The sequence below is a fragment of the Glycine soja genome, chromosome 2, assembly GCF_004193775.1.
Source record: "Glycine soja cultivar W05 chromosome 2, ASM419377v2, whole genome shotgun sequence".
Taxonomy (NCBI): Eukaryota; Viridiplantae; Streptophyta; class Magnoliopsida; order Fabales; family Fabaceae; genus Glycine; species Glycine soja.
The window spans coordinates 30,851,377-30,923,465 of record NC_041003.1 but is presented as its reverse complement, the minus strand read 5'-3'; the positions used below and the strand labels follow the sequence as shown (position 1 = coordinate 30,923,465).

Here is a 72,089-nt window from a genome sequence, read left to right as displayed (position 1 = left end):
GTGCATGTGTTGATCAGTCTGAAGATATTCTTGTCAACTCCATTGAATAGAGCATTCAAAGCTTTGGAGTTTCCAAGTGCCAATTCGTCTTCTTCTTTAGTCCAGTCTTCTTCTGGCTTCAATTCATCAGTGGGCTTTCCTTCTGTGTCCAGCATCTTGGGATGTTCCCAGCCTTTGATGACAGCTTTCCAGGTTCTGCTATCCAGTGATTTGAGGAAGGCCACCATCCTTGCTTTCCAGTATTCATAGTTGGTTCCATCCAGAATTGGTGGTCTGTTCACTGGTCCTCCTTCTTTTTCCATGTTCATCAGAATTTATCTCCCTAGATCTCACTCAGTGATTTAGAGTGCCTGCTCTGATACCAATTGAAATTCTGATACAGGGGACAGATGTCGTACAGGATGTCACGACATCACGCTTCAGAACATGCAGATTATACTTGACAGTGTGAACAGTTTAAACAAGTAAATAACACAAGAGAATTGTTAACCCAGTTCGGTGCAACGTCACCTACATCTGGGGGCTACCAAGCCAGGGAGGAAATCCACTAAAATAGTGTTAGTTCGAAGATCTAATAGCCACTATTTACAACCTTCTCACCTAACCACTACCCGTGCAATCTCTACCTAAGAGCCACTCTTAGATATGAGAACCCCTCTCACTCCCTCTCAATCACTCTCCCGTGTTTACAATTAAATCAAATACACACCAGAGATTACTCTCTGAACAATAGAGATCAACTCCTCACACTATAGAGATCAACTCTACACACTCAGGTCCAACACTTGATGTTATGGTGACATCAAGGTGGCTCACAAAACACTCAAGTCCCAAAACTCACAAAATAACTCTTCAATCCCGGACTTGGTACTCAAACCCGTGCAGCCTTCATGTTTAAATAGCAGTGTGCGTATCTGGGCTGCAACTACTTGCGCTGGATGAGATCTATCTTTTTCCTGAAAATCTGCACTTAAAGATCTAAACTATAAAGCTTGGTCTTTTAGTTTTTTATCTTTAATCTTTAATCCCTGAACGAACTATTCAAGTTTGTAATTCGAACTTTAATTATCTTTTAATTCGTTCCTAAAGATAGATCGCCAAATCTGTTGCTAACTGCACATTAATCTGTTAAAGATATAACAGATTTATGTGTCCAGTATTTTCGGGCAAGATGTCCTGGACATCGTATCCGACATCGTGGATCCTGCAGCTTCAATTCTTCATTTGACTTTTATCTTGCCTTGTGCATTGTGCAGCAACTCCAGTATTTTCGGGCAGGATGTCCTGGACATTGTATCCGACATCGTGGATCCTGCAGCTTCAATTCTTCATTTGACATTTTAACTTGCCTTGTGCATTGTGCAGCCCGATCTGATTCCTTGACACGGCGTTGGACATCATGTGCAGCAACTCCAGCTTTCCTTCAATGTCTGAGTGCTTATGTTTTAACAAAATTTTAGCCAATCTTTTAAAGCTCAGTAAAGCTAAGCACTAACAGTTATGATAATCGATTACCAGTGACAAGTTTTGAATAAAAAGTCAAGAGATGTAACTCTTCCAATGATTTTCTCAAGGTTATAACTCTTCAAATGGTTTTCTTGACCAGACATGAAGAGTCTATAAAAGTAAAACCTTGACTTGCATTTCAATAACACTTACAACTTTTAGAATTTCTTGAACAACTTTTGAGAAATCTTGAAACCTTTGCTTCTCATCTTTCTTCTTCTTCCTTTGCCAAAAAGCTTTCCAAGTTTTCTGTTTTCCAAACCTTGTTCTTTTGCAGAAAACAAAAGTGTGTTATATCTTTTCATTATCTTCTCCCTTTGCCAAAAAGAATTCAGCAAGGACTAATCGCCTGAATTCTTTTTGTGTCTCTCTTCTCCCTTTTCCAAAAGAACAAAGGACTAACCGCTTGAATTCTTTTGTGTCTCCCTTCTCCCTTTTCAAAGAATTCAAAAGGACACAGTCTGAGAATTCTTTTGATTCTTCCTTTTCCCTTAAACAAAAGATTTCAAAGGACTAACCGCCTAAGATATCTTTTGTTTCCCCTTTACAAAGATTTAAAGGACTAACCGCCTGAGAACTTTGTCTTAACACATTGGAGGGTACATCCTTTGTGGTACAAGTAGAGGGTACATCTACTTGGGTTGTTGTAACTAAGAACAAGAGATGGTACATCTCTTGTGGATCAGTTCAAGTGGAGGGTACATCCACTTGGTTGTTCAAAGAGAACAAGGGAAGGTACATCCCTTGTGGATCTTTGCTTGTAAAAGATTTTACAAGGTTGAAAGAAATATCAAGAATCGGTGGTTGCTTGGGGACTGGATGTAGGCACAGGTTGTAGCCGAACCAGTATAAAATTCTTGCGTTTGTCTTCTTCTTCCCTACACTTTTTAATTTTCGTTGTGCACTTTACTTTTACGATTTACTTTTGTTTTAGTTACATAACCTAGTAGTAAATCCTAATTAAATCTAGTAACATTAAGAATGATACGTTTTTAATTAGTAAAGGCTCATTAATAATTAATTCAACCCCCCTTCTTAATTATTCCGAGGCCACTTGATCCAACAAGTGGTATCAGAGTAGGTATCTTGTAGAAAGTTTAACCACTTCAAGATTCATGGCCTCTTCAAATTCTCTATTTCCTGAAGGAAATTCCATCCATAGGCCATTTATCTTTAATGGTGAGGGTTGCCACTATTGGAAAACTCGTATGCAGATTTTCATTGAAGCCATATATTTAAACATTTGGGAAACAATAGAAATAGGACCTTACATACCCACTGTAGTAGATGTAAGCACTAGTACCACAACACAAAAACCTAGAGATAAGTGAACTGAAGAAGATAGAAGAAGAATCCAGTATGATCTTAAAGCCAAAAACATTATTACTTCAGCCCTAGGAATAGATGAGTATTTTAGAGTGTCAAACTGCACAAATGCAAAGGAGATGTGGGATACTCTCCAACTTACACATGAAGGCACTACTGATGTGAAAAGATCTAGAGTCAACACCCTTACACATGAATATGAATTGTTTAGGATGAACCCTAATGAAAACATCCAAAGTATACAGAAAAGATTCACACATATAGTCAACCATCTTGCCTCCTTAGGAAAAATCTTCCCTAATGAAGATTTAATTAATATAGTTTTAAGATGCTTAAGTAGGGAGTGGCAGACCAAGGTAACTGCCATTTTTGAAAGTAAAGATCTTTCTTCTATGTATCTTGCCACTTTGTTTGGAAAATTGCAGGAACATGAAATGGAACTTCAACGACTTAATCAAAATGAAGAAACCGATAAAAAGAAAAGAAGCATAGCACTTAAAGCCTCCTCATCAATGCAAGAAGAAAATGAAGAAGAAGAATCAGAAGATGAAGAAGACTTCTCACTCTTTGTGAAGAAGTTTAAAAAATTTGTCAAGAAGAGAAGAATCGAGAGGCGTCAAAACTTCAACAATGGAAAAAGATCTCAAGAAGACTCTCAAATTCTTACATAGCCTATCCTTCACTTGAACCAAGCCTTGTAAAAACTTTTGGTATTTGATAATTGATTAATTCAATGTTTTTTAGGCTAAATCTCCATAAAATTTGGTTCTTGTGCTAGTATTTTCATCTTGTAATAGATTACACAAACTGGTAATCGATTACACAATGAAAAACTTGTTTTGGCTCCAAAATCTTATGTATCAAGCCATCATGAATGATTATACTAAAGCAAGTGGAAGATATATAAACTATTCTAAGCACACAAATGCCTATCTAAATAGTTAATACAATGCCACACCTATAAAATGTGTTTTGGCATATAAAATGATCAAAATCAAAACTTAAACTAAGAGATACAAGATCCTTTAATCTACAATTACATTAGTAAGTGGATCAAGGTGGATCCAGTAGCTACCATTGCTGCTGATTGGGTAAAGAAGCTTATATGGGGATCCATTATATGTAATTTTGGAATTCCTCATACCATAATCATTGATAATGAAACTTAGTTTGCAAGTTTGGGAGTTATAGATTTTTGTGCTGAGAAGCTAATTCATCTTGTTTTTACATTAGTTGAAAACCCTTAAACGAATGGGCAAGTGGAGGCAGCCAATAAAGTAGTGTTGATCGGATTGAAGAAAAAATTCGAGGCATCCCAATCAAGCTGGGTTGATGAACTCCCGCAAGTACTATGGTCATACCATACAACACCACAGTCTTCAACTCACGAGATCCCCCTCTGTTTGGTGTATGGAGTGGATGATATGATACCATTTGAGATCATTGAGCCTATGATTAGAATGACTATGTTTGATGAGAATTCCTCTACAAATGATTGCCTTGCTAAGTTGGATACGATTGAAGAGGTGCCGGAGGTGGCACACATTAGAGAGGTAGCAACTAACTTGAGGGCGGTCTAATAATACAATTCATAGGTTGTCCAAAGAGATTTTCAGGTGGGTGATTAGGTCCTAAAAAAGGCACAACCAAACCGGATCGCTAATAAATTATCGACAAAGTGGGTTGGACCTTACAAAGTGGATGAAGTGATTGGAAAAGGTGCATACAAGTTGTGCATGTTAGATGGAGGATTGATCCCTGGTACTTGGATTGTGGCGAGTCTTATTTCTATTATAGTTAAGATTTTTTAGATCCATGAATCTCCATTACATTATTGCTTTAACTTAGGCTTTCCTTTTCAATAAACTGAAGGTATGTTGCATATGATCGGTGGAAGTAGGGGTGTTAACCTGGTTGGTATGTCCACCTTCATGGTGATGCTCTGACATCTCTTAGTAAGGATGACATACTCTTTTTCCTTCACTATATTTTATCCTATGAGGTTTTACCTAGTAAGGTTTTAATGAGACACAATCTCAATAAATCATTTAATGTTAATTTTTAGATTTGATTCACCTCCCATTATAATAAAGCAAATTCAATACATTGTGTTATGAGTTTCTATTTTTAGTACATTATTGAGTAATAATACAATTAACCATCAAGTGTACATGATCGGTGTCGTAACCTACCTCACGACGGGACGACGAAAGGAAAATAAAGGAAAAACACGTTTGTCTCCTCGGGAGAAAATGAGTGGAGTCGCCACCAACGTTTATTTGAGGAAAACGTTAGAAAAACCAAAAAGAGGCCTGTGAATTTTGAAAAGAAGGTATTAGCACCCCATGCTCCCGTCACAAGGGACGACAACCTTTAATCGAGTGTGCATAACGTGACTTCAGAATTATTTGCTTTTCCCTTTTAATATTTTTTTATAATTTTTTTGGGGTCGACAAGGGTGTTGCCCTTGCTCCTACGTATCCTCAGGTGCGATGGTTAATTCAAACCTACATAGTTCTTTATGTCTGGTTGTTTGTGTGCTAAATTGATTTTATGCTTTTGAAAGATTTATTTTAATTGTGAACAAAAATTCGTTTAAGGCGTTGGACCTTGAAATGATCTTCAAGTGATATTTGATAAAAAGAAGTTAGTTATGAGTTGGTTTTATCTTGGTTTTGTTTATTAACTTTCAATCTCTTTAAAGACGACTTTACAACAGTAGTGATCGGTTAAGATTGAACTTTACAAAGAAAAACGAGATCGCCGATGATAGATGGTGAAGATGAATGTGCACATAATAGCAAGGGGGATTCCTAAGGATACATATATCACATTGAGTCCCTAAAAATAAAACTAACCGACGGTCGCATGAAGAACACAGAACAAGAAACAAAGTAAGGAATGATCGCGGTCGCGATTCGGCCGCGCCTCGGCCTCGTTTCCTCTTCTTTCTTCTTCTTCTTTCTTTCTTCTCTTAATTCCCTCAACTTCTGAACCTTGGCCCCTTTAAAACACCCCTAGGATGCCTATTTATAGGCAAAAGGCCACCTTGTTGTGGTTGCAGCTCACCCAGGCAAGTTAAAACTTAACCCTGAAGTAGTGAGCATGCCCAGGCGAGCTGGAGCTTGCCTAGGAGAGCTAGTCCCTTAGCCTTAAAGTTATTTGGTGGCCCAAGTGAGCCAAATGCTTGCCTGGGTGAGCTAGGGCCTAGGAAAAACAAGGAAAAGACCCTTTTGCCCTCTTTTCTTGGTATCTTTTGTCTTCCTGATCAAAACACCAAATGGTTCCTTGCTTTGCATTGTTATTGGTGTTGAACATCGTAAGTTGAATAGCAAGGATCAAAAGATCAATAAACAATAGTCCTCGGATGAAATTAGGGTATGACAGTTGTCCCTCTTTACTTATCTTTTATTGGAAATAAAAGGGAAGTAAAGATAAGGACACTAATTTCGTTCGAGCAACCTTGCTATCTAAAATGGACGCTAGAGAAAACAAAATAAATTAAACCGAAAAATCAAAAGGACATTGAAGTCCTATAACACCAAACAGAGGACCTTGAATTCTTTAAAATACGTTAAAAGTGAGAACATTGAAGTCTTATAGAGCATAAAAGCAGAAGTCATTTGATGTTTTTTTTTGAAAGCGTAGAAATAGAGGACGTTGAGTCTTAAGAAGCACAAAGACAAGGACATTGAGTCCTATAAAGACAAGGACATTGAGTCTTATGAAAGACAAAAGACTTTGAATTCTTATAAAGTGTAAAGGACAGAAGACATTGAAGTCTTTGAAATGTAAATGACTGAAGACATTGTAGTCTTTGAAATGTAAAAGATAGAGGACCTTGAGTTCTATGAAAGATAGAAATGAGGACTTTGAGTCCTGTGAAAGATAAAGGCGAGGACTTTGAGTCCAATGAAAGATAAAGCGAGGACTTTGAGTCTTGTGAAAGATAAAGGCGAGGACTTTGAGTCCTATGAAAGATAAAGATGAGGACTTTAAGTCTTGTGAAAAGGCAAGGTCTTTGAGTCCTGTGAAAGATAAAGATGAGGACTTTGAGTCTTGTGAAAAGGCGAGGACTTTGAGTCCTATGAAAGATAAAGGCGAGGAATTTGAGTCCTATGAAGGATAAAAGAAAGGACTTTGAGTCCTGTGAAAGATAAAGGCGAGGACTTTGAGTCCTATGAAAGATAAAGGCGAGGACTTTGAGTCCTGTGAAAGATAAAGCCGAGGACTTTGAGTCCTGTGAAAGATAAAGACGAGGACTTTGGGTCCTGTGAAAGATAAAGGCGAGGACTTTGAGTCCTATGAAATCATAAACCAAAGGACGTTGAATCCTATGAAACAAGCCAATAGGTACTAGTACCAAAGGGCTCAACCTTATGAGAAAGCAAGAGGTTGACTCTTTGAGAGGGCCTTTCATCCTAAACTCAAAAGATAGGACATTAGATTTGGGAAATTGGTATATAAAGAGAAATCTATGCACTTATAGCCTAATGTGAACATGATTTTTGGGATGCAGATGCGTGCAACCTTCATCTTGAGATGCAGTAAATGTAGGCTTTGTATCTAGTAATGCAAAAGGTTTTGAATCATGAAAATTGTGTAATGCTCATGACATTCTTTCCTATTTTTGTGATTTTGATTTGATTTTTTTGCTTTTTTTGTGGAAAACACAGATTAACTGTATCTTTCTGAAAGACGTGATAACTCATGAGACCTCATCCTTTCTTTTTGCAAATCTCTTTGGGGACTCCCTCAGAGTGTATGTTTGGTTTGATTTAGTCACTTGACAATTTTGGAGTGATGGCAATGGAGTTGTTTGACATTTAACCAACTGAAATATTGATCCTAGGGTTTTTCCCTGTCCTTCGTTTAAAACTTTGACGATTTTGCACAGCAAGAACATATAAGGCTTTGGGACCGATTGCATGCACCATGGAAGGATGGCAATGGATGGTTACACTTTGGTGTATGACCAAGTAAAGCTTTCCTGATTTAAGATCATAGAGTGATGCCAAGGGTCTGTTGATCCCACTAAAACTCGATGACATGGGTTAATCCTGGAAGAATTTATATAGCGAAGGCTACCCTTGGATTTTAAAGGAATGCTAAGGAGTTTTGCATGAGCGACTAACATCAAGTGTATCCCACCATCACAATTATCTTTGGGCATTTTCCATGAGCTCCTGGTTGAATGAGTTTTCTTCTCAAATGTGCAAGTGCAAAACCTTAAGGATTCCTTTTTTTTTAATATTTTTTTTCAACAATCACAAGCATGTGCGGGTTCCACCCCAAAATCCAAACTTAAAAGCAATATTAGTCATTCCTTGATCCACACGGGCTTTATTGGGCTTGTAACGTGGTCAGGGGTAAGAGGGCTATGAAAGAAAGAATCAGAGAGGCTCAAAGAGTGTATAAGGGTTATATTGAGTAAGAACTTTGAGAGTCTTGCTTGTACTTTGTTCATTTCAACTCTTGGGTTGGACTCTACTCCTTTTGTCTTATACATTAATCCTTATTACACTTTTTTGCCTTCCTTTTAAAGTCTGGAGATCTTTTGTCTCTCTTTTTTCTTTACTCACCTTTGGCAGATTTTATTTTCTTTTTCATTGTTACCCAACTTCATGCATGTGTTGTTTGCATTGCTCTTCCCGCTGGTTTAGCGATGGTTCCTTCTCAGGGTTTCTATTTTGTTTTTGTTGTTTTTTTTGTGTTGTTTTTAGAAAACAAATATGCTTTGGCTTGGAGGGGGTAACAAGGGACAAATCAGTGTTTGGGATGTTGAAACATGGCCATGTGTCATTTGAAATCTTGACTAGATACTTTTAGTTTGGATTTTGGGACCAAACCTTTGATAAACACGCTCCTTATTCTTTCTTCTTTTTATTTTTTATTACCCTAATTTTTGCCTAGGCCACCCTTTCGAGTTTTCAACCTACCAGGTGAGAACTTCTAATCTGCCCCTAGGTTTGCTTGAGGCTCATCCATGGTGCCTCTCATTGCCCCAGTGTAGGGCTTTGAGGTATCTATTCATGTCTTTTTTCATGACCTTGTGGTGATGAAAGAAACTGTGTAAGTTCTCGAAAATGAATTTTCAAGGATAGGAAATATTTAAAGGATTTCAACTGACAAATTAAGTCAAATAACTCTTGTTCTTGACAACTCACTTTTCTCTCAAAAAGAAAACTTTTAAGAATGATTAAATAAGGTCACATGAATGTATGTACTTCTTATTTTTGATTTGAAACACAGTCAATCAAACATTTATTCCTTTTTGTTTTGAACTTTACTCGTCATTTATGGCACCCCCTACCAAACGTGTAGAATAAGCAATTTTTGATTGAACAGACTTGGAGATCAACTTAGGAGCGCAAATCACTTGAGCAAACAAACCAAAGACTTACATTCACATTCTAGTGAAAGTTAATTAAGCAAAGATGTAATTGTGAGAGAATGAGAGACAATGACATCAAATTTATCCATATTATTAGCATTGTGACTGTTGTTTACAGTAATGGCATAAACCTGAAAATCCTAATGAGTCATTGGAGACATCTAAGAACAACCTTCAAGTTGCCCCAAGCATCATACATAGTATTGCTTGACGACATCAGAATTCAGAGCAATTCTCCTCCTCGAATCTCAGCCAGCATGCATCAATCATACTTTGCACCTTATGTTTTAGGGTCATACAATGCTCAATGGAATGCCCCGAAACTCCCCCATGATAAACACATGTCACATTGGGGTTGTATCCTCTGGGAAACAGAGGTTGAGAAATCTTTGTTGGGCTTATGACTACCATTGCATTATCGAGCAGATAGGGGAGTATGTCAGCATATGGCATTGGAATTGTGGTGAATTCTACAGACTTCTTTTCTGGAAAGTTCCTTCCTTGGTTGGTGTTTAGATTGGTATTAGGGGTGGTGTTTGGCCATGGATGTGCATCGGGTGGATTTTGTGGCCGATTTGGGGGTGGCGTTTATGGATGATTGGGCGTTTTTGGCTGGTAGGGTGGTGGGTAATGAGAAGGACTGATATTGGATGAGAATTGATATTGTTGGGCTAATGGGAAATTTGGCCTTGTAGGAGTGGCAACCACACCATGGGTTTCTCCCTCCTTCTTATTCCTTCCATTTGCCCCAGGCTTCTTATTCATCAAAGCAGGATAATCAAATTTGCCTCTTCTTAGACCTACTTTGATCCTCTCGCTAGCAAACACTAAATCTGCAAAGCTTGAAGGCATATAACCCACCATTTTCTCATAGTAGAACACTGGTAACGTGTCCACTATCATTGTTATCATCTCTCTCTCCATCATTGTGATGCAAGCTCCATTGGAGCTTGTAGGCCTAGGATCTTCTTCATCAATGGATTCCTTTGCTTCTTGGAAGATAAATAGCAGCGGAATGGAGAAGGAAGAGAGAGAGGAGACGCCACTTCAAGGAGAAGATGAGTCTAGAAGAAGCTCACCACCATAGGAGGCCATGGATAAGAGCTTGGAGGAAGAAGGAGATGAATGAAGGGAGAGGGAGAGAAGAGCACGAAATTTTGTGCTCTAAATGAGCTTTGAAATCTGAAGTTTAATATTAAAATGATCAAAGTTCAAAAAAAAATGCACACACATGACCTCTATTTATAGCTTAAGTGTCACACAAAATTGGAGGGAAATTCAAATTTCACTTGAATTTGAAATTGAATTTGTGGAGCCAAACTTTGGAGCCAAAATTTCACTAATTATGATTAGTGAATTTTAGTTATGGTTCAGCCCACTAATCCAAGATCAATTCCAAGATTCTCCACTAAGTGTGCTTAGGTGTCATGAGGCATGAAAAGCATGAAGGACATGCACAAAGTGTGACTATATGATGTGGCAATGGGGTGTAGTAAGCAAATGCTCACCTCCCCCTCTAAAATTTAATTGGATTGGGCTTCTACCAATTCAATTAAATTTATTTCCAACCACACACATCAAATATCCACTTAGTGCATGTGAAATTACAAAACTACCTCTAATACAAAAACTAGTCTAGGTGCCCAAAAATACAAGGGCTAAAAAATCCTATATTTCTAGGGTACCCTACCTACAATATGGAGCCCTAAATACAAGGACCAAATATAATGACATCCTAGTCTAATATGTACAAAGATAATTGGACCCAACCTTGGCCCATGGGCTCAGAAATCTACCCTAAGGTTCATGAGAACCCTAGGGCCTTCTTCAGCAGCTCTAGCCCAATCTTCTTGGAGCCTCTTGCTCATGGTTCTAGTGATTGGTCCCTTCCTAGGGAGGATTGCATCATCCCCTCCCCCATGAAGAGGATTTGACCTCAAATCTGTTAGTTCCTCCTCCTCAATATCAGCTCCACCTGCAAAAGGAGTTAAATCAGAAATGTTAAAAGTGGTGCTGACTCCATACTCTTCTGGGAGGTCCAACCTATAGGCATTGTGATTGATCCTCTCCAAAACCTGAAAAGGTCCATCCCCTCTAGGGCTAAGCTTGGATTTCCTTTTAGTAGGGAATCTATCCTTCCTAAGATGGAGCCAAACCCAATCACCCTCATTAAGAACTAGCTCTTTTCTTCCTCTATTGCCTTTAGTTGAATACACCTTTGTTTGGTTCTCTATTTGGTTCTTAACCCTCTCATGCAACTTCTTTACAAATTCTGACCTAGATTCCCCTTCTTTATGTATAAAAGAAGTGTCCAGTGGGAGGGGAATGAGGTCTAACGGTGTTAGGGGATTGAACCCATAGACAACCTCAAAAGGGGACTGCTTGGTGGTTCTATGAACCCCCCTGTTGTAGGAAAATTCTACATGAGGAAGATACTCATCCCAAGACTTATGGTTGCCTTTTAGAAGAGCCCTTAAAAGGGTGGATAAAGACCTATTCACTACCTCTGTTTGCCCATCAATTTGTGGATGACAAGTGGTAGAGAAAAGAAGTTTAGTTCCTAGCTTAGCCCATAAGGTTTTCCAGAAGTGGCTAAGGAACTTAGCATCTCTATCTGACACAATGGTCCTAGGCAAACCATGGAGTCTCAACTTCCTTGAAAAAGAGTTTTGAGATGTGGGAAGCATCATCCACCTTGTGGCATGGTATAAAGTGTGCCATCTTGCTAAACCTATCCACCACCACAAAGATAGAGTCTACACCTCTTTGGGTTCTAGGAAGCCCAAGGACAAAGTCCATACTAATGTCTACCCAAGGTGCAGATGGGATGGGTAAGGGTGTGTATAGCCCATGAGGCATCACCCTAGACTTGGCTTGTAAACAAGCCACACACCTAGTGCAATGCTTATGGACATCTTTCTTCATATGGGGCCAATAAAACTTTTCTTTGAGTAAGACAAGGGTCTTGTCTATTCCAAAGTGGCCCATGAGCCCACCCTCATGGCTCTCTTTCACAAGTAATTTCCTAATGGATCCTTGGGGTATGCAAAGCTTTCCCTCTTTGAACAAATACCCCTCAGCCAAATAGAATCCATCTTGGGCCTTTTTCCCACAACTCTCATAAATGGGAGAGAAATGTTCATCTAAAGCATACAAGTCCCTAATATTATCAAATCCTAAAATTTGAGCTCCTAGGGAGCAAAACAATGTGTGTCTCCTAGAGAGGGCATCAGCTACCACATTTGTTTTTCCCTTTTTGTATTTGATAACATATGGAAATTGCTCTAGGTACTCTACCCATTTTGCATGCCTCTTGTTTAACTTGCTTTGCCCTCTAATGTACTTAAGTGATTGTGATCACTATGAATGACAAATTCCTTGGAAACAAGGTAATGTTCCCAAGTTTGGAGGGCTCTTATTAAGGCATAAAGCTCTTTATCATAGGTGGGGTAGTTGAGGGTGGCACTATGAAGTTTTTCACTAAAATAAGCAATAGGGTGCCCACCTTGTAACAATACAGCTCCAACTCCCACTCCAGAGGCATCACATTCTAGCTCAAAAGTTTTAGAAAAGTCAAGAAGAGCTAGAACAGGTGCCTTAGTAAGCTTTTCTTTGAGCAAAGCAAAGGCTTGCTCTTGTTTTTCACCCCAGGTAAATGCCACATTCTTCTTCACCAGCTCATTGAGAGGTGATGCAATTGTAGAGAAATTAGGAACAAACCTTCTATAGAAGCTTGCTAACCCATGGAAGCTCCTAATATCTCCCACACTTTTTGGGGTGGGCCATTCTTGGATGGCCTTGATTTTCTCAGGGTCCACTTGGACCCCATTTCTACCAACTACAAAACCTAAGAAAACTATATTATCTACACAAAAGATACACTTCTCCATATTTGCATAGAGGGTGTTTTTCCTAAGGACTGAAAGAACTTGTCTGAGATGTCCTAAGTGATCATCTAGGCTCCTACTATACACTAAAATATCATCAAAATAAACAACTACAAATCTACCTATGAAATCCCTTAAGACATGATGCATAAGCCTCATAAAGGTGCTTGGTGCATTAGTGAGCCCAAAAGGCATCACTAGCCATTCATACAAACCAAACTTGGTCTTGAAAGCAGTTTTCCACTCATCACCCTTTTTCATCCTGATTTGGTGATAACCACTTTTAAGATCAATTTTTGAAAAGATATTGGCACCATGCAACTCATCAAGCAAATCATCAAGTCTAGGAATGGGGTGCCTATACTTTACAGTGATGTTGTTGATGGCCCTGCAATCTGTACACATTCTCCATGTACCATCCTTTTTAGGCACCAACAACACTGGCACAACACATGGGCTTAGGCTCTCTTGGACCCAGCCCTTCTCCAATAATTCTTTAACCTGAGACTCTATCTCCTTAGTCTCCTGAGGGTTAGTCCTATAGGCTGGCCTATTAGGAAGGCTTGCTCCTGGGACTAAATCTATTTGGTGTTCTATTCCCCTTAAAGGAGGTAGCCCAGGGGGTATCTCTTTGGGAAATATATCACCAAATTCATGTAAGAGTTCTTGGACCTTTGGGGGTAAGGTCTCAAATGTAGGAATTGTGGCAGTGCTAAGGGATGTTTCCCTTGATAGGAGAAGGTAGAAAGATTGTTTAAGAAGGAGTGCTATTTTAATATCACCTTTTGTTGCAAAATGATTTTCTTTCTTAACAATCTTCTTGGAGGAATCCTTTCCCTCTTTTTCCTTCCCCCTGGCCTTTGAAGACAAGGCCTTACTATCCTTTTTTTTCTTTTGTTTTTCTAATTTTTCTTCCTCATCCCTCTTATCTTTCATAGTTAGTTGATCTTTGGCCACCTGTGAAGGTGTTTGAGGATGCAACACAAATTTAGTGCAAAGATGGGTGAGGCTAATCTCATTAGTTATGCCATTATAAATGATCTTCCTATCAAATTGCCACGGCCTTCCTAAAAGAATATGTCCTGCCTCCATGGGAACTATATCACAATTAACTTCATCCTTATATGTCCCAATGGAGAAAGGTACCTTCACTTGTTGGTTAACTATCATTTCCCCTTGCTCATTGAGCCATTGAAGTTTATAAGGTTTTGGGTGGGGAATGATAGTAAGGTTCAACTTGGAAACTAATCTTGTGCTACAACAATTGCAACAAGATCCAATATCCACAATGAGAGAACAAGTTTTATCTAAAATTTTGCATCTTGTGTGAAAGATGTTCTCTCTTTGGGATTGAGATAGATCACAAGATTGACCTCCAAGGAGCCTTCTAACCATTAAGAGGTCACCTTCTTCATGGGGGTAGACTTCCTCACTAGACTCTTCACCCCTTACTTCATCTTCACTTCCACTAGAGGAAGGGCAAGAAGTAGTCTCCTCTTGACTACTATAAATGTCTTGACCCCTCATGATCATGGTTTTCTTTGTGGGGCATTGAGAGGCAATGTGACCTCTTCCAAGACATTTGAAGCATTTAATGTTGCTAGTCCTTTCTTGGGAACTAGTCTTAGGGGTGTATTTTTCTATGGTCTTACCCTTATCTTCCTTGGGTTTTGAAGGTGCAGCCCCTAAAATTCCATGGGCTTGGTCTTTCCTTGGATAAGAGTGAGAGCCATAAGATCTTGAAGAAGGCTTTCTTTTAAGTTGTTGCTCCACTCTTATACAAAGTTGGACTAGCTCATCTAGGTCCCTATATGGAAGGAGTTCAACCTTGTCCCTCACTTCCATATTGAGCCCACTAAGGAACCTAGCTATGCTTGTTCTTTCCTCCTCCCTAAGTCCAGCTCTTAAAAGGAGTAGTTCCATTTGTTGTCTATATTCTTCAACACTCATACTCCCTTGTCTAAGCCTTTGGAGCTTGTCCATAAGCTCCCTTTCATAGTAGGAGGGAATGTGCCTCTTCCTAAGGGCACTCTTAAGATCATTCCAATACTCTACTGGAGGATCCCCATGAATCCTTCATTCTTTAACAAGGGAAGTCCACCAATAGAGGGCATACCCTTGAAAGCTAAGGGTAGCCAATGGAACTTTTCTCTCTTCGCTAATATGATGGCAAGCTAAGAGTTGTTCAACCTTCATTTCCCAATCTAAGTAGGCCTCAACATTATCTTTTCCGTGGAAATATGGGAGGCTAATGTTAACCTCTTGAGGCCTTCTATCCTTTTCTCTTCTTTGGGAGTGATGTTTAGTATGTGAACTATGACGCCCTCTATAATAGTCGCTAAGTTCTTCACTTAAACTCTTGCAAGAGTCATGACTACTATAGGAGGCATGTTTTTCTCTTTTCATTTCTTTCATTATTTTTCTTCTTTCTTCCTCTCTTATTTTCTCTTTTTCATCTTGACTTATTTCTTCCACTCTTTTTTTACCTTTTTCTTTTCTCTCTTGTTTTTCTTTCCACAACTTAAGGGATCTCAACTCATCTAATATCTTATACAAGGGGTCCTTCGGAGTAGAACCCTCACCATTAACACTAGATGAAGAATGAAGACTCATGTTGGTTCCTAAGTTATGGTTCTTTCTTGTTGGGGCTTTGAAAACAAAAGGTAAAAGAAACTATGGTTGAAGCTAGCCAAAATAAACACTAAAAGAGGTGTGAAAGATAAGGTAAAAACTAATTGGTAAAAGGCAAGCTATCTAGGTGGTTTGACAATGGAGGGTAAAAGAAATAAGCTATGAAAGTAAGCAAGAAATTAAAGTGCAAGAAATGCAAACTAGGCGGATCCTAAGAGTGTTTGGATGACCTCATTTAAGGTTCCCAACAAAACACTCACTATCCTAAGGGAAAATTGCCTAAAATTATTACACACAAATGGAAGTAGGGTGACCTAGCGGAGGCTCCCAACTTACTTCCAATGAAAGGCCTTTTTGTTACAAAATTTGAAAACAAAGCAAATTGCCAATTACAAAATTACAAAGAAAAAAAAAGTCCTCAATTGTGGTGGCTATTCTCTCTTTAGTGTTTCACTCAATTTGGAGTGCTTCTTAGTCCAATAGCTCTTAAGGTGGTTGGCCCCTTTCTTCTTGACTAAAATTCTTCAAGATATGGCACCAATCCTCCTTTCCAATTCCCTATATGGAAACTCACAACCAAGGAAACAAAGAGACAAGTAATAACCAAAGACCCAAAAAAAAAATGAAATGAAAGCTAAACCAATAGAGTTTTAACAAGACAAATTTTCAAGGATTATTCAACAATTAAAGCAATGAAAAGCACAAAAAAGCAAGCTAGGACTCAAAGAGAAACCTAGAATGGCTCTAGAGTAGAGTAGAAAAACTCTTAAAAAAAAGACTCAAGAAACCTCTAGTTTTGGCACTTGTTTTCACAATAATTTTCAATTGAAATTTCAGAACTAGGATTGGTATAAAATAGGCACCAATTATAGAACAAATTTTGAGCCAAAACAACAAGTACACTTTCCTTTCACTTTTATTTTTTTTCCTGGACACTGATTTTTCTGCCAACTTGTGAGATTTTTCTTATTTTTTACTTTAATCCAAATCGCTTGTTTCTTTTTTTATAATTTTGGTCCAGATGTTTAGAAAATTAAGTAAAAGTTTCAGCTCAAAAAACGTAGTGACCAGTTCCCAGTAATTTATACAAGTTCGTATGTTCAAGCTGCCAGCACCAGCGATTTCAGCCTAGAAATCAAGAGTAGTGTTTATGTTGCTTGAGGCTTGGATAGTTACAATTTGTGTTTGCTTATGCTCAATTATCTTGAATAACACAATTAAAGAGAGCTTAAGACTTATTTTGATTCACAAATCCAGCCATAACTCAGCACCACAACTCAACTTCATCATAGGCATCATGTAGGAAACTTAGAAAGCAAAAAAAAAAAGTTCAAGAACAAGACTACTTCTAGGATTTGATTTAGAACATGTTATGAACTAAATAACATGCATGAATTAGACTCAAAATTCAAAAGATAGGCTAAGAATTACAAGAATACATGAACAAATGTATCTAGAATTCAATCAACAAAATAAAATTCAACACAAACTTAGAACATAATGTGACAATTACTATGACTAAACATGACTCTAAGACAACATGGATTAAGTGATTTACACTTAGATTTTTGTGTTTTTTTTTTCTAATCAATATTTTGGAACAAAATTTAGATCTAAAGGTTCAGCACAAGAATATTATGAATGAAAATTGATAGAACCTAAAATCAACACAAAAAACGATATTCAAGAGTAGATCTACAAAATTTGAACCATAGAAATGCAAGAACAAGTGTAGATCTAAGATTTAATCGGTTTATTTTTTTTGAATCTACTCTAAACAGCACCAAACCACAAGACAATGGAGGATATACATGGAGAATAAGATGAAAAACAAGGATTAAAAGAGAATTCACCGAACAAAAAGATAGAGGAAGCAAAAGAACATCACTTAGATGAAGATGCTCTTGATACCACATGATGCAAGCTCCATTGGAGCTTGTAGGCCTAGGATCTTCTTCATCAATGGATTCCTTTGCTTCTTGGAAGATAAATGGCAGCGGAATGGAGAAGGAAGAGAGAGAGGAGACGCCACTGCAAGGAGAAGATGAGTCTAGAAGAAGCTCACCACCATAGGAGGCCATGGATAAAAGCTTGGAGGAAGAAGGAGATGAATGAAGGGAGAGGGAGAGAAGAGCACGAAATTTTGTGCTCTAAATGAGCTTTGAAATCTGAAGTTTAATATTCAAATGATCAAAGTTCAAAAAAAATGCACACACATGACCTCTATTTATAGCCTAAGTGTCACACAAAATTGGAGGGAAATTCAAATTTCACTTGAATTTGTGGAGCCAAACTTTGGAGCCAAAATTTCACTAATTATGATTAGTGAATTTTAGTTGTGGTTCAGCCCACTAATCCAAGATCAATTCCAAGATTCTCCACTAAGTGTGCTTAGGTGTCATGAGGCATGAAAAGCATGAAGGACATGCACAAAGTGTGACTATATGATGTGGCAATGGGGTGTAGTAAGCAAATGCTCACCTCCCCCTCTAAAATTTAATTGGATTGGGCTTCTACCAATTCAATTAAATTTATTTCCAACCACACACATCAAATATCCACTTAGTGCATGTGAAATTACAAAACTACCTCTATACAAAAACTAGTCTAGGTGCCCAAAAATACAAGGGCTGAAAAATCCTATATTTCTAGGGTACCCTACCTACAATATGGAGCCCTAAATACAAGGACCAAATATAATGACATCCTAGTCTAATATGTACAAAGATAATTGGACCCAACCTTGGCCCATGGGCTCAGAAATCTACCCTAAGGTTCATGAGAACCCTAGGGCCTTCTTCAGCAGCTCTAGCCCAATCTTCTTGGAGCCTCTTGCTCATGGTTCTAGTGATTGGTCCCTTCCTAGGGAGGATTGCATCACATTGGGGGCGCTACTTGAGTTGCCTGATCCTCCACCTTTGGGTGTATTCTTTGAAAGATTCATGCTCCCTTTTACACATATTATGCAACTGCATTCTATCCGGGGCCATATCAGAATTGTATTGATACTACCTGAGGAAAGCTGCCATTAGGTCTTTTTAGGAACAGACCTGAGAAGATTCTAGATTGGTGTACTAAGTGATAGCTGCCCCAGCTAAACTCTCTAGAAAAAAATGCATTAAGAGTTTCTCATCCTTTGCGTATGCCCCCATTTTCCTACAGTACATCTTCAGGTGATTCTTGGGGCCAGTAGTCCCCTTGTACTTGTCGAAATCCAACACCTTGAACTTTGGAGGTATGACGACATCGGGCACTTGGCACAGGTCTACCATGTCAGCAAAAGCATAATCTCCGCCTCCTTTAATGGCCTTCAACCTTTCTTCTATATGATTGAATTTTTCCCTTTCCACCATGGCAAGAGGCAATCTTTCCAACACAAAATGCAAGGGTTATGGTTGTGGGCAATACTGAGGTCCCCCCAAAGTATTTGGTAGGGGTATGCCACCAAATGTTTGCCCCTCAGTGGCATATCCGAGGTGAGGCTTGAAGTCGGCTAGAGTGTGGTCTCGGGGTACTTCAAGTGTCTCTTCCATGGGTTGAGGGACCCGTTCATGACTGGATTGGGGTTGTTGGCTCTTAATGGGTATGAGAGCGGAGTTATCGACATTGGGTGGTGTATAGTTGGGAGGCAAGCCATATGGTGAGAAGGAATGCTTACTCTGGACCTACACAAAATGGGGGCTGCCCGTACTTCCCAATGCTTCGCCTCCCTGACCTACCATATCCGAGACTGGACGATTTACTTGATAGAGGCCAGATGGGTGAATCGGGTCCACCTCAGTGGTGGTACTTGCGGCAACGACTGTAGCCGTGTTGACCTCCATCATTTTTCTCATACTCATCATGGCTTCCATCATTGTAGTCATTTGCTCTTTCATGGCCTCCATGTCGCCTTTATCTGTTCTTGTACCTCCTCTATTTCACTCGTCACTCTAGCTTTGGCACGTGTTCAATAAGGGCGTTGTAAAGCGCATTCTTCCCTTTTGGTTCCAATGATTAGAGTTCTGATTTCAAGGAAAGAATGCAATGAGCAATGCAACTAATGTGAAAAGAAAAATAAGCATGGATGTATTTGAATGATACATTGTTGAAGTATTGCAAATTTTACACAGGAAATTCAATAGAACATAGGGTCGAATCAATTCAGATTTTCATTCAAACAACATTGTTCATTACATCTTGTTAGAGGCAAAGTGCAACTTGAAATAAAACATGGACATCTGTCACAACCTACCTCTCGATGGGACAGCGAAAGGAAAATAAAGGAAAAGCACGTTCGTCTCCTAGGGAGAAAACGAGTGGAGTCGCCACCAACGTTTATTCGAGGAAAACGTTAGAAAAACCTAAAAGAGGTCTGTGAATTTTGAAAAGAAGGGTTTAAGAGTTGTTCACGTATAGGGAAGGTATTAGCACCCCATGCGCCCGTCACAAGGGACGACAACCTTTAATCGAGTGTGCATAACGTGACTTCAAAATTATTTGTTTTTCCCTTTTTATATTTTTTTGGGGTCGACAAGGGTGTTGCCCTTGCTCCTACATATCCTTAGGTGCGATGACTAATTCAGACCTACGTAGTTCTTTATGTCTGGTTGTTTGTGTGCTAAATTGATTTTATGTTTTTGAAAGATTCATTTTAATTGCGAACAAAAAGTCATTTAAGGCATTGGACCTTGAAACGATGTTTTAAATTTTGAAAAGCGGAGAGAGTCGTTAAGGCGTTGGACCTTGAAATGATCTTTTAAATTTGAAAAGCGGAGAGAATCGTTAAGGCGTTGGACCTTGAAATGATCTCAAGTGATATTTGATAAAAAGAAGTTAGTTATGAGTTGGTTTTATCTTGGTTTTTTTTATTAACTTTCAATCTCTTTAAAGACGACTTTACAACACTAGTGATCAGTGAAGATTGAACTTTACAAAGAAAAATGAGATCGCCGATGATAGATGGAGAAGAGGAATGTGCACATAATAACATGGGGGACCCCTAAGGGTACATATATCACATTCAATCCCTAAAAATAAAACTAACCGACGGTCGCACGAAGAACACAGAACAAGAAACAAAGTAAGGAATGATCGCGGTCACGATTCGGTCGCGCCTCGGCCTCGTTTCCTCTTCTTTCTCTCTTCTCTCAATTCCCTTAACTTCTGAACCTTGGCCCCTTTAAAACACCCCTAGGATGCCTATTTATAAGCAAAAGGCCACCTTGGGGTAGCTGCATCTCGCCCAGGCAAGCAGAAACTTAACTTCGAAGTAGTGAGCTTGCCCAGGCGAGCTAGTCCCTTAGCCTTGAAGTTATTTAGTGGCCCAGGCGAGCCAAATGCTGGTCTGGGCGAGCTGGGGCATAGGAAAAACAAGGAAAAGACCCTTTTGCTCTCCTTTCTTGGTATCTTTTGTCTTCTTGATCGAAACACCAAATTGTTCCTTGCTTTGCACTATAACTGGCCTTCAACACCGTAAGTTGACTAGCAAGGATAAAAAGATCAACAAACGATAGTCCTTGGACGAAATTAAGGTATGACAATCGGCAACGTACCACTATTAAGTGTATATGATCGACCTCGACTTTGATGCCCTCATGACACTATCAGGTGTATGTGATTAGAAAACACGACACTAATACGTGTAAGTGATCGACGACATAACATTATTAAGTGTATATGATCAACCTCAATTTTGATGCCTTTATGACACTATCAGGTGCATGTGATTGATAAACATGACACTATCAAGTGTACATGAATGGTGATGTAACACTAGTAAGTGTATATGATCGACCTCGACTTCAATACCTTTATGACACTATCAAGTGTATGTGATCAACAAGCACGACACTATCAGGTGTATGCTATTGGCGACGTACCACTATTACATGTATACGATTGATCTTGACTTCGATGCCCTCATGACATTATAAAGTGTTTGTGATCGAAAACACAACACTATCAAGTGTACATGATTGACGACATAACATTATTAAGTATATGTGATCGACCTTGACTTCAATGCCTTCATGACACTATCAAATGTATGTGATCAACAAACACAACATTATCAAGTGTACGAGATCACTGACTTACCACTATTTAGTGTATACGATCAACCTTGACTTCGATGTCCTCGTGACATGATGCTTAGATCATCATAACTTAGAAACTTTATTGTTTACAAGTTTACACAGATCCGATCATTATAACTTAGAAATATCATTATGTTTACAAATTTGCATGGATCCAACAGTTATAATTTAGAAATATTATTATTCACATAGGTCCGATCATTATAATTTAGATATATTATTATGTTTACAAGTTCACATATATCTGATCATTATAACTTATAAGCATTTTTTTTAGTGTTTGCACCCTTCGGATCATATCATATCTCGATCCATATAACTTATCCTCTATGCACCTAGTGCTTGAGGATGAAGGGTTGTGTACCTATTGGATTGGATCATACCATGATCCTTACAACTTAGCCTCTATGCACCAAGTGCTTGAGGCTGGAAGGTTGTATACCTTCGAAATTGAATCATATCCCAATCCTTACAACATAGCCTCTATGCACCAAGTGCTTGAGGTTAGAGGGCAGTGTATAGTCTGGATCGGATTGTATCTCGATACTTGTAATCAAGACACCATTGAGTCTGTGCATAAGATGATCATTAGTTTTAAAGGATTGGTGTCCGATCTAGTCACTACCAAAGGTTTAAAATATGCTACAAAGTTGGCATACACATAATCATGGACTGAGATCCATGAGATATAGCACAACATTTTGATATGCAATAAACACTTAATGACATGCCATAATGTCCTGACCCATGAACATCAGGGGGGATACACACAATGAACAATGATAAATACCTCTCTTGCTGATCCAGGAAGGAAGGTTAAGCAATAAACTTCACTTGAGTGCTTTGGATTGGGTTGCCTCCATTATGAGAAAGCCTTTTTTGGAACACTTTGGCACCCACTGTGGGGCTCGATGAAATGTTTCCCAATGCCTTTTGTTGATTTTTGTTTTTCGTGTTCTAGATGACTAACAGTGATGGAGGATGTGATGCAAAAGTTAAAAACAATAAGGGAGCAACATGTGAACTCAAGGAGAATCCCACACGAGGCCTTGGCGGCAAACTAAAAACTACAGAATTAGAACGAGGAGATCAGAAGGAGAGTGATGTGCCATCATTTTCTTCTATTTTCTAAACCCTTTTTGCACCATTTTAATTATTGATTGGTCTTAATTGTCAATTAATTAGGCAGTTTTATTATTTGGGCCCATTCAGCTAATTTGATGTTTTTAATCTAATTTCAGGAATTAATGAAGCATTGGGCTTGAATCTAGAATTGGGCTTGGACTTGAAGAGGGCAGACTAATTTATTCTATAAAATTAGATCTTATCTTATCTAGATATTATTTAGATTTGATCTCATCTAGATATTATTTCATCTAGATCTTATCTTATCTTATCTTATCTAGATTTGATTTGATTTTACTTATGGGCTTGGATTTAAAACATATTTGTAAGCTTTGGGGCTGAAAAAAAACTATATAACAGCACCAAGGTTCTAGTTTAGGGGGCCCCCTCTCTCCCTCGCGGGAGACTCTCTCTCTCTCCTCTCTCTCTTCTATTTTTCGTTTTTAGTTTTAGTCTCTCTTCTCTTTCTCTTTTATCAATAAAATTTCATTCTCTATTTGATTAATGGAAGGCTAAGTCCGCAGCGTTGTTTTCCCTTGAGGATCAAGCACAGTTCTCTTTGAGGTTCTATCATTACTGTTAAATTCTGTTTAGTTTTTCCTCTTCACTAATTACTTTGAATTTGTTGCTTTTAATTCATGCATGCTTAGTGCTTGATTAATTGTCTCTGCGCTTAATTTACGTTCATGCTTAATGATTGTTTATGAGTAATTGGTGTATGTGATGCTTAATCACATAATGAATGCCTTATGTTGAATTTCGCTTAGTAATTTAATTTAGGGTTGGATTAAGTGGTTAAACTGATAAAGGATAAACTCTCGTAACCTAGGATAAGAGACTTGCTTGTGAATCAAGGGGAAGCAACGTGTTTTAATTCTGATATTTTCTAATTCACATATATTCGCTGTTTAATTTACAAAAGCAAACAACCCCCCCCCCCCATCGTTACTGTTACTGCAAGTATATTATGAACATTTGGCTTGTCACTGCTCGTTGGGAAACGACCTAGGATCACTTCCTAGTTACTACATTTTAATGTTTATTTGATTCGGGTACGGCCTCGATCAGAGAGCAAGGGAGGTACAAGTGGTGTGAAGACGATTGGAGGTAGAGGTTATGGTCGAACCGCCAAGGGATTTCCAACCTCTTTCAGAAATGATCATGGTGGAGAAAATTCCGCAAAGCTATTTGTTTCCCATGATCACTCGCTGTGATGGAACCTAAGATCTAGTTCAGCATGTAAAGAGCTTCTAAGCTCAGATTTTGAATAACGGAGGACTAGACACGATGTAATGCAAAATTTTCATAAGAAACTTAACTAGTATTGCTCTTGACTGGTTTAGCGGTTTGAGAGATGGATCGATCATTTTCATGGCAGTTCGTAGCCCAATTCATGACAAGCAAGCAAAAAATATCATCAACGACTGATCTGTTTGACATAAAGCAACAACATGGAGAATTATCAAACAATTTTTTTTCAACAAGTTTTAATGGAGTTTTGGTTCGGGTTTCAAATCTAGACAAATGAATGACGGTGGCAGGCTTGTACATGGGGTTGCATGTAAGAAAGTTCTAGGAATCATTGGTTCGGCGAAATGTTGCGACCATGGCAGAGGTTTGATCCCATGTAACATGCCACATAGAGGCGGAGGAGGTGTCATGGTGTCTAGTTCAGTGTCAAAACTGATCACCAAAGATTACCTTTGATAAAAGTCAAATTGGAACAAAAGGAATGATGAGAGAGGCGACGGGTCATGTAGGAATCATGATGTTCTTGATAGGCCTAGGGTTGTTGTTGAGGCTGTGGAGATGATCCCTTTAAATACAACTAGAAGGGCGATCTTGAAAGACGTAAATAATGTCGGTTTGCTAAAATTCCAAATTTCAACCAGTAGGTAAATGAGACCAAATTAGGATCGTTGGTGTGAATTCCATCGAACATCCGGTCTTGATATGCTTATCCGATAGATAGAGCAACTAATTAGAGATGGGCCAATGGAAAAGTTTGCTAGGAACAAAGGCAATCAGCGAAATTCAAAACAAAAGGGAAACAAGGACGATCAGGGGCCAAGGCCCCCCACTTGGGGGGTCGGGAACGATGGTGGAGCCCAGTGGTGATTTCAACAATGCCGATGGGTTTCAATGTGAAACACATCTTGGTTGATTAGGGAATTTCTACTAATGTTCTGTATTGAGACACATTTTTGGGGTTGAATATACCAAGGAATTTGTTGCAACCTTATACAAATGCATTGGTTGGTTTTGCAAGTGAATAAATCGAGGTCCAGGGATATGCACACTCAACTTATAATATCTTATTAGGATGACCCACCCTTAACCATTTGGGTGCGGTCATCTCCACAACCCAGCTAAAGATGAAGTATTCGTTGGATGAATGGGTCTTGATCAGGACCAGCTATGTAAATCAGAAGTTGGCATGCAAGTGTTATGAGAAGAGTTTGAAGATTTGAAGGAAGTTGTATGGGTTCAAGTCTGATCACCAAGTTAACATGTTGGATCTAGACCCGAGGAGAGATTTTGAAGAATGGAGGTCGACCCCTATAGAAGATTTAAAGGATATTATGATCGGAGAAGGGAGAATCATCAAGATTAGATCAACCTTATCTCCAAAAGTAGAGTTTGAATTGGTATCTACTCTAAGGAGAAATGTTGTAGTTTCTGCATGGAGCTTGAGATTGAGATTGATTCAAAGTTCATGTGTCACCAATTATCTTTGGATCCAAAAGCTAAGCCGATTAGCAAAAGTGGAGGAAGTTAGGAGAGGAAAAAAGGAATACGATAGTGAAGGGAACCCATAAATTGGTGAAAGTCGGTCATATAAAAGAAATTCAATATCCATCTTGACTGACCGATGTGGTCATGGTTAAAAAGTCAAGCAAAAAGTGGGGCATGTGTATTAACTTTATTGATCTAAACAAGGCAAGACCCAAGGATTCATACCTGTTGCAAAATATTGATTGGTTGGTGGATAAGCTTCAGGTTACCAACTCCTAAGCTTCATGGATGCATATTCAGACTACAATCTAATCGAAATGCATCCATAGGATGAAGATAGGATGTGTTTATAGGATCAGACTACAATCAGGTCAATTACTATTATAGGGTTTTGCCTTCGATTTGAAAAATGTGAGGGAAACATACTAGAGGCTCATGAACAAAATTCTAGCAAACTTGATAGGGAAAATGTGGAGGCTTATGTAGATGACATGGTGGTGAAGTCAACTTTGGCGGCTAGGCCTATGGCCAACCTGCAAGTAGTATTTGATATGATCAACAAGTATCAGTTGAAGTTTAACCTAGAAAATTGCTCCTTTTGCATTCAACAAGAAAATTTCTCAACTCCATGCTCTCACAAAGGGGGATCAAGGCTATCATATTAAATGCTTTGTGATCCTCAGCATGCAAAGTCCAAACAAAGTGAAGGAAGTGCAACAATTAACAGGTCAAATTGCTTCCTTATCTTGTTTTCTTTTAAAGTTTGGTGATAAATCATTTCTTTTTTTAAATGTTTGAGAAAAAAATGAGAAATTTGCTTGGTCGGAAAAGTGCGAATAAGCTTTTCCTCAATTAAAGGAATTTTTGGCCATCCCTTCGATCTTGACCAAACCCATCTTTGGGTTACCCGTTGTCATATATCTGGTTGTGATCGATCATGCAATTAGCCTGATCCTAGTCTATGAGAGAGATAGGGTCCAAATGTCGATCTATTTTGTTAGTAGGGTCCTCTAAGGAGCAAAAACTAGATATCAAAGACTATAGAAGCTAGCATTAATGGTTTTGGTAACAACTAAAAAATTGAGACATTATTTCCAGAGTCACCAGATAATGGTGAGAACTGATTAGCCTTTTTGACAAATTCTTCAAAAGCTGGATTTGGCTGGTCGAATGGTGGAGTAGTCATAGGAGCTCTTAGAGTATGGGATATTGTATGAATCTAAGGGATGAATCAAAGCACAAGAATTAGCCCACTTTTTGGTGGAAGTTACACCTCCTGGAGGATCGGTAATACAGATATCAGGGTAGGTATTATCAACATGGGTCTTAATGGTTGATGGTGCCTCAAATCGGTCTAGATGTGGAACATGTATCATTTTGATGAGCCTTGATGGAGTACTGGTCGAGAAGTCATTGAAGTTTGATTTCAATGCCAACAACAAATCAACAAAGTATAAAGTGTTGTTAATAGGGATATTTTAGCACAAGAGTTGGGGGTCACCTCTTTAATAGCTTGGAATGATTCTGAGTTAGTCACCAATTAGGTGATGAGTGTTTTCTAAGCTAAGGATCTCGTATTTTCCAAGTACTTTCAACAAGTAAAGTCAATTTAAGAAGAATACAATTTTGCACTCAATTATCTTCTAAGAGTAAAGAATTCCAGAGCCGACCTGTTGTCAAAACTAGCAAGTACAAACAAAGGAGGAGGAAACTAATCAATATTTCTAGAGACACTTTCCTATCCAAGTGTGTCCCTTGCAGATGTAGAAGTGATGTTCATACAAGGGGAGTGCCTTACAAGAGCTGAAGTGATGTTTATACAAAAGGAGTACAAATCTTGGATAGGTCCTACCATTCATTATTTGGATTGGGGAAATCTACTTTTAGATCGACAGGGTATGACAAAACTTATCAAAGAGTTAGTGGGATTCACCTTTTTGGATGAAACATTATACAATTGAGGATTCAACATTCCTCTATTGAAATGTCTCACACCTCAATAAGCTACTAATGTAGTTTAGAAAATCCACGAGGGAATTTGTGAAAGACACATTAGAGGGTGATCACTGGTGAAGAAAATGATCAGAGTAGGTTGCTTTCGGCCTACCCTACACAAGGATTGCATAGAGTTTGTTATAAAATGTGATGAATTCCAGAAGCACACCAACATGCATTAGGAGCCTCCCGAATAGTTATACTCCATTTCCCTAACTTGACCTTTCAACAAGTGGGGGATTGATATACTTGACCTGTTCTCAATTGTACTAAAACAATTAAAGTATCTGATCATAACAATGGATTATTTTAGAAAATGGATTGAGGTAGGGCCAATAGCTACCATTACTTTTGATAAGGTGCATAAGTTTATTTGGAAATGCATTATTTGTCATTTTGGAACTCCACACACCATAATCACTAACAATGACACTCAATTTGCAAGCTTAATGGTCAAAACATTTTGTGCATAAAAAGGAGTTCGTCTTGTATTTACATCAGTCAAGCACCCTCAGACGAATGGTCTAGTAAAGGCAACCAACAAAGTGGCATTAAACAGACTGAAGAAAAGGATTGAAAAGTCCGGTTTCAATTGGGTAGACAAGCTTCCACAGGTAATATGGTCATACCACACAATACCACAATCTTCGACTCATGAGACCCCTTTTAGCTTGGTAGATAGAGTAGGTGCTATGATATTGATATAGATCTATGAGCCCACGTTCAAAGAAACTATTTTTGATGAAAACACCATGAAAATTGATCATTTAGCCCAACTTGACATGATTCACGAGACTTAGAAGTACAATTTGCGAGTTATCCAAAGAGATTTTCAAGTGGGTGACTTGGTTCTTAAGAAGGCATAACCGAACTAGATCGTTAATAAATTGTCTGCAAAATGGGTTTGACCTTACAAGGTGATGCAATCCTACCCTCACAAGGGCATTGGATAGAATACTCCAAGTTGATTAGGCCAGAGATGCAAGAGAAGACCCTAGGATTCTCATGAGCCTTAGGACAGATTTCGGGCCAATGGGCTAAGTATGAGCCCACTTATCTTTGTACATATTAGATTAAAGTTTCATTATTTTTGGGCCTTGTATTTAGGGCTCCATAATGTAGGTAAGGTACCCTAGAAATGTAAGATTTTTCAGCCTTTGTATTTTAGGGCACCTAGACTAGTTTTTGTATTAGGGGTAGTTTTATAATTTAACATGCATTAAGTGAATATTTGATGTGTGTGTTGGAAAATAAATTTAATTGAATTGGGAGAAGCCCAATCCAATTAATTTTTAGAGGGGGAGGTGAGCATTTGCTTGCTACACCCCATTGCCACATCATATAGTCAAACTTTGTGCATGTTCTTCATGCTTTACATGCCTCATGCCACCTAAGCATACTTAGTGGAGAATCTTGGACTTGATCTTGAATTAGTGGGCTGAACCATAACTAAAATTCACTAATCCTAATTAGTGAAATTTTGGCTCCAAAATTTGGCTCCACAAATTAAATTTCAAATTCAAGTGAAATTTGAATAGAAATTCAAATTTCCCTCCACCTTTGTGTGACACTTAGGCTATAAATAGAGGCCTTGTGTGTGCATTTTTTTCAACTTTGATCATTTGAAAATTAAATTTCAGATTTCAGAGCTCTTTTAGAGCATAAAATTTCGTGCTCTTCTCTCCCTCTGCCTTCATTCATCTCCTTCTTCCTCCAAGATCTTATCATTGTCCTCCTATGGTGGTGAGCTTCTTCTAGACTCATCTTCTCCTTGAAGTGGTGTCTCCTCTCTCTCTTCCTTCTCCATTCTGCTGCCATTCATCTTCCAAGAAGCAAAGGAATCCATTGATGAAGAAGATCCTAGGCATACAAGCTCCAATGATTCATCTATGATTAGTGAATTTTAGCTATGGTTCAGCCCACTAATTCAAGATCAAGGCCAAGATTCTCCACTAAGTATGCTTAGGTGGCATGTAAAGCATGAAGAACATGCACAAAGTGTGACTATATGATGTGGCAATGGGGTGTAGCAAACAAATGCTCACCCCCCCTCTAAAATTTAATTGGATTGGGCTTCTCCCAATTCAATTAAAATTATTTTCCAATACACATCAAATATTCACTTAATACATGTTAAATTACAAAACTACCCCTAATACAAAAACTAGTCTAGGTGCCCTAAAATACAAGGGCTGGAAAATCCTACATTTCTAGGGTACCTTACCTACATTATGGAGCCCTAAATACGAGGCCAAAAAATAATGAAACCTTAATCTAATATGTACAAAGATGAGTGGGCTCATACTTAGCCCATGGGCTTGAAATCTGCCTTAAGACTCATGAGAACCCTATGGCCTTCTCTTGCATATCTAACCCAATCTACTGGGAGTCTTCTATCCAATGCCCTTGCGAGGTAGGATTGCATCACAAGGTGAATGATGGTGATCAGAAAAGGAGCTTACAGACTGCGTACACTAGATGAAGGGTTGATTCCTTGTACCTGAAACGTGGCTAGCCTTCACTTCTATTATAGTTAAGAATTGTTTAGATCCATGAATCTCAAATAAGTTTTTTCCTTTCTATTTTTGATAAAGTTTCAATAAATTATAGAACATGGCAGATGATCGGTGAAGGTAGGGGTGATGACCTAGTTGGGATGCCCACCTTCATAGTGACATTTTTTTTGTCCCTCGGTAAGGATGGTGTACTCTTTTTCCCTCACTAAGGCTTTTTTCCCACGAGGTTTTTCCTAGTAAGGGTTTTTAACAAGGCACATTATAAATGAGATGTTTGATCTTTGTCTTGTTTAAACAGTAATAAAAGAGACTCATCTTTATGCTATGCTATTTGCTATAATTCTATCTCATTAATATACTATCATGTGTATGCACGCACCTCGACCAAACCACTACATGATCAACGACATAATACCATCAAGTGTATATGATCGACCTCGATTAAATGAGCATGTGATTGGTGACATAACACTATCAAGTGTATACGATCGACCTTGACTAAACGAGTACATGATTGATGACGTAACACCATCAAGTGTATATGATTAACCATGACTGAACAAGTACGTGATCAGCGACACAACACTATCAAGTGCATATGATTGACCTTGACTAAACGAGTATGTGATTGGCGACGTAAAAATATCCCATTTTAACACAATCATGATTCAGTTCATGTTAATATGGATTACACACTAGTATTTACACGCTCCAAACAATTTATTTTGGAATTATGTTTTTTAATTTCTAAAGAAGCCTCATGTTTTTAACTTAGAATTATTTTGGATTATTATTTCAATTTCTGGTGAAATTCGACCATTCCACTTAGAATTTATTTTGGAATTATCACGGTGAAATCCGATCATTCAACTTAGAATTTATTTTAGAATTATCTTTGTTAATTTTTTGTGAAGCCTCATCTTTTTAACTTAGATATATTTTGAATTACTATTTCAATTTATGTTGAAATCTGTTCATTACACTTAGATTTGTTTTGTAATTATCTTTGCTAATTTATTGTGAAGCCTGAGCTTTTTAACTTAGATTTTTTTTGGTATTATCAATAGAAATTACTTTGTACTAGGGAGTCACTTAAGAACAAAAAATATGATTAAAGTAACTTAGAATTTAACAAAAAGTTGTGTACATATGTAACCAAGATGTTTGAAATAAAAACAAAAGTAAAAGAACAAAAGCGATGGAAAAGGAGATATGGGTCTTTAATTATCTTCAACGGTTGCCATATGGTAAATGATCTGATTGCCTTGAACGACCTTGAAGTACCCAAGTCTAGATAAGTCGATTCCCTTGTGGAAAAGTTGCTTGATCTATTGCAGCATCAAAACCTTTAGTGAAGCTTTCAACGACATCATCCTTGGCATCCTCAAGCACTGGAGTCAACTCATTCACTTTCTTGTTAGCCATTTCTAGTTTGATCTTAATCGCATCAACATTTTGATCGACCAATTCTTTTTCCTCTTTCATCTTAGCCATAACATTAGTGATAACCACATTTTTCCCAGTCTTCATCTTCTCAATTTCAGCAAGCAATTCTTTTTCTCGATCACCTAGCTTTTTCCTTTTTGCCTTGATTTTAGCCTTTGATTGAATCAAATTGTTGTTTTTGATTCAACTCTCTTCTTATTTGCCAACAGGTTCTTCAACATTTCCTTTTTAGATTCAAAATCTCTCTCAAAATTTATTTTATCAACAAGGGTTGATCATATTTTCTTATCAATAGATAAACCCATTAGCAGAAGGCAATTTTTTAAAGAGGTAATCCCCTTCATTGTGGTTTGAATAGAAAGTTTGTTAAGAGTTGTTACATCTTCTTCAAGTAAGAGACACTCTTGAATCAACTTTTGATGTGAGAACTTCACATTCCAAAATGAAGTTGGACCCCTAGGTTGATCCCCTTTATTCACACAATCCCAACTGTCACCCATGCAAGCGGTAATGGTCCGATCTTGGGATTGAACTTTGTCCGATCGAGAGATGCATTAGTTGAGATAGCATTGGGCCTCTTCAATGTGGGATTGGATGATTCAATGTTCACCACAAAAACATTATCAATTTTTTGTTTCTTCCGACCATCTTGATCACCTTAGTTAGCAGCAGCCAAAACTGTTTGGTTGGGAATCGAAGATCCATCGACACCTTGATTAGCAAGATCACCTTTGTTCTTCTTGTTTTCAGTTGGAACCTTTTTTCCATCTTATGGGGATCCATATTACCTACTATAAATGACATATAATGTTAACAATATGAATGAACAATAATTAGATCAAATGTGTATAATAGATTGTTACCAAAATATCAGCAGAGTAATAAAGGTTGGGTCTCGATTGCCAAAACTAGTTTTGAATTGAATACAAGCGCCAATTTTCAATCCTTTCTACATCCCTCTTCCCTTTCTCAGATAAGTCCTATTTCTTCAACTTATAATAAACCAGTGGACTTTTAGTCCAAAATAGGGGGTAACCACAAAAAAGTGACTGATCGTTTGAATCCACCTTAATTTTAAAGAAACCCTCTTTAAAATTATGATAAGATTTCTCTAAGATGGTAAATAAATTCTGACCACTGACATTATTCAGAGACCACCAACTAATCCTTTTATTCACCCTTGCTTCAAAGAAATAGAGAACTTCTCCAAAGTAGGGGTTAGTTCTAAACCTTTGCATAATAATTCAAAGCACCAAATCAACACCTATCCATTAGCGTGAAGCTGGGTTGGGGTGACATTCAACATTGACAATACTTGTTTTTTGAAGTTAGAAAGAGGAAATTTCACTTTAATATTTTCGAAAGGGTTTTACAGAAAAACATATATACGCCATTTTCAATACAACCCACACACACTGGTTTGCCTGTCTCAGCTGAAATACACACAATCAACTGATCATCACCACTCCTAGTTAGTACAAAACTACTTTTAACTTGATTGACAACCTCTTGGGTGATGAATCTTGAGTGCTTCTCAAGAACATCCGCCTTCACATAGGGATAGTGTTTGGAATATGAGTTCTTTTCTCCAATATCTCCCCTCAATTGCGACCTCTCTCCTAGTACGAGAGCTTCTCCCCCCTACATGGATAAACTTAAATAAAAAGCTAAATAGAAAGGCAGAGTGGAGGGAAGGGAAGGATACTTGTTGATCCAAGGAGTAACGGGCTCCAGGCTTGTCTCCAAAAACTTGGTGTGTTGTCGCGAACTTCACTACCAACACCAGCGAATCTGGGGTTGCAAAAGAAGGGTGTGGAAGGAGTTTGGAGGCAAAGAAAGGGATTGTGGAAATGGTTTAAAGGCAAAGAATAGGATAACAAATGGTAAAAGAAGGGGGAACCTGAATTTATAGGCCTTCCATGGAAGTGATTGGAGTCGCGAGACATGACTTTCCAAAATTATCAGTTGTAACCCCCACCAACCATTGTTGCCATTTGACTTTTGCACCCGATGCTTGGTTTTTGTGCCCTCTAAAAACTCGCAAATGAGAATTGAACACATGGCATGGTCCGCTGGCATGCATTAAATGCCTTGAAGGACAAAGCGATGCTTATTAAAGAGGCATATGAAATAGGACATATGAAGGGACAACTGAGATATTAAAGAGTTGTTACTTGTCAGAGTCACATGACTTACCCTGTTTGGTATTCGATCCCAATATGTGTACCCTTCGGATCATATCGTATCCCGATCCTTACAACTTAGCCTCTATGCACCAAGTACTTGAGGCTGGAGGGTTGTGTATCCTCCAGATCAGATCGTATCTCGATCCTTATAATGTAGGCTTTACGCTCTAAGTGCTTAAGGTTGGAAGGCTATGTACCCTTTAGATCAGATAGTATCCTGATCCTTACAACTTAGCCTCTACGCACCAAGTGCTTGAGGTTGGAGGGTTGTGGATCCTGATTGTATCCCGATCCTTGTAATTAAGGCCCTATTGAGTTGGTCTCTAATACAATCATTAATCTTAAGGGATTCATGTTTGATCCAGTCACCGCCAAAAAGTGCTATAGAGCTTGCATACATATAATCATGCACCAAGACCCATAGGATTTAGCATAACATTTTGATATGCCATAAACACATATTGATACCCTATAATGTTCTGACCTTTGAACATCGAGGGGATACACGCAGTGAATAATGATAAATAGCTCTCTTGTTAACCTAGAAAGGCAGGTTAAGCAACAATCCACTTGAGTGCTTTGGATTAGGTCATTTCTATTACGAGGAAGCCTTTTCTAGAATAGTGTTCAAATGAATTCAATCATTTTATCTTAGAATCATTAATTATTTTAATTACACTATCGATATGAATCCAATATGAGTTCTTTAATTGATTAAGATTTTTTCAAACGATCCAAAATCATAAACTTAGGATAAATATGCAAGGAAATGATAGAAATGGAAATTTTCATTGATTTAACTAAAAGTTGTTGCATTTGAAGCAAACACAACCGGAACTTAAAATGAGAGATTATAATAACAAAAAGCTAACAAAAACAAATGATGTTGTAGATTAGAGTTTGGGTCTTCAATTCACTACATCGACTACCATATGATCAATGATTTGGTTGCCATGGATCATTTTGAAGTATCCAAGTCCAGTCAGGTCAATATCTTTGTGGAAAAATTTCACTTGATCCTTGACAGCATCAAAATCCTTGGTAAAGCTTTCAACCACATCATCTTTTGCATCCTTAAGTGCCAAAGAAAATCTATTCACTTGGTCTTCAACTTTTTTCAATTTGGCATCCACCAATTTAAGCTTTTTGTTCAATAATTCCTTTTCTTCTCTCATATTTTCCACAACAATGGCAATGGCCTCATTTTTCTCAGTATTTATTTTTTCAATCTCCGCCTACAAGTCCTTTTCTCGATCAGCCAACCTTTTTCTTTTACCCTCATTTTTCGCCTTGGATTAAATGAAGTTGTTATTTTTTGATACAATCTTATTATTTGTAAATAACTTCTTCCACTTCTCCTTTTCATACTCAAAAGATCTTTCAAAATTCTTTTTATATGCAAGAATTGAACGAATCTTTTGATCGGCTAATAGGCCTATCACGATAAGTTGATTTGTTAGAGAGGCAATTCCCTTTATTATTGTTTGAACAGACAATTTGCTCAAAGCTTTTGCATCTTTATCAAGTAGAAGCTCTTCTTGAATCAAATTTTGATGTGGAAACTTCACATCCCCAAAAAAGGCTGAACCAACGGGTTGATCCCCCTTGTTCACAACATCTAAGTTGTCACTCATGCAGGTAGTCAGGGTCCAATCTTGTGACTACACTTCATCCAGATCAGGTTAAGCATTAGCCTTGGTGGCGCTTGGCCTCTTCATTATTGGATCAAAAGATTCAATTGATTCACCACAGAAGTTTGGTTGATCCTGCACTTCTTCCAACCATCTAAAACACTAGAGTTGGTAGCAGCCGACACAGTCTGGTTTGTAGTCAGATATCTGTCGATGCTCTGATTGGAAAATAGGTTGGTCTTGTTCTTATTATTCTTCATTTGAAACCTCTTAGCCATTTATGAAGGATCCATACTACCTACAAACATGAAAATAAGAGTTAATATGATATATGAAATGTTCTCAATCACAATTCTTAGGTCAAGATTTTACCAAAATATATGCACAACAACAATGGTTGTGCCTCATTTAGAATGATCACCTTGTTGTTGTAAACAAACTTTAAACCCTCAATATTCTCAACATCAATTTTTCCCTCCACTGATAACTCTTCCTTGTTGAGTTTACCATACCTCATCAATTCTTTGGTCCAAAATAAAGGGTACCAGCCGAATATGAGTTGGTTGTTTAAGTCAACTTTGACCTTAAAAAGTCAGTTTTGAAATTGTGATACGATTGCTCGTATATGGTCAACAAATTCTGACCCACAACATAATTAATCAACCACCAACCACTCCTCTTGTTCACTTTAGACTTAAAGGAACATAAAAACTTCTCTACGGTTAAAATTATATCTAAACTTTGGCAAAGAATTTTGAAGCACTAAACAAACACCCATCCATTGGGAGGGAGTTGGGTCAGTGCCATATTTAGGAGGGATAAGATTCCTTTCTCAAAATTAGAAAATGGGTATTTTGTCTTGAGTTTTTCCAAAAAGGTTTTATATAAAAATAAATACACATCATTCCCTGTTCGCCTCATGCACACCAGTTCCCTTTTAAGGCAAGATGGCATTAGATTACGTGATCGTCACCAATAATTGTAAAATTGAAACTTTATTTTGAAGAATCTACTGGTGCTTGTGACGCCCTCTACCCCTCACATATATGTACTAATAATAAATGAAGTAAGAAATCAAAATTAATTAAAATTTTTTAAAACACATTTAAATACAAGCTTATCAAAAGGATAAAAGGCTCACATTCACTTTTCTAACATCATAATAAAACTTGTTCAAATAAATAATAAATCATCTCGGCTCAAAACAGGGGCATCTAAGACTTCATGCAATTAATATAGAAACCTATATCTCAATGTCACATCCTATCAGAGCATTGTGTTCCCGTGTCCCCTAGCATGAGGTTCTTCATAGTCATCCACCTAATCATCTGCTCCCCCAAACACAAAGTTCGAGATCATCACAGGATCCAAACACAAACAACACATAAAGAGTGAGTCATCACATTCCTAACTAATAGAGAAACCAGACAACTAGATATACATATCATATAAATGAGATACAACTTACTTAAACATAACTCACGTGATTCCACCACTTTGTTATTTAAAATTCACTTTTCAATCATCAATCACATTTCACACGAATCACACACTCCGATCAAGACATAATAACACCCATCAATTTCATAGTAAACAATTAGCAAGCGATATGCAACAATTATGCTAAGACTGAAGCTTATATGCAATGTGGTACCATGTTAGTGAAAAACCACCCTGGGGGGCTTAGGAGTACATAACAAGACACACCATAAAATAGGTATGTCAGGTCACTCTCACTAAGTAAAATCATAGGGAGACCAGTCAGGGTCATGCTGTTTTGCGAGAATGCTCCAACCATGTGGGATCGGCACAGGCTTAAAGGAACACTCAAACCGAGTGTATTTATCCTCAAGGTCTACACTCCAAAGAGTCCGTTAGGGCCTCTCCCTCCTGACTCAGGTCCAACCCCTAAAACAATTTTTTTTGCAAGCATACACTGCTCATGAATTATACAATACCCATGACCTCACACTCGTGTTTCAAACATGTTTAACACATTGCGCTACAATTTAACACTGGTTCATAACTAGGAACCTACACTTTCTCTTTAACACTGTGCATAAACACTTTTCTCAATATAAACACTGGTCGGGTTATTGTATAATTCACAGCTCACAACATAATTATTGTCACATCAAGTGTTAAACACACACACACACACTTATTCACAATCAAATATCATGCCCACAATTCAACATCTCATAATGTCACAATCTATCATCACAGGTTTACATGTATCTCACAAATTAACAAATGTTCAACTTTGTACTTATACTCGATTTCAACAACAATATTATAAGTAGACATTGCTCATGAATTATACAATACCCACGACTTCACACTCGTGTTTCAAACACGTTTAACATATTGAGCTACAATTTAACACTGATTCCTAAGTAGGAACCTACACTTTCTCTTTAACACTGCGCATAAACACTTTTTCTCAATATAAACACTGGTCGAGTTATTGTATAATTCACAGTTCACAACACAATTATTGTCACATCAAGTTTTAAACACACACTTATTCACAACTAAAACTCATGTTCACAACTTCACATATCATAATGTCACAATCAACCATCTCATGTTTACATGTATCTCGCAATTTAACATATTCAACCTTGCACTTATAGTTAATCTCCAAAACAATATTATAATCTCAAAGTGATATATTATTCTACAATTCATCGTATATTCAATTTATCACTTATATACAATTTCAATCATAATTTCATAATCCCAATATAACTATTTATACAAAAGGTTTATCACAACATGAGAAGTAAAACCCCTCAAATAATTTCACACAATTATATCAAAATCAATTAATAAAAATCATAGGTATGAAAAACGAAAACACCAAGAGAACTCACTCAATTTTATCAACCAATTCACATTAGAACATCAATATTGTATTTATAATCATAAAGGAAAAATTCAATAAACATCCCAAAATAAACTCAATTTAATCCTCTAAGGATTCCTACACATGTTCATTATAATTCCCAATTGCGATAAACTCATCCCTTACCTCTAAGCGGGCTCACGTGTGTATTGTGACAGACAACAATAGTGATATCTCTAGTGGTTTCCTGAGATTCCTCAAGTTTTTCCTCTGACTGCTCTGATAGGGTTCCCAAACGTTAGAGAGAAGGGGAAGAGATTGAAGTCTCCATTCTACTGTCTATGTGGGATGCGTATTTCTCCCTCCACAGACATTATATTGCATATCCCAACGGTGAAGATGTGAAGGGATAAATTGCAAAGTACATATCAAAATTTCACAAAAATCCAACGGTTAAACAATCCGGGATCATAATTTTACTGAGACAGTTTTGGGTTTCTACGGGAAAAGGAAAAGCTACAATGCAAAGAGTATTTCTGTCCACTCCAAATTTTTTTAGTAATTCCCAATGGTGAGAATGTTAGGAAATAAGTTAAAAACATAGGGCTCAAATTTTACGATGATCCAACGGTGACTGAGTCTGAGATCGTCATTTTTCTGAGACAGCTTTGTTGGTATGTGGGAAAAAGAGAGGATTTTGGGAGGGGAAAAGAGAAAACGAAATTGGGAGGAAGAGGAGGCGTAAAAACTACTGTCACTCTGAAAACTGACCTAACATATCTTTATTTATAGCTAGGGTACTCACAACCTATCATTTACTCTATTTATTTATTTTTATTATTTTATAAAAACAAACTCTATTTTATTCTCTATCAAATAAATAAATAAAATATCCTTTTATTTTCTCTCAAACCATTATTTTAATTAATAAAATTATTTCTCCATATTTATTTAATTATAAAAACCTCATCATTTTTCTAAAACTCTATTTATTTATAAATAACAATCATTTTTAAATTAGTTTTAAAAAAATGGGATGTTACAGTGCTTGTGTGGTTAGCCTCGAATGTGAGTCAATCACATCAGAACAGACCATAAATGCCTTGTCCTGTAACTCACCAGCATGCTTTTGGTCTCATCCTTATCAATTTCGGCTATGAGACACAAGTTTCCTTCTTCTTCCTCACTTGCATGATTCACTTAAAGAACTAGCATCATTATCATCCTATGCTATGTATGCTCTTCTCTTCTTAAACCCACTTTTATGTGACCTTGCTTCCCACACTCAATGCATGTGTAGCTTGTGGGAGTAGAATCACTTTTCTTTATGCTCTACTTTTGAAAGTTCCATTTGTCTCTTCCTTTGTTCTGCATGAACTTGGAGAACTTCTTAACAAGCAAATTCAGATTTTTCATTATCCAAATTTTTCAAAGGGTCTTAATCACTAGCTTCATGATGTGAAGTGCTTGTCTTTAAGGCTGACCTTTTTTGTTCTTGTCCACTTTTTCTTTATCCTTGAGTCTCCCAAGCTCTAACTCATATTCTCTTAGCTTGCCAAAAAGTGTAGCTATCGCCATTGTAGTTAAATCTTTAGATTCTAATATCATTGTACTTTTGGGTTGCCTAGTTCTATTCACTATTAGAAAATACATTTTCAACATCGGTTATTTACGGCATTCTACATTGGTTTTAAAACCGATGTTGAAAGTACTAATGTTGAATGTATTATTGTTAACATCGGTTATTTAAATAGCCGATGTTATATGATAAGAATTTCGAAAAAAGAAAGTTATAAATTTACATATCAACATCGGTTTTTTAAATAATCGATATTAACTGACACTAACAACATCGGTTTTTTAAATAACCGATGTTGTTAGTGGTCGTTAACATCGGTTTTTTAAACAACCGATGTTGTTAGTGTTAGTTAACACCCTAGAGTCTACACAAGCAATTACCATAAACTGTATTTGGATATATCAGTTAAAGACCACCATAACCAATAAATTAAACTAAAATATGATTTTTTATAGATTATTCATGAAAAAAAAAGTGAGCAGTTTAGAAACAAATAAATTAAATGCCAAACCAATAAATTAAGCTAAAATATGATGTTTTATAGATTATACATGAAAAAAAGAGTGAGCAATTTAGAAACAAATAAATTAAATGCCAAATGGACTAGGTAAATCTAATATCACCTTTGGAAATTTAGCTTCAGCAAGGGCTTGAAAATGCTCCAACTCTTTTCTGTCAAGAAGAAATATAACTTATAAGACTCTATACTAACAAGAAGAAATAAATTTTTGCAAAGTTGAAAAAATGTACAACCAAACTCTTACATATATTTTTGGTTCTTGAAACTCAGAAACCTCTATTTCATCAAACCAAACAAGTTTTGATAGCCATCAATTTCAGTCATATTCCCTTTATCAAGACCTTGGTTTTCTCGATCGTGTCTGGCACAATTACTATGACTCTCTTGTTGTTTCTCCCTACAGTTAATGAAGATAAATAATTGTAACAATCAAATCTTACTTCCCAGTCCACATTCAAATCATTAAGCCAAATTCACAATTTGCCACAGATTGGTCATAGATGAATGTGCATATAAAACATTAGTTTAACTGTCATAATTGAAAGAAAAAGAAAATTTGTAGTTACTTTTTCCCAGAACATAAATTCACTCTTGAAGGTTCAACAAAATTTATGAAGGTAATGTTAGGAACTTCAACTTACTTGATCGAAGGCAACAATGTTGCTACACGACAACGGTCCATTTGTACCCAATCCATCTAAAAAATCCAACAAGACAAGAGAAAAACAAACAACAAAACATCAGAACAAAGTATTGAAACAAACAAATAAGAAAAAATTAAGAAGTAATGTTTGATTAACAGCTTAACATAGGACTATATTGGAGAAACTCACAAAGTTTGGCCATGCCCTTACTATAGAGGAGCTGGTTGGAGCAGAAAAGCGTAAGCACCAAGCCATGAGTAAAGAATTTGTGTGGAAAAATTTTGTATGACATCAATAGCAACGTTTGCAGGTAAAAAATCATATTTAATTCCATCTTATAAACTGATTGGACCATTTAATTTTGGCCTAGAGCCCATCCTATTATATTGGAAGGAATAACAAAAGAAACTGTTCTTTACTCATTTTGGCAATTTGCAACTTTTAACTAGGAAGATTTAGATCTTTTGTAGTAAAATATTCAACTACACAAATCCTAATTTTTCAAAAGATTTGTTATGTATTAAATAGAAGCATGAAAATATCCCATTCTTTTTTTTTCACTCTTCTCATTTATAATAAAAAAAGGCTTAATGTCACTTTTGATTTATTATGTTATGTAATTTTTCACTTTATACATTAAATTTTAAAAATTTCATTCTGATTTTTTATATTTTTAAAATATATTATTTTGGTTCTTTTTTTTTTAATTTTCTGCTAGATACATTAGTGTTATATTAACTTTAAATTTTAAACAATTGATATTAAGCTTATAAATATTACTATTCAACTTCTCTTTTAGTGATCAGCTGATTCATTTCAACATAAACAACTAATTTGAAGCATAAAAGCTTATCAATACATCCTTCTAAAGAAAGAAAAATCTACTTTTAGAAAGTTTTCGTTTTGCAAACACTTTACAACCTTTGTGAATCATTTGGAATAATTGAAAGAGTGTTCATATGTCTTTGTACTTCACTGTGCATCCACTCATTGAGTGACTTAAGAAAGAGAAAAATAATTTGTTTAGTAAATAGGAAAAGAAAAAGGCACTCACGAGATCAACCAAGTGGATTAATTGGTGTGTTGTGAGTTATTTTAGTTGTAGAGTTGTGGGTAAAGCTAAATAGGCTTGTAAAAGAAAATTTGGGTCTTAAACCTTGAATAGGCTACAGGAAACTAAATTATGTAACTCACTAAATTATTTTTTTAGGACAATAGTAACCAACAACCATTGAAGACTAATTTACTTTCAGACATTTAAAAAATTGTAGAAAAATCATAGTTGTAACAAAGACGACGTTAAAAGAAAATTGTGAAAAACCTTTAGGCAAACTTAAAATCTATTTAAAAGAAAGACTTATAACTTTAAAGCAATAATAATAATAATAATAATAATAACATATTAGAAAAAGAAAGACTATTTAAAAGAAAAATAAATAATACTAAAAAATTATCTAGAAAAACAAAAATGCAATTATATTTACAATGAATATTACAAAATAATAGAATATTTTATTACTATCTAGATAATATTATTTACAGAACCAAATAATTACCATTTTTTTTAAATTACTTAATATATAAAGAAAACTAATTTAAAAAAGTCCGGGGGGCCAAGGCCCCCCCTTAGTTTGCCATAGGTCCGCCCCTGCTCATTTTATTCCTTGTAAAATTATGTTTATCATTTTCAATAGATTATTCTCTTTTGCAGTTATATACTATTTTCTTTAATTCTTTCAAAATTTTCTCTTTTGAACAATGTTTATTTTTTAACCATGATCGATAAAACAAATTAAAAAAATAATCAAAATTCAATGAAAAATACTCACAAAGATAGGCAACTCTTGGATTCTCTTCCTCAATTTGAAGGGCTGCTATGACAATAGGCACAAGGCTAGCAAGTGAAGAAGGAACATCTCCACTGTCCAAATCACCTTCCCCATTTCCCAAGTCCCCATTGAAGAATTTAAAGCAGTTTTAGAATGTGCAAAAATATACACATACATACAAATTATAACTTATAAATCATCAATATGAGAGAGAGATCAAGATTGTGTACCTTCATGCATTAACCGTCTAATGGAGTTATCAGTAAATAGCGATCGTATTAGATCAACAACCTCTTGCTGGACATAAATCAAATAGCCCAACTCATCAGAAGAAGGCCAATGTAATAGTATTCATCAATTAATTTAGAGTCATAATAATATAATTATTTACCATAAATAACAATAATTTATAATTAAAGATTAGTTCCTAATAATTGATTAATGTTAATCCACCTAATTGATTAAAAATTGATATAGTTAATCTAACAAATTCATAGTAGGAGCCCTCACCAATCTTATTTGGTAACAACATACCAATCCCAAAAGTATCATTTGTGCCACAGGTGCTGGCCATGGTCCTGCCACCACTGCCACAACTAAGGTATTAAAGCCCAGTTTCTTCAGAGTTCTTCACTAAGGTATTAAAGCACAGTTTCTTCACAGCAGCTTAATCATTGTAAGCCATGAAACAGGGTTCTCAGGCACATAGCCTGCATCTTGTCCCTCAAAAACTTCCCCAGACATCCCAGCAGCTATGAAACCAAACTCATGAAACAACATATCAGTATCCTTTTCAACAGAAACCAAAAATCAAATGACACACAAAAGAAACTAAAAAAGGGAAATAAAGAATTCAACAATCATCCCATCTACACTTGCTCATCAAGGAGAGGCTTAGTTAACAGCATCAATCACCATTTGATATCTACACAAACTAAAATTAAATTCCATAACTTCCAATGCCTTAAAATTTTTGAACCATGCATCCGATGAATAAAATAACCAAATCCAGCGTTCATCCATAACAGAACAAAGTTCAGAGAAACAACTTCACTGAACAAAATGCAGAGCACAAGTTCAGATGCGAAAGGGAAGTGAAGAAAGAGAATGCAATTTCGCAACACTAACAAACAGCGAAAACACCAGGACTCGCGTTTGAATTTCCTTTTCGAAAGAAAAAAAATTAAATTGAAGAGTGGAAACAAAGAATAATGCGGAAACCCTAATGCGAGTAGAATAAAGAGTTGAGAAAAGTGCTTCGCATAATTTAGGTTTTTGTAAAGGATGAGAGATGGAGCCACCAACTTAGGTTTTTGTAAAGGATAAGAAAAACACTGTTCGCCGCTTGCATTGCGTTTATTAATTTAAGGATTTAATAATTTATAGAGCCAACAATTTAGGGTTTTGATATTATTAATTTTTTAATCAATTGAATTAAATGCTATCTTTTTTTATATTTTTTAATAATTTAGGGTTGAGTCTAACAAAAGAAAAGTTTTATTATAAATTTTTGCCTTAAATGGATTATGTTAAAGAACATACATAAATGATTTGAAGTGTGGTTCTATTACTCTTTCTTTAATAATTATTTTAATATGAGAGAAATAGTGAAAATATTGTATGTTATTGAGTTTCTGATTAACTTTCTTAAAATAATTATTTTAATATGTATTTGTTTTATTGTATTTTACTTACACTATTATTTGTAGGTAGAAACTTTTTAAATTTTATCTACACCAATGAGTTGTAGGTACAAGTTTTATAGGATTTTACCAACACCAAGTAATCATAGATCGGAGAGTGCTGGTTTCAGAGTGCTTACTCTAACTCTCTTCCGGTTCAAGTTTTCGATCTCGTTTTCAAATTTTTGGAAGGGAAGCGGAAGAAAATAAAAAGAAAAAGAATAATAGAGAAAAAATATTTAACAAATTGGAAGTTGAAACTAAACGTGAAGGAGATGATAAAGTTTATTGGTGCTTTCTCTAGTAAATTCTTTAATTTTTTGAAATACACTTTTGATTTTTTAGGTGACCATCACAAGCTACTTTCAGTATTTGGTACGCCCACGATAAGGGTTATGCATAATTTGGAATGAAATGAATAATTATTTTTCATTTTATACTTTTTTATTTTTTATTATTACATCTTTTTTATTTTTTTATACTTTAACATATTACTATTCTAAATTAAAATTGTTGTTTTAGAGTATATGTTTGTACAATTATTTATATTAAATTTCAATGAACTGAATTAAAAAAGTTTTATTAAGTAAATCTAAAAAAATATATTTAGTTGAGCATTAAAATAAATTTTGACAAAAAAAAATTCATCACTATTTAAATATAATTTTTTTTCTTTGTTTCTTCTTTCCTAAATAATTTTTTTATTAAATTTATTAACAAAAAATTCACATAATTAACAAATGAGGTTAAAAATAATAAAAAAATGACAAATGTAATAAAAACAAATTAAATGTGGATTATAATTAACTCTAAATTTAAAGACTTAAAACATAATTTTTGTGTCTGATGAAAATATTTTTATTTTTGTTTTGAAAAATTTGTTTAAAAATAATGAAAATATCATTATTTAATTATTTAAATTAAACCATTGTAACATATATTTTTAATAAATCAAATTAATATATACAAATATTTTAATTTACTTTAAATTGAATGTTAATACGATAATATAAATGTAGTAGGATTTCATAGAATTTTTAAACAATATTCTCCATTTACCTTGTTAAGAAGAAAAAAACTATTTTTTTTATTTTTAAAATAGTTAAATAAAATATATTAATTTAATTTTTTTACGATATAATTGTTTTTACCAACATTCTATAAAAATTTAGTTTAATTTTTAAATGCTTACCTTTTGAATTTATTATTGTTTATTAATTATTATATATTTTAATTAAAATATAATTAATAACTCAATATATGATTTTTTTAAAATATATAAATAATTAAAAAAAGAGTTTATATTAACATCGGTTATTTGAAAACCGATGTCGTTAAGCACTTACAACATCGGTTTTCAAATAACCGATGTTAAAACTGAATTTAGTGTGATTGTAACATCGGTTATTTTAAAACCGATGTTGTAAGTGCATAACGACATTGATTTTCAAATGATCGATGTTAAAACTAAATTATTTTAACATCGGTCATTTGAAAATCGATGTCGTTAAGCACTTACAACATCGGTTTTTCAAATAACCGATGTTAAAATCACACTAAATTCAATTTTAACATTGGTTATTTGAAAATCGATGTTATAAGTGTTTAACGACATCAGTTTTTAAATAACCGATGTTAATAGGGCAATGTTAAAACTCATTTTTTTAGTAGTGATTGAGACTTTTTGTTGACCAAGTGACCTCAATAACTTAAGAGGGGGGTGAATTAAGTTTCAAAATTTTCCCACTAAAAACTTAAATCCCTTTTTTAAATTATATGCTTAGAATGCAGAAGAAGAAGAAGAAGCAATCAATTTAACAATATTCTTTTAAATGCTCAAGACAAAGTAAACTGCAGTGAAATAACTGAGATAAGAGAAGAGAGAAATGCAAACTTGATTTATACTGGTTCAGCCACTTCCCGTGCCTACGTCCAGTCCTCAAGCAACCCACTTGAGATTTTTACTAACTTTGTAAAAAAACCTTTTTACAACTTCTGAACACCCAATGAATCCCTTTCCCTTGTGTTCAAGAAACTCACAATTCAAGAAACAACCAGTCTCTTGATTATAACTTACTTTCTGAGATAAACAGAAAGATTTCTCTCCTTTAGAGTGCATAATACAATTTGATGTTCTTGGATGAACTCTCAATAGATTTGCAAGTGTTTGCCCAAGAGTTGTTGAGAGAGCATTTGACAATGAAGTTCTCTTAGATATTTCTCTCTTACTTTTTGAAGTCAGACACACATATATATAAGCCATTCATGCCTTTTTAAAAATGGTTTGAAGAGATGTGTCTTTTAAAAAAAAAATTCTGACATTCTTCACTGGTAATCAATTACAAGTTTTTGGTAATCGATTACAGGTTTCTGGTAATCGATTACACGGTTATATTTTGAAGGGTCATATGACTTTTCAAATTGAATTTCAAGAGTACTGTTGCTGGTAATCTACACATTCAAAATTCAAATTTCAAACCCTTTTAAGAAGTTGATTTGCAAACTTGTCTTCTGGTATTCGATTACACTGCCTGGTAATCAATTACCAGAGCCTTGACATGTTGGAAACAATGTGTTTTGAGGCAAAAGCTGATCTTAAATGAATCTTGAAGCAATGCTTGTTTGTTGAAGCAACCTTGTCTTAATCTTGAAGTAATGCTTAACCTTTGAATGCTTGTTAAAGTGATCTTGAAAGCAACCTTGCTTGATTATTCTTTGATATCATCAATATCATGTATTCATACATTCACAGTCTCCCCTTTTTTGGTGATGACAATCATTATCAAGTGAATTCTTCTCAGCATCATCAAAACTTGCATTATTCACACTTTTTAGAACTTTTACATTTAGCTCCTTTCTTATAAATGTTTTGGCAAGAGCCAACAAATGATTCACTACATGTGTAAAATGCTTTTGCACATCAGAAATGCTTTCTCTCGACAACATTCTAAATATTTTGTATTCTTAAATGAGAGTGTTCTTTCTTGCCCTCTTGACTTCCGTAGTATGAGTCACTTCTAAGATTTTCCAAATTTCTCTGGCATTTGCACATTGAGGAACAAAATAAAACTCATCAAGCATTAAAGCAGAGGCAATAATATTTTTAGCTCTAACATTATATTGAGCACACCTATTTTCTTTCAGTGTCCAAGAATTAAAGTCTTTTTCTATCTCTTTTCCATTAATAAAAACTTTAGGAATGTAAGAACCATTTACAATGGCATTTCATACTCCTCTATCAATGGATTCAAGGATAATTCTCATGTGTACTTTCCAAAAAGGATAGTTTTCTTTAGTAAAATGAGAGGGTTGATTTATAGAAGCACCTTCCGCAAAGGTTTGATGAGTTCCAGCCCTTATGAGGATCTTTTTCGAAAACCGTTTGATGATTATCAAATAAAGCTTTGATCATCAATTGTTAGAAATAATGGCAGGAATTATCATAACCAAGAAGGGGGGGTGAATTGGTTTTAAAACGATTTATGATCCCAAATGAAAACTTTCGCAAATACTTTCCTTAATCCAATTAATCTAAGAGATTTTTGGTGTGTTGCAAATATGCCTTGATTCCTTAAACTCAATCAAACACTTACCCAATTGTGAACAACAATTTTTCAAAGCTCAAAGGATAAAAATATTATGCAAGAAGCAATACAAGAGATTAAAGGTTAAATAAAAAAGATGCACACAACAATTTATACTGGTTTGGTTTCTAGGAAATCTACATCCTGTTGATTCAAGCAACCCACTTGAATTTTTCCACTATAACCTTTTGAGTTACAAACAAACTCACAAGCAAATGCACACCACAAATGCCTAATCTCTTGAAAACCTATCGAGATCTAAAACACATGTAGAAAACCCAATACATGGAAACCATTCAGAATCTTACTCAATGAAAACAAAATCGCAATCAAGGAAAGATTTCACCTTGTCTGTGAAAGATATGAAAGTTTCGAAATGCTCCCTATGTAGCTTCAAACTACTCTTCATGATCCATGCCAAGATCCATTGAATCCATGTGAAATGATGTTTTTAGTCAAGGATCAAGGTGGTGGTGACACTCTAAGGTTTTTAGAAAAAATATTGGAGAAAATGGTGTCACACCAAAAATCCATTGAAAAACTCATTTTTATAACCTCAAAACTAAAATAATTGATTATGCCATAAAGATAGTCTACTATATTGTTTTTTGCATTACTTGGGTTTTCTGAAAAACATATAGTCGAATATATTACCATTTAATCGATTGTTTGGGAAAGTGAAAATTTCTTCAGAATTAGATAGTTGATTAGATACTTCAGATAGTCAACTATCTGTGGGCTGTTCTCAATTCTGAGAATTCAAAGGCTCAATATAGTCGACTATAATAGCATATAGTCAATTATCATGATGCAAAGTTGAAACTTAGTGATTTTAAAAGCTAAGTGATGAATTTCAATTCTTTAAGGCTTAAGATCAAATCAATGCAATGATTAACATGTAGAGTAATATTGATCTACTTCTCCTAGTCTAGGATGCATGTATGCATGATTTACCACACACATTCATGCATAAGTGCAAACAAACATCTTAATAATGACTAAGGCTTCTCAATACAAAATACATCATCATCATCATCAAAATAAACTAAGTCTTCAACTTCATCCACTCTTTATATTTAAAATATGTATTTAATAAACATTTTAGTATTTAAGAATTCAGAAACTTAACTATGATTATTGTTTTTAAAAAATCTGAAATCTAAATCTAAATTTAAAGAATAATTATAAAATAAGTTAGAATATTAAAAATCCTACTTGACTATATTATTTATTCAATTAAATAAGTTATTTTATTTCATAAATAAAAACAAATTAAAAACTAATTTTGATCTCACAATAAATAAACAAAATATAAAATAAACAAAAGTATATTTTAATCTTAAAATAATATATATATATATATATGTATATATATATATATATATTATAAATTTGAAAAAAAGTTAGAGGGATGCCCTTATGACCACAAGGAGGTCCGTCCTGAAAGTAATCAAAATTGATTTCTACAGGAAATGCTAAAAATGATTGAAATATATTAGAAATCACAAAATATTGTGGATTCTAAATTCTATTTAATGACTTTCTCTCTTGACTTTGTAATTTTTAATTAATTTTAACAATAGAAAATAGCATGTTAGTAGGAGTGTTTTAAAAACCCAAAGGTTTGTCACAGGGGTGTAAGGTCCCAATGCGTTTATAGGTGTGAGATTGATTTATTTAGCGAAAAACCTGTGTTTGATTCCTACCTGTTCAAAATTCTAACGGCTGTCACACACCATGAGCAAGATTAGTCTCTGATTTAGTGAGTTGAGAATAACACTCCCCAAATTGCAATGTGAATAATACTATACATAAGAGTAATGATTTGTGAACACTCTACCTCTCCAAGTATTCAGTTAACACTCATCATTTTTATTTATTGTTAATTTTTAACATGATATCACCTATCACATTTATATATATTTTTTTATCTTCTAGCATTTTCTCTCACATCCATGGGATAGGCTTTGTTACCATTTATGGGCAATTTTTCTTAAGAAAATTACAGAAATTAAGTAGATTTTAAAAAATTACGGACATAAATAAATTATGTTTTAAAACACGACTTTAAATAAAGAGGTTGTGTTTTAAAGATGATTTGTTATAAGCTAAATGACTTATTTGGCTTTTTATCTTATTTTTTAGTTCAGTTTAGTATTTTATCTTTTAAAAAAAATTATACGATTCTTTATCTTACTTTTTTTTAATTCAATTTGATCCTTTATCATATTTTTTTGTTCAATTTAGTCCTTCAGTTTATTTAAGATTGACATCACTAATAATTTAAAAATGAATTTTTTTGTTTATTTTTAACAAAAGAAGTTCGTTCTTAAATAATTAATGACATCAAACTTAAATGGATCGAAGGACTAAACTAAAAAAAAGATAAATGACCAAAATAAACTTTATAAAAGATAAAGAACTAAACTAAATAAAAAAATAGGATAAATGAAAAAATTGAACTTTAAAAAAAAAGATCTAATTGATCCAAAAAATAAGATAAAGTACCAAATATGTCATTCAACCTTTGTTATATAATATTTTTTTAATTTAAATTAAAGAAGTTGTGTTTATAAATACTATTTTTCATTTGTTTTATTTAAAGTTGTGTTTCAAAACAAGACATATTATATATTTATTTATTTAAATTAATTTGCATTAAAAAACACAACTTTCATATTTATTATTTTTACTATTTATGATAAAACACGACTTCTTCTATTGTGAATTAAAAGTGTGGTTAATTTAGAGAATACAAATGCAGAAGATAAAAATAAAATAAAAATTTAATTAAAGTAAAATATAGGAAATGTGAAACCCATAGAAAATTCACACAATTTCTTCTCTATTTCTCTTCTCTTTACCCTGGACCAAGCACACCCTAATTGAAACTCTTGCTCTTGTGAAAGAAAATGACACCAAATCGAGCTAATGTTGTCTCATGGACACCAAGGAATTTGAGTGAAAGGAAATGAAATTGAAGTATGTTATTTTTGAAGACAAGACTTTAAATTTTTTTTAAGTCATGTAATGAAGTAGAATTTCAATTCATTTTTTAAATATACTTAAAATCATGTATTGTTTATTTGTAAGAATTGAAAATAATTATAAAAAAATTTATAACAACTCATGTATTCTACTAAACTTAATATTAAACTTTTTGATAATTAAAGTTGCATGTCAATACAAGACTTTTTTAAAATTAAGTTAAAAAAATGAAAATCTAGTTTTAATTCACAACTTTTGTTTAAAGTTGTAAAACACAACCTCAATAAAATAAAATAAAATAAATGAAGTTGCTTTAAAACATGACTTTTTCGTTTAAAGTCGTATTTAACTACTTATTTATTTATGTATTTTTTTTTAAATTACCATATTTTGTAATTTCGAAAAAAAAGAAACACCCCTCTTGTGTAAAACAACTGCTGAGGGACAAGATCCTCTTATAAAATTTTTTATGGGTTAATTCCACGTGTCTTTTAGCTTATGCAAACCTTACACTATAATGATCCATGGGATTGGGTAACCTAATAACCCATTGATGGGGGACCTTATTATTGAATTATTGTGACCGCCTATTTTTTTGATAGGCTTAGGTTGCCTAGCATAAGCCACAAAAAATAAGATAAAAATATAGAATGCAAAAATGTTGACCTATACACAAAAAGAATTTATTATATATTAAAAGAGATTAAATTATATCGGTATAATTTTGATAACTATTATATTATTTTATAACTTTGAACTAATAAAACTCCCTGTTAAATTAAAAATTCTTTTCACATTGATCACATATGCAAAATTATATTAATACAAAATCATTTGATATCTGGTTTATATAGATTAAAATCGACCTAATATAAACATTTTAAAATATACTAAAATATAGATGATTTGATTACCTTCTTGTTATTGTTCAATTTTGACAAAATTTGACACACAATCTTGATAATATGTAGATATAATTCAACGGTTAGATTAATAAAAATCATACTCTATACTAAGTTATAAATTAAAATAGTATAATAGTTGTCAAAATTACACTTTCGTAATTTGATCTCTCCTCATATATAATAGTTTCTTCTACGAGCTCTATTATCAAATATATATATATATATATATATATATATATATATATATATATATATATATATATATATAAGCTCTATTATCAAATATATATATATATATATATATATATATATATATATATATATATTTGTAAAAATTGTAAATTAAAATTTGAATTTACCAGAATAGATACATGTCGATGGGATGTTATCATACTTTAGTAAATATTGATTATATTTAATTTTTGCAAACACTTTTTATGATATTTTTTATCTCTTTTTATTATATCATCTATTTTATTTGTTTTTTTTTCCTTTTATCTTTCTTTTAATCTTAAAAATTAATAATTGTAAAAAAGAGTTGAAAGAATAGATTTTTGTGTTAACCTGACGCTTTCAGATCAAAAATCCAACTTAGCACATCTAATATAGTTGGTGAATTCCTTACTTGAATCACCTTAAAAGCCCAACTTCTCTCACAGTTATATAATTATATATTTTTTTTGGATTTGTTCTTTTATTTAAATTAACATGCAATTTTTGTCTCTTTTAGACAAAGGGTTGTGGCGGGGTTTCATAAATAACAAACTTTGCATAAAGAATAATAATAAAAAGGTTGTCATTACAAGTTATGACTATACAGTGCTATAATATTTGTTTATCACGTAGTTTAATATTGTCTTTTAAACGGAAAAAGTTCCATGACAACGACAGTCTACCCATTTTACAAGTTAATTTAGAAACACACATATAACAATATTGTTAATCAAAAGATATTTGAGTCTTAAGACAAATCACAATATTTAATTATTTTGATAGATGTAAATAAATACAAAGGTCAAATGTTATTGTGCCTTATATGATACTAGAACATGTTTTGTGAATCTACGTCTGACATTTCAAACGATAACAAGCCAAAGTCATGATCTGATATAATATTAAATGATGACATTTAAGACTTTATTTAATATTCCATGTCTGAAATTTCGCAAAACATTCTCCTAGGATCTGTGGAATCTGATGAAGAATAAATGAAGTCTAAGTTCTGAAATTCACTAATCGCCATCAAAAGAAGCACTGATCTGCTACACATATCTGCTCTGACACAAAAGGAAGTGATTTCATGCTAGAGTATTCAACACAATAACCAAGAAGAGTAGTCTTTCAGCATGAAGAAGTATGTGTATTTAATGAAAGCATTAAATTCTGAACGACCATATTTTTCATACGCAAACTAAAGAACAAATCTATCCGTTTAGAGACAAGGGACATTTGTTGAAGAATGCCTATAAAAAGCTTTGAAAACTTGAAGAATGAAATGAAGCGCTCATATTCAAATTATTTCTATAAAAAGCTATCTGTAAATTCTTGTAAAGTTTAGAATAACTCTAAAAAAACTTTGATTATCTTGAGAGAAAAGACTACTTGTTGAGATTGTATATCCATGATGTGAATCCCCCTTGCCTTGCTTCAATTTGGATAAATTCTAGAATGAAATTAGCACACCAATTGAACCAAAAACACATTTTAACTTTTATTCGTTTCACAACCTACAGAACTCGGATTGGGACGATTCCAAATCGAGATGAAAGAGGACATTCTGAAATGCAATTTATGCGCAAAAAAATCCCAAAAAAGGCTAAGTAAAACGACAGATATGCAAATAAGAAACTCGAACAAAATTATAGAATTAGCATTGTGGAAATTAACAAGGACACTGAAAATACGAAAGGAAGAACAAGATAGACACCACAAACAATGATGTCTGATAAGCCTTGAGAATCACCACAAAAAATTCTTGATAAGATCAAATGGTTCAAGGAAGAACCCTAGCAGAGACAATTCTCACGCTTCAATGATAAACCAACCAAAAGTCCCTTTCCATTCACTTCACAATTGATTTGTACAAATTAGTTATTGTGTACTTGGTAGAAAATAAAAGAAACATAGAATCTCAACATTGTAAGCATAACTAAAATGCCTTAGTGGTTAAGTAAGGCATAATTAAGCTTGAGGTCGAAGTCTCAAAACTAGCTACAAGCACTTTATTATTATCATTTTTATTAAATTCCTTAGTCAATAATTGTCTTCTATTCTCACTCTAAGCAAACAATACATATAACTAGCAACCCACGCATGCAGGCCTCCAGTCACCTAGTTCAAATGTTACCTTTTTCCTTCCTTTGACATATCTTTAAATTGAGAAATTTTAGGTAAAGGCAACAAATCCAAAGGAGTCAAAGGATTAGAACCATAAATAATTTCAAAATGGTGATATTTGAGTAGTATTATGTACAACCCTATTATAAGCAAATTCAACATGTGGTAAACACTCTTCCCAAGTCCTAAGATTTTTCTTAATGACAGCTCTAAGAAGAGTAGAAAGAGTTCTATTGACCACCTCAGTTTGTCCATCGGTTTGGGGATGACATGTAGTTGAAAAAAAAATTTAGTTCCAATCTTACCCCACAAAGTCCGCAAAAAATGACTAAGAAATTTGGAATCTTGGTCACTTACAATACTCCTATGTAAACCATGCAATCTTACCACCTCTTTGAAGAACAAATCAACAACATGACAAGTGTCATCTACCTTCTTGCATGCTATGAAGTGAGCCATCTTAGAAAACCTGTCAACCACCACAAAAATTAAGTCCTTTCCTCCCTTGGACCGAGGCAAACCTAGAACAAAATCCATTGAAATGTCAATCCAAGGATGTTTAGGAACTAGCAATAGAGTATACAAACCATGTGGCATGACCTTGGATTTACCTTTCTTGCAAACAAGACATTTATCACAAAACTTATGCACATCATGCTTCATGTGAGGCCAATAGAAATGCTTATGCAAGGTGTCATATGTCTTTTGTTTCCTAAAGTGCCCCATTAAGCCCCCTTCATGTGCCTCTCTAATAAGCAAGTCCCTAACTGAACCCACCCTTAGGCACACAAAGTCTCTTGTCCCTTAACAAATACCCATCATGCCTAAAATACCCATCAGATGCAGTATGAGAACATGTTTGATATATATCAGAAAAGTTAGCATCATGGTCATACAATTCCTTAATGCACTCTGTCGCAACGTGCCTTTTTGCGGGCGAGCGAAGGAGAGGCTCACGGGTGAGCTTTCCAAAGGAGGAAAGATGCGCGGAGTCGCCACCAACGTTTATTTGTGGGAAACGTCGGAAAAACCGAAGGAAACCGGTCAAAAAGAAAATTCTAAGTTTGGGAGTTGTATTTACGCTTGAGGAAGGTATTAGCACCTCTCACGTTTGTCTCAAAGGACAACAGCCTATTTTTTAGAATTGTGCAAATTGTGTTGCCTTAACTTTTATTTCTTTTTATTTTTTGAGGTCGACAAAAGCGGGGCTTTTGCTCCTACGTACCCTCCATCAAAGAAGAAATCAGACCTACGTAGTTCTTTCTTATGCGTGAATCAAGTGATTCTTTTACTTTGAAAGGTGATCATTTTAAGGCGTTGGACCTTAAAAATGATCCATTTTACTTGGTAAGAAACTGAAATGATAAACTTTCAAAATCCTATTTTTTGTAGACGAGCTTGACTAGGCGAGTTGATTTTAGCCTTAGTTTCACTTTAGTTTATTAGTCAATTCAATTAAGAATGAGAAATCCCAAAGAGAAAACGTCCGATTGATTTTTTTTCGCTTTATTTTACTAAAAGGTATTTTTTGATTATTATATTATTATTTTACCTCTGTTTTGATTTCCAACTTGGTTACGGCACGACCGAACGATCGGAATTCATTTTAACCAAAATTAACGGATGATACAATTCAAATGATCGGTGGAAATTTATTTTATTTTTAGATTAAGCGAGAAATGACTTAAATAAATGGCTTAAGCACATCAAAAGGGGTATAAAAAGCAAATGAAAACGAGAATAAAAATACATGAAAACAAAATGTGGACCACCACGGGTACATAGAATGAATTGAAAAGCTCGGTTTGAGGTACTTACCCGTTGAAGACTGAAGAAAACAAAGAACGAACGATGAATGTTGAAGAACAGTCGAGAATCTTCGCATAATTACTCACGGAAACGTTACGGAAGCGCCTCGGCTTGGATTTTCTTCACGGAAATAATTTTCCTCAGCAATTTCGAGAGAGGGAGAAGTGCCAAGAAGGCTGAACCCTTTTCTTCTTCACTCCTCCCCCTATTTATAGCAAAATAGGGGAGGAGCTTGTCACCCAGCTCGCCCAGGCGAGCAAGGTTGCTTCCTCTAGAAGCAACAGCCTTCTGGAGGAAGGATCTGGAAGGCCCAAGTGGGCCAGATTGCTATTTGTACCCCCCTTTTTACTAAATGCACCCCTTCTATTTTTTTGGTAATTCTTTTTCCGTAACATTATGAAACTTTACGAATTTCGTAACGATACTTATTTCCCTTCCGCAAGGTTACGAATCCTTACGGATTATGTATTTACTCTTTTTTAGCTTTCGAAGAAGTTACGGAAACTCACAGATTGCGCAAAACACCTCTTTTCGATTTTCGTCACATTACGGAATTTTCACGAATCGTGTAAGCCTGTTTCCTTTTGATTCTCGGCACGTCTCGAGACTTCACATATTGTGCAACAAAGGGCGCCAAGTATCTCGAAGCGGCCAATCAAAGGTTGTATATCATCAAATAATAATCCCCGGACGAAATTAAGGTATGACAGTTGCCCCTCTTTACTTACCTCTCATCGGAGATAAGAGGAAAGCAAAGATAGGACACTGATTTCGTCCGTCCTACCCTTTCCATGATGATGACTCTCGTCTCTACTCCTTCTTTTTTTTCTTCTGCACAAAACAAAATACAAACAACAACAAGAACAACGAATATAATATGCACATGTTTGGCGAAGGAACCGATCTGGAAAACAACAAAAGAACCTATTTCCCAGTCACCAGAGGCTTCGCGCTTGATAATGGAGGACACATGAACAGCGCTAGGCAATGACATTCATGGGGCTCTGAACAAAGGTGGAGTATGGAGGATTGCCTTGAGGGTCCGCACTTAGACAATCATGAAACATAGCTCCAAACTCGAAGGTGGAGGGCACATGAACAGCGCTAGGCAATAACATTCATGAGGCTCCGAAAATAGGGGAGAATGGAGGATTGCCTTAAGGGTCCGCACTTAGGCAATCATGAAACACAACTCCAAACTCGAAGGAGGAGGACACATGAACAGCGCTAGGCAATAACATTAATGGGGCTCCGAAAAAAGGGTGAGAATGGAGGATTGCCTTGAGGGTCCACACTTAGGCAATCATGAAACACAGCTCCAAACTCGAAAATGGAGGACACATGAACAGCGCTAGGCAATAACATTCATGGGGCTCCGAAAAAGGGTGAGAATGGAGGATTGCCTTGAGGGTCCGCACTTAGGCAATCATGAAACACAGCTCCAAACTCGAAAATGGAGGACACATGAACAGCGCTAGGCAATAAAATTCATGGGGCTCCAAAAAAGGGTGAGAATGGAGGATTGCCTTGAGGGTCCGCACTTAGGCAATCATGAAACACAGCTCCAAACTCGAAAGTGGAGGACACATGAACAGCGCTAGGCAATAACATTCATGGGGCTCCGAAAAAAGGGTGAGAATGGAGGATTGCCTTGAGGGTCCGCACTTAGGCAATCATGAAACACAGCTCCAAACTCGAAAGTGGAGGACACATGAACAGCCCTAGGCAATAACATTCATGGGGCTCCGAAAAAAGGGGGAGAATGGAGGATTGCCTTGAGGGTCCGCACTTAGGCAATCATGAAACACAGCTCCAAACTCGAAAGTGGAGGACACATGAACAGCGCTAGGCAATAACATTCATGGGGCTCCGAAAAAAGGGTGAGAATGGAGGATTGCCTTGAGGGTCCGCACTTAGGCAATCATGAAACACAGCTCCAAACTCGAAAATGGAGGACACATGAACAGCGCTAGGCAATAACATTCATGGGGCTTCGAAAAAGGGTGAGAATGGAGGATTGCCTTGAGGGTCCGCACTTAGGCAATCATGAAACACATCTCCAAACTCGAAAGTGGAGGACACATGAACAGCCCTAGGCAATAACATTCATGGGGCCCCAAAAAAAGGGGGAGAATGGAGGATTGCCTTGAGGGTCCGCACATAGGCAATCATGAAACACAGCTCCAAACTCGAAAGTGGAGGACACATGAACAGCCCTAGGCAATAACATTCATGGGGCTCCGAAAAAAGGGGGAGAATGGAGGATTGCCTTGAGGGTCCGCACTTAGGCAATCATGAAACACAGCTCCAAACTCGAAAGTGGAGGACACATGAACAGCGCTAGGCAATAACATTCATGGGGCTCCGAAAAAAGGGGGAGAATGGAGGATTGCCTTGAGGGTCCGCACTTAGGCAATCATGAAACACAGCTCCAAACTCGAAAATGGAGGACACATGAACAGCGCTAGGCAATAACATTCATGGGGCTTCGAAAAAGGGTGAGAATGGAGGATTGCCTTGAGGGTCCGCACTTAGGCAATCATGAAACACATCTCCAAACTCGAAAGTGGAGGACACATGAACAGCCCTAGGCAATAACATTCATGGGGCCCCAAAAAAAAGGGGAGAATGGAGGATTGCCTTGAGGGTCCGCACATAGGCAATCATGAAACACAGCTCCAAACTCGAAAGTGGAGGACACATGAACAGCCCTAGGCAATAACATTCATGGGGCTCCGAAAAAAGGGGGAGAATGGAGGATTGCCTTGAGGGTCCGCACTTAGGCAATCATGAAACACAGCTCCAAACTCGAAAGTGGAGGACACATGAACAGCGCTAGGCAATAACATTCATGGGGCTCCGAAAAAAGGGTGAGAATGGAGGATTGCCTTGAGGGTCCGCACTTAGGCAATCATGAAACACAGCTGCAAACTCGAAAATGGAGGACACATGAACAGCGCTAGGCAAAAACATTCATGGGGCTTCGAAAAAGGGTGAGAATGGAGGATTGCCTTGAGGGTCCGCACTTAGGCAATCATGAAACACATCTCCAAACTCGAAAGTGGAGGACACATGAACAGCCCTAGGCAATAACATTCATGGGGCCCCAAAAAAAGGGGGAGAATGGAGGATTGCCTTGAGGGTCCGCACATAGGCAATCATGAAACACAGCTCCAATCTCGAAAGTGGAGGACACATGAACAGCGCTAGGCAATAACATTCATGAGGCTCCGAAAAAAGGGTGAGAATGGAGGATTGCCTTGAGGGTCCGCACTTAGGCAATCATGAAACACAGCTCCAAACTCGAAAATGGAGGACACATGAACAGCGCTAGGCAATAACATTCATGGGGCTCCGAAAAAGGGTGAGAATGGAGGATTGCCTTGAGGGTCCGCACTTAGGCAATCATGAAACACAACTCCAAACTCGAAAATGGAGGACACATGAACAGCGATAGGCAATAACATTCATGGGGCTCCAAAAAAAGGTGAGAATGGAGGATTGCCTTGAGGGTCCACACTTAGGCAATCATGAAACACAGCTCCAAACTCGAAAATGGAGGACACATGAACAGCGCTAGGCAATAACATTCATGGGGCTCCGAAAAAAGGGTGAGAATGGAGGATTGCCTTGAGGGTCCGTAGTTAGGCAATCATGAAACACAACTCCAAACTCGAAAGTGGAGGACACATGAACAGCCCTAGGCAATAACATTCATGGGGCTCCGAAAAACGGTGAGAATGGAGGATTGCCTTGAGGGTCCTCACTTAGGCCATCATGAAACACAACTCCAAACTCGAAAATGGAGGACACATGAACAGCGCTAGGCACTAACATTCATGGGGCTCCAAAAAAGGGTGGTTGGCAGGACCAAACAGTCTACCGGGTTCTTCCACCTGATAGGCAAACATGCTTTTTGTAAAGAAAAATAAATCATTCGCGAGAGCACCATATCTTAGAGAAACAATATACTTGTGCCACGGGTAATTTTCCTTGTAACCGAGAATGAAGGGCAGGATGTCAACTTTTAGCTTTTAAATGAACATGCGGAGGAAACATCGGGCTAAGCTGAAAATAAATCACTCATAGTGTATAAAACTCACACAGGCAAGTGTTTTATCCTATTCCCAAACCATAACTGCACCATGACTCTATTTTGCACACGATTTCCTATCGAATCAAAGATCAAACGTACGATCACGGACCAATAGGATTTTCTCGAGGGTAGTGTTTTTGGAGAGGAAGCTGGGTGTTTCGGTCTTTTCCTCTTTGTTCATGTGGGGTGGGATATCGCCAGTCGAGAATGACCTTTGAATGGCAATCTGAAAGGAAGAGACACCAAAAATGGGTTTTCCTTTGCCGGTAATCACTTACCTTGCCGAAAATTTATCTGGCTTGAAGAATTTCTGTCCTCTTTCTTTCATTGATCGAGAATTGCTTCTTTTCCCTTTTCACTTCCTTTCGATCTTTAATCGGGAATCCTTCCTTTTCTTTCTTTTGTTCTTTTCTTTATTTTCATCTTTTTCTTTTCTTTCTTTCCATTTCTTCCTTCTCTTTTTTTTTTTCACTTCTCCTTCCCCATCCCTTTCTTTGGGAAATCGGGTTTTAGCATTCTATTCGCTCTCCCTTGAGGAGATTCCGCTGTCCTTTGCTTCGGGGGAAAGAATGAGGATTCCCCTTTTTTATAGGCCAAGGTTCAAAAAGGTCTAAGGTTGTCAAGGTGAACCCAATCTTGATATCTGGGGCGAAACAAATTTGGGTGTCAAGGTGTCGATTTCGGGCCGAGCTTCCATATTGTTCCATAAGGCACGCGTGACAATGATGATTTGAAAACAACGTGCAAAATTAGTCATGGCTACAGCCAGGTGGGCACTCAAGCATCCTGTTTATGGCATTGTGATACTACGGTTAGGAATTTACACAGACAGACCCAACGTTTCCAAGTTATGTTCTTTCATCAGTTCAATGAATTCATCCATCCTTATCTCGGTTCATTCCGGAAAATAAACTCTTAGCATCAGTCCCTTGTTTCCAGAAGATACGTTTGCTCTTTACGAATGATTTATACTTCTTAACTATATCATGTCGACCTTCGCGATCTTTCTTTCTTTTTCCTTTTTGTTTTATTTTTATATATATTCACTAAAATTATACACCTGTGGTCCTTTATGAGGAAAACCTTTCTTTGTACATCTATATTCTTATACATGACAAACTTTTTCTGTACACGCATTGGAACTCTCTCTCTTTACGTCACACGGTCAAACCCTATTTACATTCAAAGATCTTTTTCGTTTTTCTCCAACACACACCTATGGTTTATACAAAAGTTTCTTTATATACACTCGTTGTTCACACACACAAGAATTTCTCTACACGTATTTTTTATACACAAAAAAAAACCTTCTATACACATTTTCCTTTTACATACATGTATATATAAAAACCTTTTTCTTTTCTTTATGAACATGACTTTTATTTACAACGCTTCTTTCTTTTTATTAGGATTTTTGGTTCATTTTACTTTTAGGACGACGTCCCTAAATAAAAAACTCTACATGGTTACAGAATTTCAACAAACACTATTGACAACAATGAAACAAGTACCGACGTAACAACTCAAACGATATGTATGTACAAAACAAAAGTCAAAACATGAAACAAACGTTAGTCCCTTAGCCAAACAAAAATAAGATGATATATACCAAGAAAAATGGAAACAAAAAGAAATATGGATCAAGGAATCTCCCAATCATGTGGCCCCTCTTCCTCCTAAGAAATCAAGTAAATCGGTCATCTCCTCGTCCTTGCGGGCCTCATCTGCCTCGTCGGGAGCCTCTGCCGGTGCCTCTCCTGCCCGGGCCTCAAGCCAATCTCCAGGCCATGCGACCTCTGCCCTGAACTGGTCCGGAGTAGGGCACGGAAAAGAAGTAAAGCCCTGACTCTGCAGGCTGAGACTCATCTGATAAAGACAATCATGGGTCCGTACATGTGCCCGGTGGTTGGCCGCCTGCTGGTGAACCAAATGCCGCAAATACTGCTCTGTATCAAACGATCCGACTGGACCGGCCTGATGAGGTGGCGGCACGTCTGCGGCCTGCGGAGCATCCCCCTGGGCCTGTCTCTGCGTGCAATACTTCTTAATAAAAGCTTGGGTGATGGGTGGCCGAATCACCTTGCTAGGTGCGACAGGGACCCCGAATGACTAGTAGAGTCCTTTGATCAAGGCGGGAAATCCCAGGGCCCTGTTGGACTTATCCGGGTCCAGAGGGTGCCTGGTAGGCGCCATACCTGCGAATAGATAGATGGCATCAGCGATTAACTGAGCCACGTGAATGCTCATCCGTGTCAGGATGGCGTACACCAGCTGACACTTCGGCAGGGGGAGGTCGGAATTATGATCGCTGGGCTGGATGTTGCTGAGCAGCAAAGTCATCCAGATCTGAGTCAGGGTGGTCATGTTGGTGCGCATGATCCGCACCTGTCTCCCGGCAGCAGTCCGGGCAAAATCTTGCCCCGGTATACATAGCAAATGGGCGATGGCCTCCTCATCGAACCCATCGGACCGGTTCCTCCTCTGGCCGTACTTGCACTCCTGACCCTCTTCCAGCACTAAAGGGTATCCCAGGAACTGGCTGATAGCATTTGCATCAAACGGGATCCACTGACCCCTCACCCAGGACCTCATATCTCGCACGCCCTCCTCTGTAGGTCAAGCATTGGCATAAAATTCGAGGACTATGTCTGGATCGAACTTGGCCATGGGGGTAACCAGTGATGCCCACCGCCGGCGAACTATCTCCTCCTGGAAATCGATATACTCATCATCCCTGAGCTGGACGCGTCGCTCCCGAACTAATGACCATCCCTTGATGGCCTCGAAGCGCTGCTGGTGTTCAGCGCTCCTAAAGCGGTGACTGTCATACTCGGGAGCGGAACTGGTTCCTTCGGCCGCTTTATCCTTCCTAGATCTCTTTGAGGCAAGTTTCCTCGGGGCCATTTCCTGCGAGAACAAACATTTAGAAGTTAGTTTTACAAGATAATGCTTATATTAACGCAAATATGTCATGCCAATCCCTCTGATTTAGACCAAACTCATATGATCCATTCATGCACACGCGCATGTGTAGAAAATATCCTATTACTCATGTCAACATACAAGAACATCCAACATATTCTAATTGCCATACACCTATATACATTCTGAAAAAGAAAAACACACTTTCATGCTCAAAGTTTTGCGTCAAACTTTTCACCTAAATTTATATCCTAAACATCTGCTATCACAAACTACTTACATACATTTGAAGTACGCCATACAAATTTTTACTGTTTCACTCATATTTATTTATATGCAGATTGGAAAGCTAATTACATCCTGCACATATTTGCATTCAAAAAAAGCATTCCACACTATCATACAATCATTCACACTTTGCTAGGAATTTCATACTCCTTATATTTACCTATGTATACACACTATTGCAAGGTGTTTTCCACGCTGCCTCTATGTAAAGTATCAAACATGGGGCAGCCCAAATTCGAGCAAAAACTCTCACAAGCAAATCCTAATTTTCATGTTTTTCTAACTCTAAAACCAAATTTTGGATTCCTAGCCATAAGCATGTTTCCTTGCATTGAAGCTACAAGTTTGGGTTCCTAAGCTTGGAATTGCATTTGGGCACCTATTTTGAATCTCCTATGCTGTACCTACATATAAGAAACAGTCCCACTCTCCCCATTTTACAAAATCATATTCATACATCATTGGGGCATTTCACCGAGCACTTGGTGGGTGCACGTTTCGACATAAATTGCAAGAGAATGGGGACAATGTGGCATGCCCGATTGCTTCAGAATACAGCATAGGCCTAAGGCCTTCTCATTCAAATCCTCAACTCAAGAAAACAAGCATAAAAACAAACCAAAACTGCCCCACAAATATAAGCACATTCTCACAATTTGGAGCACCAAAAGATGAAGAAAATATACCAATGGGAAGCTAAAAACATCAAGGATTGAATACTTACTTGTTGGAGTGAATTATAACACCAAAAATGAAAGCAAAAGGCAACCAAAAGTGGCTTGAGGGAGCAAGAACCGCAAGCCTTCGTGTTCTTTCTTTTGAATGAGGGGGGGGGGGGGAGTTTTTTTGGATGCCAAAACGCTCCCCTCCCTCGTTTTTATATTTTGAATGCAGGGGTTGCTCGCCCAGGCGAGCTAACCTGCCATTTTTTTTTTGGAGGGGAACATTAACCATGTCCCCTCCTTCCTTATGGGTTAGCGTTTGCCCACTTGAACCTACTTAAATTAGAATTAGGTGTCGATTACTTATTTAAAACAAACAATAGTAAAAGAAGCTGCGAACGCAAAGGATACTGGGCTGCCTTGCAGCGACGTTCTCTGTTTGTTTAGCGCCGGGAAAGGGTGGCGCTTGGTCGGTCGCGATCCTATCCTTCATTCGCTTCCATCCCTAAGTACCTGCAAGTAAGAGCCAAATGATATGCGACCAATCGTGACCGGTCATCGTCTTACCTTGGTTGATTTCTGCCATTGACTTGTCTTGACTTTTGATCGTGGCCTGAGACGATTCTGCTCCTTGCTATCACAAGATATGCATGTGCCTGTGCATGTATGAATGTTTCTAATGCGATGATTTTATTTTAGTGAAGGCTGGTTAGATTCAATTTTAAATAAGCGTTTGGGGCACCCCATACACCGAGCGAAGAGGGCTCAAGTTATAACAAATCTAAAACACAAGGTTTGAAATCAAAGGGAGGACTAAAACCTCGCCCATCTTTTCTTCTTTTAAAGGAACGAGACAAATACAGAGGAAGGGAATCCCTGGAGGAAACCAAGAAGAACAAAAACTCAGAATTAAAAGAACATGCAACGGTCCTCTCGATTGCCCCAGATTTCAAGCGTAATATCATTTAACTACATCGGAGTTCACGGGCGAGGGCAACTCCTCGCCATCCATGTGGGTGAGTATCAGAGCACCCCCAAAAAAAGCTCTTTTCACCACGAAAGGTCCTTCATAATTCGGGGCCCACTTGCCTCGATTATCTTTAACAGCGTGGGACATCTTCTTCAGCACGAGGTCCCCCTCGCTGAACTTGCCCGGGCGTACCTTCTTATCAAATGTGTTCTTTATCCTTCGTTGATACAAATTGCCATGGCTCATGGCGGCCAAACGCTTACCTTCAATAAGGTTAAGTTGGTCGTAGCGTGCTTGAGCCCATTCTGACTCTTCTAGGCCTGACTCCGCCATGATCCTCTGAGAAGGAACTTCCACCTCAAACGGGAGTACTGCTTCCATCCCATAAACTAAGGAATACGGTGTTGCCCCAGTAGAAGTTCGTACCGAGGTTCTATATCCGTGCAGGGCGAAAGGCAACATCTCATGCCAATCTTTGTATGACACTGTCATCTTTTGAACAATCTTCTTAATATTCTTATTTACAGCCTCTACAGCTCCATTCATCTTTGGCCGATAAGGGGTAGAGTTATGATGCCGGATCTTGAAGTCTTCGCACATCTCCTGCATCATCTTATTGTTTAGATTGGTGCCATTGTCAGTAATGATCTTCCTGGGGAGTCCGTATCGACAAATCAACTCTTTCTTTATGAATCTAACTACCACATTCCTTGTGACATTAGTATAAGAAGCTGCTTTGACCCATTTGGTGAAGTAATCTATCGCCACAAGAATGAAGCGGTGACCGTTCGACGCTTTGGGTTCGATGGCCCCAATGACATCTATTCCCCACATGGAAAAGGGCCAAGGGGCGGACATAAAATTCAGAGGATGTGGCGGAACATTGACATTGTCCGCGTATGCCTGACATTTATGACATTTCCTGACATGAGCGCAGCAATCGCTTTCCATGGTGAGCCAATAATAGCCGGCCCTAAGGATTTTTCTGGCCATAGCATGCCCATTGGCATGTGTCCCAAAGGAACCCTCGTGGATCTCCTCAATCATGAAGTTTTCCTCTTTGGCATCTACGCATCGTAGGAGGGTCATGTCGTGGTTTCGTTTGTACAGGATGGTACCACTTACAAAGAAACCAGTAGCCAATCTCCTCAACGTCCTTTTGTCATTGTCAGAAATCCCTGGTGGGTATTCTTTGCTCTCGACATACTGCTTGATGTCGAAATACCACGGTTTCCCATCCCGCTCTTCCTCTATTGCATAACAATATGTCGGCCTGCCTTGAGATTTGAATTCGATGTATGGCAGATCCCCGTGTGGGGCAAGTTGAAACATGGATGCTAGGGTGGCTAACGCGTCAGCCATTTGATTCTCTTCCCTAGGTATGTGGTGGAAGGAAATGTCGTCAAAGTACTTGGCTAACCTCAAGATGTGAGTTTGATAGGGTATCAACTTCGAATCCCTAGTTTCCCATTCTCCTTTTAACTGGCGTATCACCAAAGCTGAGTCTCCATACACCTTGAGTAGTTTCACATCAAAATCAATGGCCGCCTGAACCCCGAGGGCGCATGCTTCGTACTCAGCCATATTGTTGGTACAATCAAAACCTAACCTAGCCGTGAAAGGAATACACTGATCATCCGGGGATACAAGGACCGCCCCTACTCCGTGGCCCAAAGCATTGGATGCCCCATCGAAGCAAACAATCCATTTGTTTATGTCTTCGTGCGTCCGCTTCTCTTCAAACAGGGCCATGATATCTTCATCTGGGAATTCGGGGTGCATCGGTCGATAATCCTGAAGGGGTTGCTGGGCAAAATAATCCGCTAAGGCACTTCCTTTTACCGCTTTTTGGGTGACGTAAACGATATCGAATTCAGATAATAGTACCTGCCACCTAGCGATTCGTCCCGTGAGGGCCGGTTTTTCAAGGATGTATTTCACGGGATCCATTTTGGAAATAAGCCACGTGGTATGGCTGAGCATATACTGCCTAAGCCGATGTGATGCCCATACCAGAGCACAACACGTCCTTTCTAGCATTGAGTAATTCATCTCACATGCGTAAACTTCTTGCTCAGATAGTAGATGGCTTGCTCCTTTTTCCCAGAATCATCATGCTGACCCAACACGCACCCCATAGACTCGTCCAACACGGTCATGTACAGGAAAAAAGGTCTTCCTGTTACAGGTGGCATGAGCACCGGGGGATTTGCGAGACTCTGTTTGATCTTCTCGAAGGCCTCTTGGCAGTCACTGTTCCACAGGACCGCCTGGTTCTTACGTAACAGCTTAAAAATGGGCTCACAGGTAGGGGTGAGCTACGAGATAAATCTCGCGATATAGTTCAACCTGCCTAAAAACCCCCGAACCTGCTTCTCCGTGCGTGGTTCTGGCATTTCAAGGATGGCTTTTACTTTCTCGGGATCTATCTCTATCCCTTTCTGACTTACGATAAATCCTAGCAGCTTCCCCGACTTCACCCCAAAGGTGCATTTGGTTGGGTTTAGTTTTAATTGGTATTTCCGCAACCTTCCAAACAGCTTACGCAGATTGACAACGTGTTCGTCCTCAGTCCGAGACTTAGCAATCATGTCATCTACGTAGACCTCTATTTCCTTATGCATCATGTCACGGAACAACGCCACCATGGCACGCTGATAGGTTGCCCCAGCATTTTTCAGCCCGAAGGCCATCACTTTATAGCAGAATGTCCCCCATAGGGTGACGAAAGTGGTCTTCTCTACATCATCGGGTGCCATCTTTATTTGATTATACCCCGAGAAACCATCCATAAATGAGAAAAGGGCGAATTTGGCTGTATTATCTACCAATATGTCAATGTGTGGCAGGGGAAAATTGTCTTTAGGACTGGCTCGGTTCAAGTCCCAGTAGTCTACACACATTCGAACCTTGCCGTCCTTTTTCGGGACTGGGACAATGTTGGCCACCCACTCCGTGTAACATCCTGGAAATTTCTATCCGGAATCTTTGGAAACGATGTATTTTGAATGATTATATATATAAGTATTATTCAGTGTATATGCATATATGTTCTTGGTAGAAATAGGAGTAGTGGGGGCAAGATATGCGGGTTAGGCTAATTAAGGAAGAGAAATCCATAACTGGGAGGTTATGGGTTAATTCCTAATTAATTAGTTTAAAAATCATCGTTTTGCGTGCGACTTAAAATTTAACGAAACCAACCTCTGAACCACGCTCGGGGTTTTATTCTGAGCATTTTGATATATATATTGCTTGCTTTCGAAAACTGGCCCCGACGGACGCAGAGAAACGCGTGGAACTGGAACCAGAGAAACAACACGCAAACCGAGGCAAGATTTTAGCATTTCAAAGGTCAGGTTTTTCTCACTTTTTGTGGCTGAGTATGGGTCACCATCAAAAGAGAAAGTGGGCCCTTTTTGCTCCACTCAAATGGAGACATGTGGCATTGCTTAAATAAAATAATAGAAAAAGAGAAAACCCTTTTATTTAAAACCAAAAAGCTTTTCTCTCTCTTCACTCAGCCCCCACACTTTTCAGACAGCTCTCTCTCTCCCTCATGTTGCCATTTTCTTCTTCTTCATTCTCCATTGAAGCTCCAAGCAAAGCTTCAACCTTTGGCCATCATTTCTGCCCCAAATCGCGAAAGGAGGGCATTTTCGGGGTCGTGAAGTGCGTGGCTACGAGTGGGACTTCGAAATTTCAGGTTTGGGTGGACTTCTTTCTCCTTTAATTTTCGTGGGTATGGGGTTTGGGGAGATATGATGGGTAGTCTTGCTAGGTTTTTGCTGTGCGATGATTATTTGTGAAGACATTTGCTGAAAGCTTGTTGAAATTGCCATGTTGGATGAGTTAGACATACCCATTCTGTTTTAGGGTTTTTGTGATGATGTTTGTGATGTTTATATGTTGAAATTACTTTTGGAAAACTGTTAGAAATGAAAGGTATAGTTAACCTAGGGTTAGAAAGTGAGAATGTGATGTTATGAGTGGAAAAAGAGTGAGGCTTTGAGAGTTGGAAGGCTAAGTCTGAATTCTATGGTAAATGGAGGTTAAAGTGAGTTAATACTAGCTTGAAATGTCATTTAGGACTTGGGAGAAAGCTTGGACTGTGCTAGAGAGAAGAACAAATGACCAAAGTGAACAAAGAGCCATTTCTAGGGCAAATTTGGGTGTTGAAGAGTCAAATTTTGATTCGGTGAGATTTTAGGTGTAAATTCAGTTTGAGCAAGTTTAGATTGATGTTATGGACTTGTGTGGGGTGAGAATTTGCTTCAAATTTACCTCATTCTAAATTTCACTTTTCAAACCTAGAAAACCCATTGAATTGAGGGGTGTTGGACACCTAGATTCTGTGTTGCTGTGCTGTAAAGCTTGATTTTGGGTTAGACATGGTTGATACATGATTTGGGACTTGTAGGAATTGATTTGGGCAAGATTGGATGAGAGGAAGTGTGATTTTCGAAATCTGCACTTATGCAGAATTTTGCTGTCAAAATAGGTGCAGCAGGATTTTGGCTTTGTGCAGAAAAATGCTTGTGTGTGGTTGGCTGTGGAAAGTCTAGTGCAGAATGAGTTCTGGATGTTTTCTAGTAGATCCCAACGGTCACAATGTAGGCTTATGTACTATAGACCTCCAGTAAAATTTTGGAGTCAATCCAACGGTTAACAAATTGGATCGAAGGAATTGTTACTGGGGTCTTTAAGTGAGAAAAGCTGTGATTTTGGTTGGTGTTTGAGCAGAGTTTTCTGCCTTTGCTCTGTTTTGCTTGGCTGTGATCGCTTGTGCTGTTTGAATGTTGTTTTGCTTGGATGTTGTGGAAGCTTGGGAGGATTGATGGGGACCCGGTGTTGAGAGAAACGAGGATATGGGCTACGTGGGAGTACGTGAGCTCAGTTGGAGGTGGGCAACAGGGGATGGTGGGTTTATGCGCGCTTTGTGGATGTGGAAAACTTGTTGTGCACCATCGCCCGACCGCCACCTAGTACCACATGTGATGGGTACCCCATAATCCTACAAGCTTGAGATGAGGAAGTGTTGAAGGGTGAAACTTCCTGCTTTTATTGTTGACCACAGAGTGGTACCTGGAGATATGTCGCGGGGGTCAGGAGACCTTGGGGACGTCAGGTGGGGTGCTATTGCCCAAAACCAAGCTTGACCAATCCCGACCCAACCCGGGCATAGTCGGTCAGTGAGAACCTGTGATGTACCTAAGCAGGCGAGCTCCTGGCAGTCAACAGATAAAAGGAACAAAGACCACAAAGCAAGGAGGCTTGTGGTGGCTGGCCAGCTGTGAACTTTGATTGATATGTGGGTTATGGCCTCTGGTAATCGATTACCAAGGGTGGGTAATCGATTACAAGGCTTAAAAATGAAGACAGGGGGCTAAGATGGTCTCTGGTAATCGATTACCAGGGGATGTAATCGATTACCAGGCTTGAAAACGAAGTCAGGAAGCTAAGGGAGCCTCTGGTAATCGATTACCAGCCTGTGTAATCGATTACACAGAGGGATGGGTCACTGGTAATCGATTACCAGGTATGTGTAATCGATTACACAGTGCATTTTTGCATATTTCATGTCCTGAGGCTGTGTAATTCAAGTTTAGCCTCTGGTAATCGATTACCAAGGCTGTGTACTCGATTACCAGAGATGAAAAGCCTTAAGATACCCTTTTTACTTGCATGTAATGGTTATGAGAAGCGTTGTGTTGCGGCATAGTTAGATTCTTGTGAAAGAGTCTACCCCTTTCTTTTCTTCCTTGTAGATCGTGATGGCGGCGCTGCTAATCCGTGATCGAGTAGAGATGGAGTGCCTAGAGGGAGCTTGGGAGACCCTCGAAGGCAACACGAGGTGCCGATTTTGGGGCACCATTCGATTCACGGCTACTTCTTTGGTGCATCCAGATGAACCTGCACGGACGCTTCAGCGCACAGTGGAGTGGATACTACCCACGCCTACACCCTATCGTCTAGTGGAGCCCGTCCAAGTGATCGAGGTAACGTCATCCGAGGAAGACCCTGAGGAGGATCTTGAGGAGCTACCTCCTAAGCCTGCTGTGGATGCTCTTGACTTTCTAGAGGGTGATGAGGATCCACTTCTTGAGGTGGATTCTCCCGAGGAAGTCATGTCGGCATCAGAGGCAGATTCTACGGAGGATAGTGGCCCGGGGGAGATGGCGATCAGCGGAGGCTCTTCATCATAGTTGACAGTTCCATGGACTAGTTTATATACTTTTTGAGGGTGGGTGTATCTAGGACTGACTGTTAGGTTTACTCTTTTGTTTTTGTATGGGTAGACCTGATGTATAGGAATTTAATGATTGTATACATGTGGCTGAAGCCACCACTATGGACACCTTTGCTCTAGATGACACTATATATTTTGTAAAACTCCCATATTTTGGACAGCTTTAAATGATGAATGCATTTATGATTCAATCTTGTTATTTGAAAAGAAAGCATTAGCAACTTTATTTGTAAAAGAGTTTATCGACTATATTTTATCCTTTTATTTTCACGTGACGACCTAAAGTAATGGCTGGTATATTCTTCCTTTGAAACAGCAAAATAATTTAGAGAATTATGAGCGGTAAGAAAGAAATGACTCCGAATAGAGTTGTGAACTGGCCATTCAGGACTTTATAGTGAGGATTTTCCTTCTAAACCTAGTTATGGTGAAAAGAGAAAGAAATGAAAAAGAAAAAGAAGAAAAAAAAAATTTCCATGGTTTTTGTTATTTAAATTATTACTATTAAACCAGTCATTAATTTAGGGACGCCACACTCCGGGTACCGCGCCATAGCTAAGAAACCTGCATCAAACTGCTTCCTTACTTCTTCTTTAATTTTTAAAGACATCTCGGGTCTCATTCTTCGTAACTTTTGCTTAAACGGGGAAGACCCAGGATTCAAGGGCAACTTATGCTGCACAATGTCGGAATCCAGACCGGGCATGTCTTGATATGACC

The 72,089-nt window shown here is 37.2% G+C and overlaps 1 pseudogene; it reads right to left on the bottom strand.

Annotated features, from left to right (window-relative positions):
* Positions 1-43,533: 43,533 nt before the first annotated feature.
* Positions 43,534-67,392, bottom strand: LOC114374939 (annotated as a pseudogene).
* Between the last annotated feature and the right edge of the window lie 4,697 nt (positions 67,393-72,089).